Genomic DNA, 65324 nt, shown 5'->3' with positions numbered 1-65324 from the left:
GGGGGAACACTAGACTCTAACGATTTATTCCACTTTAAATCCTCTTATTTCACAAATGGATCCCTAAATCAGAAAAATATGATCATTGAACACGTAACGTAGTTTTAAAATAACCTATCCAACGACACCCCGGTGGGATGGACGCGAAAAAAAAATCACCCCCGCATTGATGTGTAGGGGAGGTACTTACGTAAAAAAAAATTTTTTCAAAGATTTTACATTTTGTCGGCATCATTAACGCTCGGTTGGTCGCGCTTTTAAAATAACGCCGTTGGTCACCTGGGGTCTTTGAAAGCCCGAAAATTTAATGACATAAAAATGGCATAAATTTATATATTTTTTTACTTTTTTCTGCAAATTATTGTTAAGTATTTATTTTAATATTAATCAGAGTAAATCAAAAAATTAATTATATTTTGAATACTTATAATCAAAACTCACAATTTAAAAATAGCTAAGTCAAAAAGTTTCAAGTGGATACCGTGAGATAGGAAAATTTAAAAAAATCAACATAGTTTTGAAATTGTGGTAAAATGTGTAGATAACTGAAATAATAGTTAAATTTCCTATAACTTAGATTGAAATTTAAAAAGCTAAGTCCAAATAACATATAAACTATTGAATGTTAAACATTGACAAATTTTCAACACCAAAACCTTGTATATTTTATACATTTTCCTGTTCTAATACATTAAACGTGTGGTAAATATACCGACAATTAGTTTCTAATCATCACCAAAAAATAATCATCATCATTTTGGTCTACATAGCAAAATATGCATTTTGGAAAAGTGCGTCTAAAACTTCTTGTAAGCGATATAAAACAATAAGAACCAACACACGAACATTTTAATTGATTTATTATTAAAATACAAGGAAAATCACAAAAGGAATCCATTTCGGTGTGAAAACTGTATGAAAATACCAAATTAAATTTAGTTACGCGGTTGGTCACCTGGGGTATTTAAGGACCCCAGCGTGAATAAACACATCTGTAACACACAATACATGCACGCGAGCTCAGATGAGTGGCAATTATATCGAAATATAATTCCTTTTAGGAAGCTACCTAAAGAGCGGAGTTGCTACTATTAATTTAAATATAGTTTTTTCTCGTTTTCGCAAACTCCGGGCTTTTAAAAACCCCACGCGACCAACCGAGGGTTAAGATGTGCATAATTTAAAACTTTCACCGAAATTCGCAAGTTATCTACTTAAATTCATAAACACCATTTTGCGTCAACACATTCCTACAGTGTAATTTATTATGACTGTATTAGAGTTTTATATTAGCACACAATAAGTGTTAAGTATTCGAAACCTCTCACCTTATTTACGTTGAAAGAAAGCATTTCGAACGCACAGAATCGATTCCACCTATTTTTATAAATTAGTAGGTACTTAATCATAAATTATTAGGTAGGTACTTGCCTATTTAGCATTTTTATATCATTTTAAGTCTCCTAAACCCTAGATACAATCTAAGCATAATACGTGGGAGAGCCATGCTTCGAATGCGCCGGCTCGACCGGAGAAATACTACGTTCTTACAGAAAACCGGCGTGAAACAGCGCTTGCGCTGTGTTTCCGCCCACGGAGCTAATACCACAGAACTAATACTAAGGTTTCGCCGAGTGATTGAGTTGTGTGAGAGTGAGTTTACCGGAGGCCCAATCCCCTACCCTATTCCTTTCCCTACCCTCCCCTATTCCCTTCCCATCCCTACCCTCCCCTATTACCCTATTCCCTCTTAAAAGGCCGGCAACGCACTTGCAGCTCTTCTGATGCTGCGAGTGTCCATGGGCGACGGAAGTTGCTTTCCATCAGGTGACCCGTTTGCTCGTATGCCCCCTTATTACATAAAAAAAAGCACCATCATGATGATATTCTACTTATTCTTTGAGTTTTTATATTATATCATTGACCAGCATCTATTAATATGATTTTGGACTTTTACATGTGCCAAAAGGATCATAATGATCGAAAATAAAAAGTGATCAAAATTATTAAGGGAGCAATAAAAAATAGTCCGAGTAATTAATCTTATTATTAAAGTATGTAAGTATTATAGAATGATTATAGATAATTTGTAGATAATATTATAAAAAAATAATCTTATATCTCTTATATACTTACTTAAGTATAAAATTCTTCTCGTGTCACAATGTTCGTTCCAGTACTCCTCCGATTCTCATGAAATTTTGTGAGCATACTGAGTAGGTCTGAGAATCGGCCAACATCTATTTTTCATACCCCTGAGTAATAAGGGTTGTTCACATTATTAAAAATTATTTATATGGCAAAACAACGTTTGCCGGGTCAACTAGTAGTTAATAATATTCAGAAAATATAGAACTTCTGTTTACAATAAGTAAGTACCAGATACGCTAGAATTTTATATTCTAAGGAACTTTGCCAAAATGCAACGTAGGTATGCCGTATGCATTTTCGCGTATTGTGCGTTATTCTTTGAATGTCGCGCGCAACCTAAAATATCACCAACCAATCACGGATTACTACAATTTAAATTCGACCAATCGCAGAAGCCGTATGTGGTGTGATCCGGTGGGCGCGCTTAGTTAGAAAATGTTGTATGTGACTGCCGGTCCAAATAAATATATTTGCCTAATTTTATGCGTAACTTAAACTCACAGTTAAAAAAGAGCACGCATGTGATCGATTATAATATACATAATCATTATTATTTGTTTTTCAACGTGATAACAAAATAAATTAAAACTTTGTTGCCCCCGCATCGTACGATCGCGTCATATAAAAAGTGAACGCTCCCCACCTCCACCAGCCAAACGTCAAACTCCAGTCTTGTGAGGCGGTCGTTCGTAACTCTGCTTTGTCAAACTAAATAGTGTTCAGTTAAATATTTCGCGAGGTTTCGTAAGCTGATATAAACCGTCAACTCAGTGAAAAATCTAGGGCGTGTGTGTTCAGTGAAAACAGAGTTTAAAATCTACGATCAAAAATGGCTTTTAACACCGATATTTCGAGCAAATTAGAAACTAGCAGGTTCGTAAATTTATGTCAGAAGGTCTTCATGGCTACTCGTTGAGTCTTTGAAATTATTAATTGATTGTCTTTCGAGTATTCTTCAAAGATTTCCAAATTTGCTAGTCATGTTTGTTTGACCAATCAATTGACAAAGTTAAAGATTCAATCGATTCCTTTCACTCTTCCAACACCATTATGGGATTACAACTTTTATTCTCTTTGCGTTATGCATATGATGCAACCGCTGTAATCACAGAGATGCTGTGATTTGTCTCGATTTTTTCTTATCGTAAAGTCGACGTGGTCATTGATTTTTAACTGACGTTACGCGTTGCAGCAATAAGATTGCTAAAACGATCGCTAACTTCCAAAAATTATATAACCGTAACTTTACGAAAATCCATGGCCACTGATGGTCACTATGCATCTGTGACTTATCAGTTATCACTTACCGGAATTTTAGGTTAGGAATTGGGCGTTGCTTGCCAGGCGTAACCCCAAAATTCCAAGCGGTATCCTTTGAAATTATCCTCGAAGTCAAATCAATTATGTACTTCGAATCTAAATATTAACGTGATGTATTAACTAGGTACCTAATAAATGTTATCATCTAACAGACAAAATGCTAAGAAAAACTGTTAATTGATATCGCAATCAATGTTATATTCAACCTTCAATAAAATAATGCATCGTGATTAAGATCCTTTAGTAGAATAAATAATATTATTCACCTTTAAATCTTTGTTAAAAAGGTTAAAATTTAAAGTTAAAACGTGTAAACAGTAATACCTTGGTTATGGAAATCGCAGACACAATAGATTTTCAATTATTATGTGACAGCCAGTACCTTGGTTATGGAAATCGCAGACACAATAGATTTTCAATTATTATGTGACAGCCGGGTGCGGCTTGGGGATTAATGAGTTAAATCAATCACCAGTGACCAAGACACAATAGAAATTTCTTTTGTGTCTCGTTTTTCCATGATCGACGGGTTAATGCCTAATGGTAATATGCTCTTCATAATATTATAAATATCTCTTATAAGCTTATAACATGAGGTACCGATAAAAAAGTTTATTTAGGTCAAAACTTTTGTCGTAGCTCTTGGCAGACGTAATATAACCAATGCAGCAGGTGCTGTAATATTTTTGTTTAGCTGAAGGGTTAAAGAAGTTCATGGCTACTTCTGGATAAAAACAAGATAATGATTTGTAGTGAGCTAAGAGTATTGTGTTCTATGCTTTTAAATCCCTTTAAAATTTTAATGCTTGTGATAAGCTATGGAAATAAAACAATGAGAACAAACTGATAGTAGTGATGATAATGTTGATTACCTTGTTGAACAGCATAATTTGCATACCTATATAAACCTTCCATTGATAAGTATGAATAAACTGTTAAATGTTAAGAATTTTGTTAATTATATTCTTGATGCATAATAAACTGAATGACTTCATGTTTTTATCCCTTACATTACTTGAATGAAGACTTAGAATATTTGGGGGCTGTGTATCCGTAAGATACTATTTGTCAATTTATTCTACTCTACTTATACTCTAATTTATGATACCCTACTGGCTACTATGCTAACAAAATAGTATTCTTTTTTGCTTTAACACTAAAATATTATGTTAATCTGACTAAAATAATAATTTTTTATTTATTTAAAAGGATAACTTTTCTTAAAAAGTAACTTCAGAATGGAACTAAACTCTAAACTTGGATTTTTTTTAACATTTAGACCCGATTCGACCAAACTGAAGTTACACGAGTATCCTGAGAATAATTTTACTTCTTCAATCTTCAATTTACTCTAGCATATCCCTGTTGTGCAACTATACTCAGTTTAATATTTACTCCATTAAAATAGTCTGTGTACCTTATTCCTGGATTCCAATCCAAGAATAAGGCAATTACACACACACACACATTTGCTAGTTTGAAAAAGCAAAACCAGCTTATTCTTAGATTAGGAAACCGTACTCGAGTAAAATTTTACTCCAGTTTGGTCGAATCCACCGTTAAACGTTTTGTAGTCATTCATAAATGTATAAATTCAAACTGCATTTTTCCAGTTTTATAATTCTTTATCTCAGTTTTTCTGATGCAACAATTGGTTTATGAAATACATTCACAGTTATCACTTATCATGTTGCATGCAAATATAATAATGAGAATAAAAATTCAAAGATAACAATAATGGAGATCATTAAAGTTGCTTATGTTTGAATAGTAACAAGAATACCTAAAGTGTAATCATACAATCTTAACATGCAATAATTTAACACCCATGCATGTTATTACTTATTTTAATAAAATTTTATTTTACATGTGATTATTTTCATAATATCTGATTAAGAAACCTAATCACCAGTATTATTATAAAACTCAACATTTTATTTCCATCAACTCCTTGAACAAAGTCTTCAACATTTTAATGTTAAATTTTATTGCTGTGTGCTTCTCCCAAATTTTTATCAAGTATGAGTAAAAAATATATTTTAAGTTTTTAGTAAAGTTTAATATTAAGTTTTTGTTAGCACTGCGTAATACTAATGTTTATTTTCTATTGTTACAGGAACACATTAAGAAAAATCGCAAGGCACGATGATACAGAATTCTCAAAACAAAGCATCTTGAATGACATGGAAAAATTTGTCAAAATGGTCAACACTATGGAGGAAACCGTACTAGTACCGAGTCGTTTGATGAATTTGCCACAAGAGGGAGATGACGATCCGTTCAGTCTATTCGCTATGCTGAACAACTTAAAGACTGAACTTCTGTGGGCGGGTGATGCTGAGGAGCAACTCGAACGTGGCAGACGTATATCTGACATGAGTGACACGGAAAGTGAGACCTCCAGTGCCGCTGGAGACTCAGGCATCGACGGTGAGGACGAGAGGGAGTCGGCTGCCCGTGCCGCTGCAGCGTGCAGACGTCACCTGAGGGGTCTCCGGCATTCTCTCAGACAGCTGACCGCTGCTGCTGCACATCTCACGAGGTCATACCAGGAAGAAGTGGGTGCTCCGGTATAAAGTGAACTGTGATCATACCCGTCCCGCACGATGTACATATAGGCTAAACGGCCCACACTGTAAATACTAGGTTATAGGGCTGGGCGTGTTTGGGACCTTCTCTAAGTTATATTATTATAATGTTATGGCTATTTAATAAATTTAATTTCTTTGATTTTCTCTTTTTATTTTGTCTTCTCCCTCATTAATGAACATAAAAGGAGGATCTCTATTCTCTCAAATACATAATAAAATTATATTAAGGCTTAACTTGCCTTTATAATATAATTATATCTGTCTTATATCATAATATGATAGTATCAAATGAATAATGACAAAATTACAATAATTACACATCTTTAATTATTATAATACAAGGTTCAATCCTATAACCTAAAGGCTAAAATTTAGAAATGGTTTAGTTTCATTTCAATGTTAACTTAAAATCATCTTAATAACTTTAATTGGAATCTGACCTTACATTATTTGAGTTAGGTACTTTTTATTCTGTCTGAGAAGTTAAGTATCTTGTGAAGTAATAACACAAGTAAAATTCTGTGTATACTGTACACTGTTAAAATTAACATAATACACCCACTATAATATAATTTCGCAATGCAATGTTACCAAAAGCTATTTAGTATAAAAATTAACAAATTCTATAGATATGCTCTGTTTCGATTCATTTGAATCTAGATCTAAGAAAGCTTCAGTATGGGTTACTATAATGTTACTAATTTAAATAACACGTACCGTTCTAGGTATTAACCCTAATACCCGTATAATAAAGAAATACCATGGCCTTTTTAAATAATTGGTGAAGTTAATATCTTTGTTTACATTTAGAGTAAAATGGATTGAAACGAAATATTTTTATATAGTAAATTATTCTGCACCAGCGACCCGCCCCGGCGTCGCACGGGTATAAAATATATAGCCACTGAAAAAATGATTAAAATCGATAGCCTACTCGTATGATCCTTCACGTGGTCTATTTATATGTGCCAAATAACATAAAAATTGCTCCAGTAGTTCGCGAGATAAGCCCTTTCAAATAATTTCCCCCGCTTTTCCACATTCTCCTATTAGTCTTAACGTGATAAAATGTAGCCTATAGCCTTCCTCAATAAATGGGCTATCTAACACTGAAAGAATTTTTCAAATCGGACCAGTAGTTCCTGAGATTGCGTTCAAGTTAGCTCTTTCAAATAATTTTCCCCGTTTTTTTCCACATTTTCCTCTATTTCTTCGCTCCTATTAGTCTTAGCGTAATAAAATATAGCCTATAGCCTTCCTCGATAAATGGGCTATCTAACACTGAAAGAATCATCAAAATCCGTTGCGTAGGTAGTTTTAAAGATTAAAGGGAACAAAGGGACATGAGGGAAAAAAAGCGACTTTGTTTTTATAATATTATGTATACTTAATGTTAGATTAGTAGATTCAGGATAGCTTGACAATCCAAGTAGCAGAGCAATCCAGAATTTGTTCTCGAAAGAGCATTCGAGAACCGATTGCACCGACAAATTGCTGGTCCTAATAGGATAACAATCTGAAATTTATATCGGGCATTGCTTTGTACTCGGTCGAACTCGAAGTCGCTAGATTTTAATGAAAGGCTCAATTTAACATGGTCTCATCTTGAATGATTTCCTTATTGCATTTTGTTTTTGTTTGTCATGGTAATTTAATGCAAAAAACGTCGTCTGTTCAGCAGCTTTGTACTTGTATTATTTATTGTCTTAAGTTTCGAGTACGAAGCTATCTGCTATGGCCTACAGTAGGAATATAAAAGACTAAATAATAAATAATTGATCGCAAAAAGTAGTAAAGATATCAGCTAAGTGCGAGCAGTTTGTTGTTTAAGTCTGGGTTTTGTATATTTTTTAAATGGTAGAAAATAGAAATTCTTGAGTTCTATTAAAAAAGTAAGAAAACAAAATTGTCGGTTTCTCCAATGCAACCAATCTTTATTGTTGGCTTGCTTCCAAGTCTCATGATGTTCGTGAGGTCAGGATGGAATAGGTGGTTTTAGAATGTTGGGGGAATCTCAATTTAAAGCTAGAATATGTACTAGGTAATTATTTAAGCTGCTAGATTCTATAAAAAAGTAACTAAATATGTATGTGACATCAACATACCATCGGGAGACCAAGTTTATGGGAAATTTGGTCTTCCGAGTAGCCTAAAGCGAAGACTACTGATAACCTACTTTTCTTGCCTAGGCACTGCAGCTATACTAGCCTAAATTGCCAAGTTGATCTATACCCATTACTTACTTTATGTTATGAGTTATGATAATATAATATGCAGGCTTATATAAAAACGAGTTTTCATATTCATAAGATTACTTAAACTTTATTGTCATTGTTTCAAAACACAAAACTCCTAGCTTTATTTTTATACAATACACAACAATTAATAAAATATGGAAATAAGTCCGGATTTCCTTATTTGAACCTAGCTCTATGGCAGGGGTCACCAATTAGTTTCGTTCGGGGTCCATTTTATGAAATGAAAGAACCTTCGCGGTTCACACATTTCATAAAAATATATATTTAATATTTATTAAAGGTAATTACAGAAATTACGAAGGTATTTATTTATGTACATATATACAAAATCCTGAAGATGTTCATCAGTAAATTGAGAACGAAATTTATTTTCAAAGAAGTTCATCTTCGAAAATGCTTGGTCCGCACACAATGGGTCGGCGGTCCGGACGCGGACCGCGGTCCGCCATTTGGTGACCCCTGCTCTATGGAATATTGTTAAAACAAAAATGTAAGTACTTAGTTTCAAAACAAAGTTAAAAAAAAAACTAGGTAACAATTTGCGCAACTCTTGGAATTTTAATTTGACTGCGGAACTCCAAGTCTTGTGATCTTTATTGAACACAAAACAAGAATGAAAAAGTTAGTATTTTGAACAAAAAATAATACTTTAAAAATAAAAATCTTATACCTAAATATATGCACACGTTAGCCTTGTACACTGTGTATGATACAGTGAAAGTTAGTTCTTCAACAGTATTTAAACTTTAATAAAGTGGTTAGTGGTGGTGTTACAATAATTAATTCCTAAAAAAACCAAGGGATTAAGTACATTAAGTAACTGGATTAACTCAGTCATGGGTTCCAGTAACACTAGAAAGTGAAACATTTGGCTACCCGCTACGGCCTCGCTGAGGTCGAAACTCGAAGCCTAAATCTTATATCTTTAAACGAGCAATTCTTGTAAATATCGGCTCCAACGATTTTCATGAAATTTAGTATAAGTACAGGGGGTTTCGGGGGCGATAAATCGATCTAGCTAGGAATCATTTTTAGAAAATGACATTTTATTCGGGTTTTATCGAATACCGAGCAAAGCTCGGTCAAATAGCTAGTATATTATAATATAACTTATAAGTCACTTGGTTAGCGTGACCAATCCTCTAGGTACCTAATGAATCCTAACATTTTTTTAAATGAAATATGGGGGCAAACCAGCAAATGCTGATGAAAAGCAACTTCCGTCGCCCATGGACACTCGCAGGCCGCAGCACCAGAAGAGCTGCAGCCTGCAGGTGCGTTGCCGGCCTTTTAAGAGGGAATAGGGTAATAGGGGAGGGTAGGGAAGGGAATAGGGTAAGGGATTGGGCCTCCAGTAAACTCACTCACTCGGCGAAACACAGCGCAAGCGCTGTTTCACGCCGGTTTTCTGTGAGAACGTGGTATTTCTCCGGTCGAGCCGGCCTATTCGTGCCAACGCATGGCTCTACCACGTAAAGTTTATTTTGGAAGTACTCGGCCGAGGGTATTGTCTCGCCAGTCTACTCGGTAGGTGTAATCAGGCTTTAAATATATGGGTATAATATAATATGGGCCATATAGGCAGTAGATTAGGATGCAGCCACGTCGCGCGTCGTAGCTATATTATCAGCGCCTCGAAACCACTTTATATTTGCGCTATCATCTTGTTAAGGCAACCTTGACACACTAAACGCTCTGCCATTTTTTAGGGTTCCGTAGCCAAATGGCAAAAAACGGAACCCTAATAGATTCGTCATGTCTGTCTGTCTGTCTGTCTGTCTGTCTGTCTGTCTGTCTGTCTGTCCGTACGTCACAGCCACTTTTCTCCGAAACTATAAGAGCTATACTATTGAAACTTGGTAAGTAGATGTAGTCTGTGAACCGCTTAAAGATTTTGATACAAAAACAGAAAAATTATTAAAAATTTTAGGGGTCCCCATAGATACAACTGAAACAAAAAAAATTTTTTTCATCTAACCTATGCGTGTGGGGTATTTATGGATAGGTCTTCATAAATCATATTGAGGTTTCTAATATCATTTTTTTCTAACCTAAATAGTTTGCGAGAGAGAATCTTCCAAAGTGGTAAAATGTGTGTCCCCCCCCTCTAACTTCTAAAGTAGGGGTATGATAAGTGTAAAAAAAATATATGATGTACATTACTACAAAAACTACCAACAAAAATTGGTTCGAGCGAGATCTAGCCAGTAGTTTTTTTTATACGTCATAAATGGTAAACCTTAATTTAACTTTCATTAAATCAACTGAAATATGAAAATAAATCAAAAACCTCTTAATTTCATAAAAATAAACCTTATTGCTGCTGCGCACTTGGCACTTGGCCGGTTTTTTTTTTTTGTACGCTGCTTTCCTCGCTTCTTTAGAATCTTTACTCTTTAGGCCTCTTTCATATTTTAATTTCTTTTTGCAACAACTTTTTCTAGCCGTCTTCACACAAAAAACCACTGATCTGATTTACCCAGTAGATGGGTATGGAGATTCTTTGAAACCCAGAAAAGGACATGGTTTTGGTTACATCAAGTCGGAGAACATCTACACTCTATACGGAAAACATAATTAATAATACTAGAGATCGCCCAATGGTCGAAATTCGACCTTAATTTCAACTGGGATTTAGCTGATCTCAGACTGGCCGTGTAAGCATTGTCTAATAGTATCTTAGATTCAATAAAAAAAACTATAATCCATTTTTAATTTGTCAATTTGTTGTCAACAGACTTCAACCATAAATAAAAGAGTATAATTCGTATGTATAGGCTTGTCACTCAAAAATCTGTCATTTCTCATGTGTGTGTGCTGTAGTGTGTGTAATGTTTTGTTTGTTAAAAAAATGTATGATAAAAGCATAATTTCAAAATAATATTAGTTCGATGCACTCCTTCCCCACATAAACTATAACTGTGCAAAATTTCATGCACCTACGTTTCCCCATTTTTCGTAAAAAGGGTTACAAAGTTTTTCGTTCGCGTATTAATATTATGATCTATAATAATCTATTCAATATTTTTCAAAGTAATGACCCCGTTTCAGAGAAAAAATGCTCTCTTCGCCTGCATGCCTGCGATAAGTTCACTAGTTTGAGCCGTGTAGTTACAGGCTTATAAAACGCGCCTCAAATAGACAGTTAATTCTTAACACCACAGCAAATACCTATCTATCTAGGTCATGTATGTGATAGCTGTATCAGCTATAAACACTTAATACTAATCATGGGATTAGCTAATTAATTTAGGTCTACATCCTATTTTAGTATTTTCTAAAATTACTTACTGGTTTTATGGTTCATCACATTTTATCACGCTACTTAAAAATAACTAGAGTAAAAAATCGTTTTTAGGCTGTAGAAAGGAGAGTGCGCGATTGAAACATAAAGTTATATACCTAGCGGAATAGAGCAACAATCTCGAGCTGTCAAACGAAACCGAAATTGGTTTCATCTGTGTGTAAAAATATGTGTACGTACTACGTATGTACACTTACACAAGCATGATTGAACATGATTTCTATGAGATTAAATTGTCAACGTGCGGCACGTGCCGACTGGGCGTCAAAAAAAGAGTGCTGCTGTCATGTATCACACGTCTCTTTTTACCACGCAGTGTTACTGGTGACATCTCTCTTGCTCAGGTCTTTGTTTCTCTATTCCGCTAGGTAATATGTATATTAACTTTATGGATTGAAAGAAGCAATAGGGGCGGGATAGGCAGATTTTTTCGTTTTTGTTTTCGGCGGGGCTAAAATGGTCGCTTTGAAGAATCATGATATGAATCATAATATGATTCATTTTTCTAAAATCGCAAAATGCAACTCTGCTTGCAATTCATTTATGTATTTTTGTATTGATTTGACATTTGTCAGTTTGACAGTTTTGACAATTCATTTGTTGAATTGGTTGAGAGGAATTGCTAAATTGCCATTTTAGCCCCGCTGATCCCACTGGGTCGCGTACGGATACTGTTACATATTATAATATAGTATGTAGTATAGTATACAGTGTATACTTGCAAGTTGCAGCTTCCTGGTCTCGCCGCTCGCGCTCACTTGGGAGTCGGGACACAATATGAAGATGTGACACATCACACAACACAGCTCCCAAGTGAGCGCGAGTCCTTATGTCGGCTGTACACTCTCGCCGAGACACAGCGAGGCGGCCCGAGTGCGAGAGTGTAAATGGGTGCGCTCGCCTCGTCTCGCCTGTCTCGGACCCTCTCGGTCCGGTGTCGGTATTTTGCGCCCGAGACAAAGGGTCTCGCGAGGAAAGCGAGCGCATTACTATACACTCGCGTTTTTCACTACTAGTCGCGCCGCTAGACAGTGCAGAACAGAAAAATAACAATAATAAACGTCATTATCAGTCATTATCTGTGAGAAATAAAATTAAATATGATTATAGATCTTTGGATTACAATGATATCTTTCGATGCATAGATTAAAATTTTGGTCCATCTTCTCTGAGTTCATAACTGCAATTGAACTAAGCGAGAATGTACATGATCGCACTCGGGCAAGGGGCTCTCGCACGAGACTCTCGCCCGAGAGCTCTCGGCGAGAGTGTACAGCCGACATTAGACAAGCTGCAAGCGCCAAGCAGTGCATCTTCATTCTTCATGCACTTACACAGCAATATTATTATAGTCTGTCTAAAGATTGTCCGTGTCTCAACTCTCAAGTGAGCGCAAATTCTGCCTGCCTAGCATACGCCAACGAGATATCTCACTCTCGAGATAATTAAAAACTACTCGTCTCATAATGTCAAAATCTAGACATTATCTCGACAAAAACTCTATAAAAATGTGTTATTTCGATGATAGATCTACGCGAGAAAAAATGTTTGTCATGCTAGGGTCAATAGAGATAAAGAGACAAACCATCAAACATCGAGAAAACATGTAGAGTGAGATATCTCGTCGGCGTATGCTAGGCAGGCAGACTGTTCAACGTGCATGCATGCGACGGCAAATTCATCACGATATTCGTTTCATTGTTACCGCGTATTGAGTGCTGTCTAATTTGATATCGAGTTTACACTGGCGTTTAACCGTTTCGCAAACGGACGGAGGTCAATGTGTCGAAATCGGCTTGTTTACGCGAATACGATTCTATCACTTGTAGTTTTTATTAGAAAACGAAGACATTTATCCGAAATGTTTCAGTTGGGCCACGTCTTCATTAGTTGCTACCAATTACCACAGCTGTGAAGCTGTATACAGTAACACAATCGTCGACGAACATAGTCAACATCAATAAATTCACCGCTTCTATAATGTATTGATTCGTCATGGGTCGACGTGGAAACACTAAAATTATCGACTTGCAATTTCTTACCTCATGATCAAACTTTTAAGGCGACGCCTTGATAATTTGGCTGTAGCGATATCGATTTTTCCCAGCAATGACTAAAGCTAAGAAATTTAAGTTCATTGTCAGTATTCTTCATGTCTTTGTTTTTGAATTACCCACAGCATAACCTTTCCATTTTCTGCTGTTCCATTGCTTGTATTCTATGAGAGGCCGGGCCGGCCTCTCATAGAATACAAGCAATCTAAAACATATCCAACACGGTTTTTTTACTTTAACGCGGCGTCACCTTAACAGCTAAATGATAATGTCGAGACCATTCTACAAGGTGTAACAAAACTATGTGACAATGCTTTAGGGTGTTTATGTATCCCTTATTCATTGTGAAAGGAGCAGCACTGTATGAGTAAACATTTTTTGTCATTTGCATAGGCAAGCCGCAAGCGCCCCAGCGTCATTAATGTTTCCATACAAAGATGAAAAAAAGTTAATCTTTCAGCGTTGCCACTTTCAAATTTTACTGCTACTTTGATACACCCACAACTACTTTATTCATGTTTTAAATCTTATCTTCATGGATGCTGCTAAAAGTCATAAGTTCACAACTAAACTATCAGTTAGTATTAACACTCCTGAGTCCTGACATCATCCTATGCTCCCTACGGTTATTATTACTCATAGGCCTGTACCACAAACCACTATGGTGAGTATGGTCATTGGTCATATCAACTATGAATCATAATTGTTTTGTTGTAGAGGAGAGGTTTAAAATTTTTTTTTTTAATTATTAAATGAGGGGGCAAACGGGTCACCTGATGGTAAACCACTACCGTCGCCCATGGACACTCGCAACATCAGAAGAGCTGCAGGTGCGTTGCCGGCCTTTTAAGAGGGAATACGCTCTTTTCTTGAAGGTTTGCAGGTCGTATAGGTCCGGAAATACTGCTGGTGACAGTTCGTTCCAGAGTTTTACAGTGCGCGGCAGAAAGTTACGCGAAAAACGCACTATGGAAGACTGCCACTCATCAAGGTGATGAGGATGGTATGTTTTTCGCGTGGGACGATAGCGAAAAGTTGCAGGTGGTATGATTCCGAACAATTCCTCAGAGCACTCCCCGTGATACAACCGATAGAGGATGCAGAGTGAAGCTACATCTCGGCGTAATTCCAAGGGGTCCAAGCTGTTTGAAACACTGCTACATGGCAGTCAACAATTCGAGCGGCCCTTCGTTGGATACGATCCAGAGGGAGCAGTTGGTATTTTGGCGCCCTGCCCAGAGATGAGAACAATATTCCATATGAGGCCGAACCTGCGCCTTGTAGAGTTGTAGGCGTTGGTCCGGACTGAAGTACTGTCTCGCTCTGTTAAGAACACCAAGCTTCTTCGAGGCTAATTTGGCCTTACCCTCGAGATGATATCGGAACTGGACTTCGCTCGATATGTTGACGCCAAGTATCTCAGTGCTAGGGGAGATGGTTAAAGATGTGCCCTCGATACGACTATTGGTGACTTTTTAGTGGTGAACGCGCAGACTTGTGTCTTGGAAGGGTTGAATTAGACCAAGTTACGTCTACCCCATTCAGAGACCTTCTCCAATGAATTCTCCACCTTAGACACAAGTTCGTTTCGACTCTCAGTGACATTTTGCCGAGAAATATTAGGGGAACCGGTATATACAGCATCACCTGTACTATCATCCGCATAGCAATGAATGCCATTGGTTTGTAACATGTCATTGATATGCAGTATGAATGGAGTAGGCGATAGCACACAGCCCTGAGGGACACCAGCATCAACAGACTGAGTTTCCGAGCATTCGCCGTCAACTACGACCTTTATGCTTCTGTCTGCTAAGAAACTAGTGACCCACTTACATAATTTCTCGGGCAGCCCTTATGATGGAAGCTTTGATAGCAGCGCTTTATGCCAAACCCGATCAAAGGCCTTCGCAATGTCCAAACTAACAGCCAATGCCTCTCCCTTTGACTCAATTGCCTGAGCCCAACGATGAGTCAGGTATGCCAAGAGATCACCAGCCGAGCGACCCTTACGGAACCCGTATTGTTTGTCGCTTAGTAATTTTAAACTGATAAAAGATAACACGATTAGCTTATCTCTTCCTATTTATTAACTCTGTCATAATATTATAGTTTGATTTAAATTGTTAAAATTTTGGTGTTTTTTGTCACCTTTAAAAATTAAAAAAAATACTAAGGTCTAATGCAGAAATTGAAGCATAAAACTTCATATTGTAATTTTTAGGTTTGAAGTTCTTGTTGTTTTGATTATATCAGGATTAGGTATGTCTCCTCTACACTGTGCTTGTGAATTTTACATTAACTTTACGTCATAACTTTTTAATTTATGAATTGACGTAAATAACAACGTACTTTGCTATTGTTTACGGTGAGTACATACAAAATGCTATCAGAGAAGTTGATTCCTAGGCAGGTGACCTAAGTAATTTGGAGACGACTAACCCGAAATTAACGATTATATAATTAATTTTTATACTTGAAAATAAGCCCTGAATTGTTTCTTTTTCAAATATTAGATACTACATTATATTTCCAAGAATTCAATCTGAGCAAAAACAACGTATCTTAAAATTTTCTCGATAGAAAAAAATCACAAAGATTCATCTAATTTTTATGAATTTTTTATTTATTTCCATAACCGTTCATTGAACTATGTTAATATTTTAACACATTGTATTAAATTCTATCATTGAGAAACCGACCTAGCGGATTTTTAAAATGTTGTATATTTATCGATTTATCGAGAAAAAACTAATTTGGTTATGAATCGGCGTCGTCCTTTTTCACCTGGCATATGAAAGAAGAGAGAAGGACAATGTTTGATTTTTTGGGTTAGTCGCCCTCTTAAGTCAAACCCATCAGAACGATCACAACTATTACATTGAATTGACATAAGCCGACCACATCCGTCATCTGCCTAGGAATCAATTTCCTTGATAGTACATTCAAAGTTTTTTTGTGTTTTGTCCGTTGCTGTGTATCTGTCCATGGCATTTAACCGGGTGGACCGATTTTGATTAGTTTTAAATTAAAGCTGACATGATCGAGATTTTTTTACCATCAGCACAGAGTACTGTCATCAGTTCATTATTATCAGTAATGACGACCTCTGTGGTTCAGTTGGTGGGCTGTATCGTGTACTTCATGAAAGGCTGTAAGCAACTTCCAGTGATTATTAATTTTACTTAACTTTAATTTCATTTGGTTATAGATGTGTTTTAATAAAATAATGTTGTGCATGTCTGTAATTGATATAAGCACTAAAATGTAGTTATTAATGTAATCAATGTATATGTGTGTTTATATTGTTGATATGCCTAAAAAATAAATAAAAAATAAATAAAAAATAAAATTAAGGTTTCATATATTGCATTCTGACTCCTGAAACTTATTATACTCATATCATTAGACTTCATATCATTTGTATAATAACTTCTTGTCATGCAAAAACCTAATGTCAAACAGTCAAGCGAAATCGTAAAGAGACCTCGGGCCTCAGAAACATTTTCTTATCATGTCACTATGAGAACTAGTGTTATCTGTGAGATAAACGGGTATCTTACGTACTATTTATAGAAATTAATTTATAGTTACTGGGCTAATAACGATCTATATTCATGCTAACTGTTTAGCTAGGGGGGGGGGGGGGATCAGGAAGGAATTGACTTCAAATGATAAGATGAGAATGATTTTGACTTTTTGGAAAATCTTAAACCACTTTTTTTTACTTAGGTTAACATCTATATTATTATTATTGAATATTGGTACTTACCATTACATTTTATTTTTATCCCCATTATGAAATGATCGATTCCGACTTTTCTTCTTATCTGTGAATCATATCAGTATACATTTAAGAAACTGTAAAGACAATAATGCAAGAAGTTTATACTTCACTTAAATGTGTAAAAATGGTGTTAATATTGTAAGAATCTCGCACAGTCTGATCATTGCAAGTTTCCTTGGGAGTAATGATGTTAATTGTGTAATCGTGTAATACTAATTACTCTCATCAAAACATTTAACTGTTTGTTCAGAACAATGCTATGAACTTTGATGACTTTGTTGTCAAGTTATTTCTCTTAAAAAAAAATTTGTAAAAATACCTATTTTCACAAATATTCGCATCTACGAAGATATAATACACTACTTGAACGTGTTTAGTGGGCATTTCAAAATATGCCCACATCTAATTCTAAGATTTTTTTCAGCTTATTGGCCAAACTACAAAAACTTTTCAGGTTATTGGCCAGAAGTTTTCTGTCGCTTCGTAGTTTGGATCATAAAATGTAATCAAATTAACCAACTCCTTTGCAGTTGAGTTGATGGTTTCATGATGGCGACACTTATATGGGCTGTAATTGATCGAAAATAAAAATTGATTTGGATTCCATTTGAGAGAAGTCAGACAAGTTAATTGTTTACGTGATACGTCATACATAAATTGAAAACCTACACACATTTTGGTAATGATTCTTGAAGAAGAATGAATCAGATGTTCTCAAGCAAAGAGCTTGTATCTTTCTGGGCCGTTGATGGGGTCGCATCGAAAAATAAAAATAATAAAATTTTGTAAACTTTCTGCCGCACTCAGAGTGGAACATTAATTACTTAAAAGTTAAATGTAATTAATTCAAATTTTTGACATAAGCCCCATACATTATCTGTCAAATTCTTCATCAAATTGAAGGTTAATCATAATTAAATGTCTCTGATCTGAGTACGGCGGTTAGAGTGAATTATTAAAGTAACAATGCTGAAAGGGCTGTTTTTAGGGTTCCGTACCCCAAAGGGTAAAAACGGGACCCTAATCCCTATTACTAAAACTTCGATGTCTGTCCGTTTGTCCGTCTGTTCGTCTGTCTGTCTCCAGGCTGTAACTCAAGAACGGTAATAGCTAGAGAGTTGAAATTTTCACAGATAATGTATTTCTGTTGCCGCTATAAGAACAAACTTAATTAAACAACTAAAAACAAAATAAATTAAATATTTCAGGGGGGCTCCCATACAACAAACGTGATTTTTTCGGTATTTTTTGCTTGTCATAAATAATGGCAACAGGTAGGCATTTGAAATTTACACAAAATCTTCAATTGTATGTGTACTTTAATAATTAATATTAAAATGAAAATAAAATAAAAATCCCATACAAAAAACACAATTTTTAGCCTCTTTTGTCTCTATAATGGTACGGAACCCTTCGTGCGCGAATTCGACTCGTACTTGGCCGTATACTTATGATTCGTACTTGATACTACCCATACGTTACAGTGTACTCATAAGTCATAAGTCATAACTCATACACAGCCTAAAGTAATGTCACTTTTCTTTGTTGCACCCCTAATACATAGTTGTATGTCGTCGACCGTCGTATGTAAAACTGAGCGCTAATCGTTATGACGTCACGTGTTGACGAAGTGCCGAGCCCCCGATGCGCGACCCCTGACCGCCTTGCGTCAGGGTGCTGCAATCATAACACCGAGTTGTGTCTGTCACTATGGCGATACAGAGGTTGACAACATTTCGCGTGATTGTATCTGTTTACTTGACGGGGGGCCTTTTCTTATGGTAGTACCGTGGTGATTATTAACATGATTGTTAAGCTGTTTATACGCGCGTTATCAATCGATCATAATAATATCATAGGAAATATTACGCAAAGGTCACAGGTAGCACATAAAGTAAATAATCCGAACAATATCCTTCTTGTTGCATATTGGCAGAATATTGACAGAAACGTTGTCGACAGAAAAATTAAAAAGTCTAATGATGCCTCTTCACAATGGCCCATGCTGGCCCACTACAAGCCATGATGGGGTAATGGCTGGTAATGGTGTATGATGGCGGACGATGGTCAGTGGATTGCCAGGTAGTAATGACTTGATGAGCCATACACCTTGTGTTTAATACCAAGTGATCGTGATCTATATCAGTTCACGATGGCCTACATAACAGTGGGCCTTAGTGTACTGGGGACTTTAGGAGATGTGTCTATTTATCTATCATGAGCTCTTAAATCCATTCACTTTACGTCCTTATACAGTAAGTATAAGGACGTAAAGTGGATGGATTTAAGAGCTCATGATAGAGGCCCTGGGGACTTTAGGAGATGTGTCTATTTATTATAACTTATGAGTTACATAGTTTTGTATCCGGATATAAAATATGTTATAATTTTGAATTTGCTTAGAATTAGATTATAGTTTTGAACTTTCTTTATGACTGATAACGACTATCTTATAATAAGTAATAACAACAACTTTTATCGTGACAATAATACTTTTAATAATAATCCCTCATTATCATTTATCACTGGCTTATAGGATTATCACGACATGGGTGGGCTCTAGGTGGGCTCTCCTGTTTTAGATATTTTTTTAACAATTTATTTGGTTTTCCATACATCGTCTATCATTTCTATAGAAAAACACAGATTGTAGAGCGAACTTAGCATAAAGGCCAAACTGTATTTTTTATTAAATTCATAATATAATATATAAAAAAAAGTCGGGTTGTCCTTCCTGACGCTATAACTTCAGAACGCACGAACCAATTTCCACGGTTTTGCATTCGTTGGAAAGGTCTCGGGCTCAGTGAGGTCTATAGAAAAAAATATCAGAAAATACTTCAAGAGAAAAGCAGGAAAACAGGGAAAATCATTTTATGGCAAAACAATGTTTGCCGGTACAGCTTGTTATTATTATTTATAAGATACCCTTTTAAAATTATATGCATATTAAAGCTATAAGCATAACAGTACGACCGCCTAAAAACTCTTGCTATTGAGGAAATTTTCTCCCTATACAAAGTATCTATTCCAAGATATTTAACCAAAATTAAGTAGATATCCTATTATAATTATATGCATAAAATAATAGTAGGCATTAACATCATACTAATTATATTTGGTGTTTCCCAGTAATTCGTTACGGAAAAGGAACAGGAAAAAATTGTAAATTGTTATTTTGTTACGTCATATTATAGTTAGAGGTTCATTTCTAACTATACCTACTAATGACGTCTCGGAAGACGAAGGATATTCCAATGTGGTTTTGTACTTAAAACAGTGATGTGTGGGTTACCCCGGCCATTGTTTTGAACCCTACACCTGCCTTGTGGATTACCACAAGGTAGATATTGAATGGATATGACATAATTTCAATGTCGACTTCATAATATCGAACGTTTATGTTAATTTCATAATTCATACATTTTTGTCATTCGTTGGAAGATACAAGCGCAAGGCCACTTTCTTATTAACTCATCCAATAATTAATGATCTTTGTTGTCACTTTTCAGACAATCAGGAGATCAGTCTTCATTGTACTAACCTTTAAAAACAACATTTGTACTAGCGCAGGAATCGAACCCACGACCTATTAATACAAGTTGAGAGCCAAGCTGCCGCTAGACCACGGCGATATCATAATATTACCTGATCTTGGCTATTTTCGTTGGGGTAGGTTATTAAAATATGCACGTTTTGATGATGTAAGCTATAATCGATTTTAATATTATGAACCCATTTACGTCACAACGCTAACAAATAAGAGATTAAACTGATATCAGATTATCAGATTATTATGTACAAAGTGCATATGTTACCGTTAATGTGCGTAAAACAGTTGGACTGCAAATTAACAAGGTATTCTGCAGATTATCTGGGTGAGTCAGTTAAAGTGCAAAAAGTTTATTATATTCTTGTAAAATTACATAAAACAGGTTCTTGTTGAATAAATCATGTTATTTAGCTGTAGAGAATTATTTAATATATTTTTTGGACATAAACAAAGAAAGTTTTTAATTTGTTTTATCTTTTAAGTAAAATGTTACTCCACTAATAAAATATGACAGATAGTATCAACTAGAAAAAAACCAATCAAAACAACAACAGTCTTAGGTTGACAAACTTTAGTCAAAGTTTTTAGAACTTTACGATGGAAGAGTGCAAACTGACTAGGTAAAGTGCGAATAATATAAGCATTTTTATTTAAAAATTTCACACTTTAATGGATGGTATCAGGGAATCTGTAGATTACCTAGGTAATGTGCACGTTAACGTATTCTGCATTCTAACGGTAACACATAATAACGGTAAGACCGGTAGACTTAGTGGTGCTATGCATAAAGATTTGGTTGCAGGTTCGAATTCACATCTAGACAAGAAGGAAATGCAAGAGAAAAACACAGTAAACTTTCTAAGAATAAGGCTGAAGTAGATAGAGTTTTAGCGTTAGCAAACTTATTTTTTTTTTATGAAAAGGGAGAAAACGAGCAAACGGGTCACCTGATGGAAAGCAACTTCCGTCGCCCATAGACACTCGCAGCATCAGAAGAGCTGCAGGTGCGTTGCCGGCCTTTTAAGAGGGAATAGTGTAATAGGGGAGGGTAGGGATGGGAAGGGAAGGGAATAGGGTAGGGGATTGGGCCTCCGGTAAACTCACTCACTCGGCGAAACACAGCGCAAGCGCTGTTTCAGGCCGGTTTTCTGTGAGAACGTGGTATTTCTCCGGTCGAGCCGGCCCATTCGTGCCGAAGCATGGCTCTCCCACGTTTAAAGTTTTTCTTCTTGAAGCACCATAGTTTCAATCACATTTCTTCGTTATTTATACAGAGTGTAACAAAAATAAGTGATAATACTTTAGGATGTGTACGTGTTCCTTGTAGAGAGTTCACTGTGAAAGTAGCAGCCCTAAACGACCAACTTTTTTTTCACTTTTGTATGGGGAAAATCGTGACGCTCGGGCCCTTGCCCATACAAAAGTGAAAAAAATTGTTCATCTTTCAGCGCTGCTACTTTCACAGTGAACTCTCTACAAGGAACACGTACACACCCTAAAGTATTATCACTTATTTTTGTTACACACTGTATATATTATAATAGTAGATAATAGTAAACATTTGGATTACATCTTTATCATTATCTTCAAAATGTAATTATAATTTTCTTAAAAAGCCATAATATAATGTGGCTTAAATTGCTAAATGTAAAATGACATGTGTCACCATCTATTTTTTGTACAATAATTATTATGTGGGTTAGGACTTAGGAGTCATTACTAGTATAGGATTTTACGCTTTATTATGTATCATGGTGAATAAAATACCCAGTTGTCTAGCAAAAACCATACAAACAATGATGCATTGGAGTTTTGCCGAGATAACGTAGAATTATTAATGTAAGTAAGATGGAGTAACTATTTTACCGTACCTATTTAAAAAATAAGGTAAGTACCACATTTTTTAGTATTTTTTTAGTAATATGGTAGTAACTAGTACGTATACAGTACGTATGTACCCTGATGTTACCTACCTTCAAGGAAACAAAAGAGATAAGTGGAAACCAAAATATTGTATTAATTGAGTATGGCTTAGTTCATTAATAAGATACTTTTTAACTAGAAATACTAACTGGTTAAATATTATTTAAAGTGATAGAAAATGTTAAGTATAATCATTAGTTAACTCCTTAATCCCCATAAGGCCCACTTGGGCCGCGCTAAATGTCAAGCGCCATTACGAAAAAATTAATGTATGTTTGCCGGAAATCATACAATATGCACGATGGCCATTATTCTTGTTAACAAAAAAAAAATGTATAAACCCGTGACTCGTAGTAATAATAATAATACTAACTAGGAATTAAGTAGAAATGTAAAAAAATATGTAAAAGACAATATTGTTGTTAAGAAATTTACTTATTCGTGGAAATTCTGAGCAATTTCCTTATCCTGATGGAAATCTGCAGGAAAACCTTGCAATAGGAAATGTCGAAGGAAGAAAACTCTACAGGATGTAACAAAACTAAGTGACAATATTTTAGGGTATGTACGTGTTCCTTGTAGAGAGTTCACTGTGAAAGTAGCAGCGCTGAAAGACCAATTTTTTTTTCACTTTTGTATGGGAAACTCGTGACGCTGGGGCGCTTGCCCATACAAAAGTTAAAAAAAATTGGTCCTTCAGCACTGCTACTTTCAGAGTTAACTCTCTATAAGGAACACACACACACCCTAAAGCAGAGGTGCCCAAACTTATTTTGTCTTCCGCCCACCTTAAGAACAAATTATATTTTATCGCCCCCATTGTTTCAATTTAAAATGAATCATCCCTCAAACCTCTACTTAATGCCCCCATTTTTTTTCTGGGTCCCACACCGCTCCCCTTCAGACCTTCAGCGCCCACAAGGGGGCGTTAAGGCCCACTTTGGGAAAGGCTGCCCCAAAGTATTATCAGTTATCACTTAGTTTTGTTACACCTTGTAGAAGTCTAGAGTTTGTAAACCACGAAAGGTTAACTCTTCATGAAGAATGAACATATAAGTAAATAGATTTTTTTATAAGTACAAAATCAGATATAGATCCGTACTAGTGTTATAAATGCGAAAGTGTGTCTGTCTGTCTGCTACCTCTTCATTCCCAAACCGCTGAACCGATTTTGCTGAAATTTGTCAAGGAGATATTTTGAGTCCCAGGAAAGGACATAAGATACTTGTGATAAACGAATTTTGGCGAAACGGAGTTGCGGGCGTCAACTTGTCATCTATACAGGGTGTAACAAAAATAAGTGATAATACTTTAGGGTGTGTACGTGTTCCTTGTAGAGAGTTCACTGTGAAAGTAGCAGCGCTGAAAGACCAAAATTTTTTTTCACTTTTGTATGGGGAAACTCGTGACGCTCGGGCCCTTGCCCATACAAGAGTGAAAAAAAATTTTCGTCATTCAGCGCTTCTACTTTCACAGTGAACTCTACAAGGAACACGTACACACCCTAAAGTATTATCACTTATTTTTGTTACACACTGTATAGACTAAATAATCTTCATTATAATATGGGCAAAAGTATTATGAAGAGCCCCCGAAATACAGTCATGTTTTCGTATATGTAGAACCCAAAGTCTGAAATAGGTACTCATTAAATATTATGTAAGACGTACTCGTATTTTATTTAGTTCTTCAATATTGAAGCATTAAAAATTTTACGGAACATGAATGAATAAGGTAAAAGGAACTCAAAAATTAAATGCGATAATATTTTATGTCTGTCTAGATTCTAGAAACCAAGTTTAGTTTTTAATATAATTACTATAAGCTAATATATATACAATTACTACATTTTAAACTATGATTAGTAATTAAAGTTGAATAAAATATGGATTTATATTGGTTTAAATTTAAATACAATATTGAATGAATGAGGGTTACAAAAGCATAATCACTTCTTTAGTTTTTTATTCAATTGTTTTAGATGTTTACGAAACAGGTGAACATACAATGTCAAGTCAATGTCAAATTAGCGACGCACTTTGACTAGCTAAGTCGACGGACATTGGATATTGTGCAATTCTTGTCAATTCCGGAGTCCGGACTATTGTGTAAGACAACTACACTGTACACAAATAAGGCAAGTACAACCATTAAATACATTTTTAGGGATGATTCAACTTCAATTTAATGAAGAATTTGACAGATGAATCCAGGTGCTTATGGCAAAATCTTCATTTAATTACAGTTAAGTAATTAATACTCGTCTCTGTGTGGCAGTTAGTAAATGAGTGAGTACACCCATAGGCATGCGTTATAACACAGCACCTCCCTCCTTTCCTATACAATTTTAGAATCCTGTACCACAGAGCAATAATAATATTACCATTACTTGTTACTAATACTAGCTGTTTGACCGAGCTTTGCTCGGTATTCGATAAAACACAAATAAAATGACATTTTCTAAAAATGATTCCTAGCTAGATCGATTAATCGCCCCCGAAACCCCCTATATACTAAATTTGATGAAAATCGTTGGAGCCGATTCCGAGATTCCAATTATAGGATAATTAGGAACATCTCTATTTTTCAAAATAAACATATTCTTATCTTATCTTTTAGAGCTTTCTGCTCGTTGGAAGGCTATACACGTCGGTACATAGGCGTCGCGCAAATATGTAGAGTTTTTGCGATATTCTTACACGTACAAAGTCGCGAGATATAAGAACCCTCGCTTGATATTTCTGTTTCTCGAACAAGGCTCTAAAGGAATATTCTCGAAAACCTGCATTCATCATACGCAAGTCGCAACCGATTTTGTAAAGCCTCAGTGTCAAGTTTATTGGCCTCTTACAACACTGTGTAAACTAATTCCACTTGCGTCAATCTGGGTCGTAGCTATAAACATCTCCATAGAGCGCATCTGTATAGCGCGAGAAGGATTAACTTTTGCTTGGTGTAAGTGAACAAATATTATCATCAGACAGGCTAGGAGAGTCTGCGAGTTTAAGATAAGTGACATGCAGCACAGTTCGTTCTTTGACCTAGAAAGAAGAATACGACCCAATCTTATACTTATGAACAACTAAATAACCCCGTGGACTTCATATCACTTGTAAACCTTCTCTGGACTTATACGAATATTTCAAGACTAAAGTTGAAACGGAACAGATTTCAAAACACCAATCAGCGTTCAGTGACGTCACACTGCTATCCCCGCGTCCCATTTAGCGTTAATTTATTTTATTTATTTTACTTTATTTAGGAAACAAACAGTTTTTTAAAATTATCTTAATATAATACAATTTTTACTTAAAAACTAATAGTTCCATAGAATTTTACTTATTTAGTTTTACAGAAAGATATGCGGCTTTTATAATTTATACACAATTACTTATTTTTTAACAGGTTTTGTAATTTTGACTTATAAATAGGCAGGCTAATATTGAATATATCAAGTTCTTTAAATTCTGCATTGTAAGTCTTAACGCTACGTTTTAGAAAACAGTTACTAGTATAAACTGATTTATTTTATTTTATTTTTATTTTTTTATTTTACTCTATTTAGGAAACAAACAGTATTTTTTTTTTAAATTAGCTTAATATAATACAATTTTTACTTAAAAACTAATAGTTCCATAAAATTTTTACTAATTTAATTTTACAGAAATATATGCTTTTATAATTTATACACAATTACTTATTTTTTAACAGGTTTTGTAATTTTGACTTATAAATAGGCAGGCTAATATTGAATATATCAAGGTCTTTAAATTCTTCATTGTAAGTCTTAACGCTACGTTTTAGAAAACAGTTACTAGTATAAACTGATTTATATAAAGGAACGGAAAATATATTTTGTGAACGAGAACCAGGTCTAGGTACTTTAAAATCGATGCATTCCAAAATGTGTGAGGCGTCAATGTGGTTATTTATTATTTTAAAAAGGTAAATTTGGTCAAACATTTTCCTGCGGTTTACGAGACTCGTTAGTGAATGTCGACTGAGTGAGGTCTCATAAGAAATATATTCATGATTTCCAACGAATTCTAAGGACTTAATAAATTTCTTCTGAACCCTCTCAATGCGGGCGATATGACAAGCGTAATACGGACTCCAAACTATGCAAGCAAAGTCTAATATCGATCGAACAAAGCTGAAGTATAAGATTTTTAACGTGTGGAGCTGTTTAAAAGGTTTCGAAATTCTTAATATAAATCCAAGTTGACGAAATGCTCTATTGACAATATGGTCGATGTGAAAATTAAATGACAATTTGGAATCCATGATTATACCAAGGTCACGAATAGTTGTGACTCTATTGAGAGGATTGCCATTAATTTGGTAATCAAACTTAAGTGGGTTATGTTTGCGCGTATATGACATCACGGAACACTTATCAAGGTTTAAGAAAAGTTGATTTACTAAGCAATATTCAAATAATTTGTTTAAATCACATTGCAGTTGCTTGAAATCCTCTAAATTAGCAATTATTTTGAAAAGTTTTGCGTCATCAGCGTATAACAATAAATTTGAAAAACGTATAACCTTGTTAATATCATTGATATACAGAATGAACAGCAAAGGACCGGCATGTGAACCTTGGGGTATTCCTGAAGGAATATCTATGAAACTGGAAACATAACCCTTTATAGATACTGCTTGGGAACGATTTTTTACATAGGAAGTTATCCATCGCAGTAGATCGCCATGTATACCGATGTTCCAAAGCTTTTCTATAAGTAGATCATGATTTATTTTATCGAAAGCCTTGGAAAAATCGGTATACACGACGTCTACTTGTAGCTTTTTATCCATGGCATTTAATAAGAAGTTTGTAAAAGTAAGCATATTTGTTTCGACTGAACGGCCCTTACAAAAACCATGTTGATTAATAGAAATGTGATTTTTTAATAACCCCATTAGCTCGCGTGTGACGATTTTTTCAAATATTTTACCTAATAAATTAGTTTTCGATATCGGCCGGTACTGAGAGACATCATTTCTATTTTCATTTTTAGGAATAGGTGTAATAAGGGCCTGTTTCCATTTCATTGGAAATGTGCCCTCCGTTAGAGATTTATTGTAAATAATAAACAAAGGCAAACTTAGTTCCTTGGCGCATTTACGTATAAATATAGGATGTAACCCGTCATATCCAGGACCTTTATGGATATCAATGTTTTTGAGTTCCTTAAGGATAACCTCTTCAGCAATGAAGATTGAGTTGACATTCACTAAGGAGTTTGATGAAACTGAATTGACATTATACGTGGGAGGTCGTAAAGCGCTTTTAACAAAAACTGAGCTGAAATATTTACTAAAGAGATTACATGTGCCTTCGCCAGTATTTGAGATATGGTTTTGAAACTTGATTGTTTGAGGTACATGATTAGACGGTAATTTTGATTTAACGAACCGCCAAAACATTTTGGGACATTTATTTATGCTATCCTCACTTATTTTAATGTACTTTTGATATTCGATTTTTTTAAGACTAGATTCCCTTTTTCTAAGCGTAGAAAAAGTTAGGTAATCTAAGGGATTACCGTACCGCTTCCAGCGTGTATGAAATTTTCGCTTCTCTTTGCCTAATTTTATTAATGGAACGCTATACCAAGGAGGATAGCGGGCTGTGTCGATAACTTTACGCCTAGGGACATATCTGTCTATAATATCATTAATGATGTTATAGAATTCCTGCACCAATGAATCCACACTTATATTATTTTTCACTAATAACTTAGATTGCCAATCAGTGGACGATAGCTCTGATCTAACAGCATCATAGTCAGCCATGTGGAATAGTTTTCTTTCTGTTAAGTTTTCATGCAACGGAAGGGACACGTCCAAAGATAATTCGATAACTAATGATTTGTGATGCTCATCCTCTGCGGTCATCGGATCATTACAACTAGTCACAGTGCAGTCCCTGTTACAGAAAATCAGGTCCAATAATCTATTACTGGTATTAAAAGATGAACTAAACTGTCTTAAGCTCGTAAAACTCATAAAGTCAGTAGTTAATTGAACTAAGTTATTTAAACTCGACTGCATCACCATAGAATTAAAATCAGTATCATAGTACCATTCACCTTGAGAAACATTAAAGTCACCTACTATGAGAAATATATCACTCGGGTTTTGTTGCATCAGATTGCTGATCGATTCAAAAATTAAGTGCAATTCTATGTTGTGGCGGTCACAATGCGGTATATACACACAGCAAATATGCAAGAAGGCGGGAGCAGGAATGCTAGGTATAAATTTAAAACAAGGAAGCGGAATACTTACCCACAGGTGATCATAGTGCATATTAGTACTCCATTCGTCACGCGGAACCGGGCTTTTATCGCTTCGCACAGCAATTATCACTCCTCCGCCCCTCTCTGCACCTACCAAAGACACATTCCTATCTCGCCGAAAAACTACGTATCTGTCATCGAAAAACTCTGAACTGTAAAAATTATCATTTAACCAAGATTCTGTCAAACAGATTATATCATAATTATTCAGAAGTACTTCTGATAAAAAGGAATGTGTTAAAAACGATCAAAGCGCTAAAATGCCTCCTATTTTATTTAATCCAAATTAGCTGCTGTTTTTCACTTCTGCCGGCACTGCCCAAGTGCGACCTCTTTTTTTTCAAGAATGTTACCAAACTATTAGCTCAATGTCAAGACCAGTAGAGCAGACTGCTAACGTGTTTTCACTGGTGCGCGAGTTTCCGTGTGTCGGCCTTCGTGGTTGCGTAATGTCCTCGACTTGTAGTATCCATACTAATATCATAAATGCGAAAGTGTGTCTGTCTGTCTGTCTGTTACCTCTTCACGCCCCAGACTGCTGAACCGATTTTGCTGAAATTTGATGAGTCTCTGAAAAGGACGTAGGATAGATACTTTTATCCTTGGAAAATGTGCGGTTCCTCCGGGAGTAACGAGTTTCGGGCGGGAACATAGTTCACAATAATTTCTTATATTAAAATGTGAACTCAAAAAACTCAAAGAACCTTTGTGATTGACCACATTTAAAAATGATAGAAAACTTAATATACATTTTGTATATTACACAGTGCCGTAAATAGGGCGGTGCCACCGGTGCCCAGGCACAGGGCGTAGACTCGTCTCTTCTCTTAGATCTTATTCTTTCGAATTGCTCCCGATAAGTATTTCCCGCTGCGCCCCAGAGATGTTTACCAATGTACTAAAAAAATCTACAGCCGAACCTTCTCCTTTTTGGAAGCCAGTTAAAAAACAAGAGTGCAGTTATAAGCTCGCACAGGGCGCAAAAAAGGCTATTTACGGCATTGTTATTACATAAGAGAATATCAGCCAAGTCTACAAATATTTTCATTGTGCCATAATCGTTTTGCGCTTCAGAACATTTTACGCACTTAATGATGAGCTGTCAATTTTCGTCTGTACTACGAGTATGTTATGTACTTACAGACTTATGTACATTTAGGATTAGTTCACACAAAATATTTGCTTCACCAACATCATTTACATTTCCCTATTTGTTATTTATATCGTCAAATTACGTACGTCTCTATATTTCAACCTTGACTTTAGCTAACAAAGAAAATGATGCTAGGCATAAAAACTACTTATAGCTCTAGTATTAAAAATATGCAGACGAACGTCTAACCTCCTCCATTTTTGAAGTCGATTAAAAAGCAGAAATCATAAGCTAGATAAGAGTATTGATAAATTTATTCGTAAGTTGAAATTTATTTTTGGAGGTTTGGCCAGTTAGAACGCGTTTGACGATTGTCTGATATTTCACGAGAATATCATTCTGTAGTTTGATAGACAACGGACTGGATCGAACAAGAAACGAGCATGCATAAAGCATTAAAGGTAGAAAAAAATATCCCATACTTATGTTGGTTTTCAAACTGTTGTTTATCTCTGAGAAAAGTTTAGGAAACCCTGCTGCGGCTTCTCGTCTGTCTAGCACGTTGTGTAATACTTCGGATATCATGTCTAGCTAAGTATTTCGTAACAGCATAAGACTATGTGGCTTGCACCGATGACGACTCACGCAATACTTATTATTTTTTCGCAGAAATGTCGCAAGGGACAGATTCTAATGCTTCGAATGTCGCTTCGATTAGAGTATCTCACTCTCACATCTCATACACTAGAGAGACAGCCAGAGAAGTGATATGACGGTAGAGCGACGCTTATAAGACGTTTTTTCAACTCGGGACCTTTAAAATGTCCAAGAATACTAGGCATTAAGTTTAATAACATCGTATTACTTAAATGACTCAAGAGTTGTATAAGTTTGGCTCAAACTAGTGATTTCCCAGCAATAAATCATTTGAAAATGGCAAGTTTACTCGTTTCTAGCGTCGCAAAACGCTTAGAGGCCGTGAGTCACTCAAGAGTCAAGACCAAATTCAAGTTGGTCATGATTGACCAATAACATGACAGAACTACTAATTAGACTATACATATAGTATCATACATTAGGTTTGGTGCGTAATTGATAAACCGTACGTTTTGCGACAAAAGTAAACAATCCAGAGGCTTCAGAGTGAACCTCTGGATTGTCTTTTCTATGTTATATTTTTTGCATTTACACACTACTCAATACTCATATACATTATACGGACTACCGTACCTTTTTGATTTCATAATTTCAGTAATAGCTCTAAACGTGCTGCACCGGTTTTTTAATATTGTACATAGCTACATCCGAAGTCTTACTATGTTTGGTTATTACACCAATGCAAAATAATACTTTTTCTATGAAGTACTAGAAGTGTCAAGATGATATTATTGTTCTTAATCTCTTTGGCTGCACCACACCTACTTGCTCAGTGTGTATGCTTTCGTTTCTGACCTCCAAAACTCACATTCACCAAATGCAACGCTGTGAAATGATTCTTACGTAAACGTTTCATATTCTGTGGTTAGCGGTGTTATTAAATTATTTCAGAGTGTTTCCTAGAACCTACGAATAATTAAAACATATAAGTAACTCAAGAATGACGCGTAAAGTCACCTTGAGACTGAATACGCAAAAAAAAAGTTTGTTTTCCAAATTCCAATAGACTATGAAACTACGAGACTGATTTGAGTGAGGTACAGATTTTGAATACTTTACGGGAAATGTGCGCTTTTATTATTCTGGGCGTCACGTTATCGTGGAAGCCGACTTCCATGATAAAACGTTGGGTACGAAAAATGCCCTTTTTGATTTTACGTACCGTGGACGTTTTGTACGGTTTAGAAGAGTGTAGACGTCGTGATGTCTTCTAACGTGCACGTTAAAAAGGGTCTGTCGCTGGTTCACACCACAGTTTTTCGAACCGTGGTTCGAAACAGCGAAGGATTGTTTTTTAATTACCCGATTCATACCGCGGTTCGAAACAGAGAAGACCTGTTTTTGAATTAATGGATTCGCAGTGTAGATAGTTCTATTATTACATATTCCTTTAAGTACAGTTAAGCTCAACATAATTAAGAAATCAAAAATATTTATTTAAGTCTTAAGACCAAACGAAAGTAAAAATATGCGAGATGGGCGCAAAAAATTCCCGACTTAAAAGAATAGGTAACATCATAAAAGAGTTATTAGCGGGTGAAATAACCATCGGTCACTGCCTGGAAAAATTAAGGGTTTAAAATTAACTTTATAATAAAAATAATTTTACTCCTTTTGATTGTTTTTATTTTTTTTATTATTTTTGATTACATATTTTAATTTTTCGACTAAGGTTTTATACAGTTATATAATTTTAATTTCTTTTGTTTACATTAAATATTATTCTTGTTGATTTGTTTAATTTTTTACTGTGATTTTATACAATTATATAGTTTTAATTATTTTTATAAAGATTATTTTCTTTTTGAATATTTAGAATTTACGACTGTGATTTTATGCAATTAAAACCTTATTATTATTAAAGTTATTTATGATTTTGAAAGAAATGTAATTTCGTTATTAAAAATGTGTTTTTATTCCTTTTTGAAACCACTTTTCTATACGTCTGTACAAATAAATAAATGAAACTAAAAAAAGTTTGTTACACTAATTGTTGGCTTAAATTCGTGGTCCGAATCCACCCATAGCAAAAAATAATTAATTAGTGGTTTCACACCACTCCAATCAACGCGGTATGAATCGGGAATACAAAATATTTCAAAAACTTCTTTTGTTCTTCGCTGTTTCGAACCGCGGTTCGAAATTCTGTGCTGCGAACCAGCGAAAAGACCCGTTAAAAGGTTCTCGTCGACTGAAATTATATTATACTAGATGTCCCGCGCGGCTTCGCCCGCGTAAATTAGAAATTTTACAGAATCCGTAGGTACATTTTCCCATAAAAAATATTTCCCCCGTTTTTCCCACATTTTCCTGAGTTTCTTCTGTCGTATTAGTCTTAGAGTAATAATATAATATAACCTTCTCGATAAATGATGAGTCTTACTCGATAAATGATCTATCTAACACTGAGATAAGTTTTTAAATCGGACCTGTAGTTTCTGAGATTGACGCGTTCAAGCAAACATACTCTTCAGGTTTATAATATTAGGTAGATATAGATTTTTTTTAATTATCGCTTGACAAACTCGAGTCTCGATATGGTAGTGATGATGATGATGATGATGATGAAGAATGTAATTTGCATAGTAGCATATGCTTTCTGTTCTTAAAACAACGCCGAAACTCCCAAACTTGTATCTATAAAGAATCAGGAATTCTCTCAGCACCTTCCGAACCACGGTATACCAGGTATATCTCGGTGCAAAATCTTACTTGTTGGTAGCATATGCTTAGAATACTTCTCACGAAACCGAAGTCACCATATGTTTCCCTATAAGTTTTGAGGAGTTCCCTCGATTACTTATGGATCCTTCATCAGATCACCACTTTTCTGAATATAATACCAAATTGGGATGATACCCTATATACCAAAAGAAAAATTTTGAAAATCGGTTAACAAACGGCGGAGTTATCGTTGAATATAAGAAAACGAACATAACACCTCCCCCATTTTGAAAGTCGGTTAAAATTGTAGCCTATGTGTTATTTATTTACTATTTTAATCAGCACATGAATTGAATAACAAAATTTTTTTCAAATTAATCGTAGCACCATCTGTCAGGACAAACTAAAATTGAAATAGAATAATATTGAATGCGATGATAGCGCCGTCCGCCGGATCTAATGTAAAACATTCCAAAATCAACAACTCCTTATAAATAAGAAATTAATTGAAAAAACATTTTCCAGTAGACCAAACTGTAAATCTAAACCATTCTCGAATCTCCACGAACACACACAAAAAATTTCATCAAAATTGGTCCAGTCGTTTAGGAGGAGTTCAGTCACATACACACGCACACAAGAAATATATATATTAAGATTTCCATACATTTTACTTCCCTATGTTATCGTTTTACCGCGGACGTCCACGATATTAGCGCCACGTCCAAAATTATAAAAGCGCACGATGACATAAGGTTATTTTTTATCGATGGAAAATGTACGGTTTCCGCAGAGTTCTCTGTAAATACGGGCGGAGGCGCTAGCAAAAACTAATACGTAAGTGACAGCACACAAGTACCTACACAATTTTTAGTAATAAACTTTACAATTATGGCTACTAGAACAAGTACAGAGACTGTGCAGAGTACGGTATCATGGAAATTAGTTTTACTCATTATTTGGTTCTACTCACGGTGAGTGATGACACAATAATTTACAATTTCAATTATTCACAACGACAATATTTATGATGATTCGTGTGTTAATCTCGTGAGTGATGATGATGATGATGACGAATCATCACAAGTCATCGGACCAAGTGTTTACAACGGAACCGGCCTCCACGTGGTGCGACTGTGACGTAACCCTTCGCGAATGTTCCACTGCGGTATCACAACGGCCATGCGCGAAGACATGCGCAACTTGGGTGGAGTGAAGCAGGGGGAAGTGGGGGAGAGCGGGAGAAGTGGGGATTGGGGAGAAGCGGGGTGAAGTGGGGAGAAGCGGGGTGATGCGGGGAAAAGTGGGGACAAAGCCAGAATAGTCGAGCTAGCTGTGTCCGGTCCCAAACATATTCCAAATTCATACACGGTCTCTATATTTTTTAGTTGTGATATTTGACGTACAAAGGTCAAAGTTGATGTCAAAAAATGTTGTGACAGAGATAAAATACTAGATTTGTAAGTGCATTAATGTTTTTAACAAAGACACTTATTGATCACTTTAATTTTATGAATAGTTTTAAGTTAATGTCAAAAGCTTCATCCTAGTTCGTTGTAAAAGTCGGATATTAATTTATATATTTTATTCCTTGTTTGGGACCGTCATTAAGATTTTAATAGAAACTAAGTATAACTATAAAATAAATATAAAATATTCAGAAGTGGTGGAGCGGTTTAGGTATAATAACTATACAGGTTGTTCGGGTGAACACCGTTATCCTTAAAACCATCAAATGAGCCCGTCAAAATGAACTACTTTTTCTATGAGAACGATGCTGGGAGCTCGAAAATCCCTCGTCATACCCATACAAATTGCCGATCCGGGCAATTTGTATGGGTATGAAGACGGACTATTTTGACGGTTTTATTAGGATAACGGTATTCACCTGAACAACCTGTATAACCACCACTAGCTATTTAACCGAGCTTTGCTCGGTATTCGATAAAACACGAATAAAATAACCTTTTCTAAAAACGATTCTTAGCTAGATCGATTTATCGTCCCCGAAACCCCCTATATACTAAATTTCATGAAAATCATTGGTGCCGATTCCGAGATTCCAATTATTGCTCGTTTAAAGATATAAGATAAGATATTTGAAGTTTCATAGATTTTAAAATAGGTAAAAAATAAAATAATCGTTAACTTTATCTTTATTGTCACGTTCGATAATATCTTTATCTACACAATTAACACTCTATCATCTACACAATCTAAAAACCTATTTTTAAAAATCTTAACTACAACTGAAGGAACCAAAAACTTATATTTTGTAGTTTGATTAGTAGTTGAGATTTAAAAATAAGGTTTTCGAATCAAAACTAAATAATGATCATACGTAACACATTATACAATCAAAGTCAATGACCAAGCTAAATAAAAACAGTAGATAGAGATAATAATATAATTAATAATATGTATCTTCAATTTTTTGAAAGATTACACAATGATTTGGAATGTATATTTAGCTTTGGATAATGTATTTAAATATATCAGATACGAAAATAAATCAAAGATAGTGCTACCAAAACTTATACTATTAGCGATAACGCCTAAACACGTAATTTTCTTCTAAGAATGCATTCAGATAAGATAGGCAACCAAATTGAATCATAGATATATAATTATATACTAAACTACCTATGATTCAATTTAGTTTGAAAGTAGACGTATATTTTCTATTCAAGTATGAAAAAGAATTACTTGCACTCAGAGAGTGCCGGTGCCCGGTAGAAGTAAGAACGAAACAGCAGCAGCCATACATTTTAGACGGTAGAAAGAGAAGAAGATATTAGTTACTACTAGGATCTTATGAATGTAAACGACATTGACATGGAGGCGTGGCATAGACTCAAGATATTTTAGACCATTGCATAAGTATGAATAGAGCTGCAACTATGTATATTTCATTGACGCAGAGACAAACAAGACGCACGTTGGATATTTTCAAACATTTCTATAAAACAACAGCTGTCCTCCAAACATTATTGTGAGCAATATTCACTTTTAGCTCTACCAGCGTAAATATAAATCACTGGAACACTTTAAGTAATTATTTTTGGTATAGAACGTGGCTGTAATTATGATCGTATAATTTAAATCTTATCGGAGTGATTCTTATTGTTTTGAATATAGAATACCGCCATCCAAAATATCACTGCGTATTAAGGCCTGCCCCCTAAGCAAACGACCTTGACCATACATTTGCCGCGTTGCCGAAATCGCACAAAAAACCTATTTTTTAGGGTTCCGTACCCAAAGGGTAAAAACGGGACCCTATTACTGAGACTTCGATGTCTGTCCGTCTGTCTGTCCGTCTGTCTGTCCGTCTCCCTGTCCGTCTCCCTGTCTGTCTCCAGGCTGTAACAGAAGAACGGTAATAGCTAGAGAGTTGAAATTTTCACAGATTATGTATATCTGTTGCCGCCGTAACAACAAATACTAAAAACAAAATAAAATTAATATTAAAGGGGCTCCCATACAACACACGTATTTTTTTTGGTTTTTCTTGCTCTATATCAATAGTAGCAACAGGTAGGCAACTTGAATTTTTCTCAAAGTCCTTAGTTATATTATGTGTACTTTAATATTTAATAATAATATTAAAATAAAATATAAAATTAAGGGGGGCTCTCATACAAAAAACACAATTTTTGGCCTAATCTTGTTCTATAATGGTACGAAAACCTTCGTGCGCGAGTCCGACTCGCGCTTCTATCCTTGTTTTTTAACATAATATCATGATATTAACGATGAGGACGATGAGGAGCTTGTACTAACTACTTTCAACGTGCGCGTGCGTCATTCAACTGGAATATCGAACAGTAAAATAATAAATTATATTGAATTCGATTTGAAAACTTTTAAACGAGTAAGTATATAACTCGATTGGAATTATTAGATTTTGAACAAAAACATAAATTATGTGTTTTAGGTTAATATTTGTTTGAGAATTATTAACTTTTACGCTTTGACCTGGATTGAGGGGAAAACACCAAGCGATTTAGAATAATTTATGCTAAAAACATACTTAATGTTGTTTTGGTTCAATATCCGCTTTGGATCTTCCAGTTTGCGAATAACAGACAAACATTTTTTGCGTTGTTAATTGTTACATTCTTATTTGTCGAAAACTATAATTTATACATTTTTTGCAATATAAGTAGTTTGTGTTGAAAAGTCTATTTATCCGCCATTCCTATTAGCTCCTCACATTTTACTTTTTACATTTTCAAAATCGTATTTCGCCATCCAAATCACTACCCCTTATTATACAGGCTAGCCTATGGGTGTGCCGTGGGTGTGCCCTATAGGGCTCCTGTCTGAAAAACCAACCTTCACCACTGCTGTCTCTCACTCAGAAAAACTTTTATAATAATGGAGATTTTGTAATAAACTTCGTACATATTCTGTCAAATTCTTAATTTAATTAAGTAAAGATAAGTTATCATTAAAAGAGTGAGTGCGACCGTAGAATTTTAGGGTGTGAACTGTGAAGTATGTCTCTATGCAACAACTTCTCAACTCTCGCGCTAAAGCTGTAAGGGCCTGTATTCACATTTATTAGTGCAAGTGATTAGTAATTAGCAGATATTAAAGGACTTGTACTAATCAGTCCCTGTCCACACGTACTTTTTCCTGATCACTAATCACTTGCACTAATCAAAGTGAATACAGGCCTTAAGGCTCGCTAGTCGCTATGCATATTAATATAAGTCTGTTTCTATTACAATAATAATTGTAGAGTATTGGGTTACTGAAATAGGCAGTTCTTCTAAAAAGAAATGCTATTTCAGTTATTACGTAGAGTTCGTATACAATTTCAGTTTCTTTCAACAAAATGAGGGCACGTATTTCTTTGTACTCGTAATAGTCGTAATTATTGTGTCGTTACTCGTGACCCACAATTTTCGGATGTGATACAAAATTGAAACGATTATTGTTTTCTAACAACTAGTTACTAGACATTGCCAAGGACGCGCGACGGGCGGGCAATACAAAATCCTACTGGAACAGTAGAACAGACACAAGTTCCTCCTTTTTGGAAGTAGGCACTCCATTACTAAGATATATTCGTCGCATCGCATTAGGATAACCACTTTCTTCTTGGAAGTCGGTTAACAAATATTTTACACCAATAATACCAATAAAATCTACACTACTGAGAGCATTCATTTACAATATTATTTAGCATATCAGTGATAGCACGACTCCGCATGTTCCGTGTTGGACTTCGAGACTTGAACCCGACGGTTTTTGGTCCAAAGGCACAGAATGGATAATAGTGCCAAAGGTGAAGTATTTTATGTATTATTCCGATGTAAAATATCCAGAATAATCTGGTTGTTTCAATCCAAAAAGCGGTTTTATACACACCGGATACAGGAAGTTGTTAATTATTGTGTATAAGTTTATCTTTCAATATATACAATATGACACAATGTTTTGGGAGCATGATTTACTGCTATAAGTGTAGATCCATACTAATATTATAAATGCGAAAGTGTGTCTGTCTGTCTGTTAAATCTACTTCCCGGGTTAGGACATAGGACACCTTTTATCCTGGAAAAATTTAGAGTTCCGCGCGATAAACGAATTTTGACGCAAAGGAGTTGTGGGCGTCACCTAAGCTGAGCTTGGATAGGGTTTAAACTTTAACAGACGCACAGACATATTTAATGATGATTGTAGTTTAGGGTTTCCACTTAACTTGACAGATGAAGTATGGAGAATCTGTCAAAAAAGTTGTGAATAGCGTAAGTATTCGAACTTTATCAGAAAGTGGTGAAACAGGCCCTTAAACCATAGAATATAATAATTATATTAGTAGTACCAACTTAAACTTCAATAATTTATTGAGGAGTTTGACCATAGATTTTAGAAGTTTAACAGATAATGAATCCAGGGGCTTTACATTAATTCGTCTCTGAGTGCGGCAGTAACTTATAATATTTTCTGCAATTTGCTGGTGGTTTCCCAGGCTAGCACGGCCACCAGTAGAAATGCCAAAGTATGGGCAAACTGTGGACATAAACTTAAGGTTCGTTCCGATCTTTACCGCCGCTAATCGCGACCGACAAAAATTCAATTAAATGCCACTTTATGACAGACTATAATATATGTCATAAAGTAGGATATTATTTGAATTTTTAGGACTATAGTCTGTCATAAAGTGGCATTTTAATTGAATTTTTCGGAACGAAAAAAGGATCGGAACTTCACCTTAAGTTTATCTCCATAGTTTGTCTATACTTTCGCATTTCTACTGGTGGCCGTGCTGGTGTTGGTCGCTATCGATGGACATATAACATTAATGTATTTGCATCAGGTGCTCTGTCTGCTTGACCTTCGGTTCGCACTCCTAGAGGGTGCAAGTTCGAACCCGGGTGGAGGCGTGTACCTATGAGACATTTTCTGATCTCAAGTACATAATGCGGATGCTCGTACGGTGAAGGAAAACATCGTGAGGAAACCCGCACATAGTACTGTTGGTCCCAGACGTATTGACTAGTTCTTTCCTCTGGACTAGGCCGACTATGATGCGAGTATGCCGTATGCGCTTGGGCAACCATACGGACATTTAAAAATCTTGTCCCAGGCACTACATTATTTGAGGAGTGGTTACTTCGCTATGAGAAATACTGTACAAATCATCCACAACAGATGTTTTATACAGCCTAGTTTTTTCTGTCTGCTTGTTTTAAACTACAATTTATAAAGCACGATGCAAGCACGTGTCTTTTGTGCTTGCAACGTGCTTTATAAATTGTATGTGTGTATTTATGCCTTATGTGTAATAAGTACAGTTTACTCTATTAATTTGAGCTTGTATGACATTTGTTAGAACTGAAGTTGCAATATGTTTGCAATCAATATTAGTCATAGCTTAACTTTCGATCAAATAAAACTAACAAACGAACAAGAGTTAAGTGATATACGACTAGAAGTTCTTACTTATACTATCTGCTTATGACCAAGTCGAAGAACTCGTAGATAGTCAACAAGAAATAACGAGATAATTTAATTTTCAAAATAATACTGATATATTATGTTGCAATTAAAGTTATTTACAAAATCAAGATTTTCAACTGAAAGTTGTAACCAAAACTGTAAAAGGTAGTTTTCTGCTACCGATATTCTGATATTTAAGGAAAATGAATATTGAATACGTAATACGTATATATTATATCTAATTTTCTAAATGACCTCATCACAATTTTATTGTGAACTAGCTTTTGCCCGCGGCTTCGCTCGCATGAAATTCGAAAATCGTGTACAATACGAATGTTCTTGCAAATCTCCTTTAGAAACATGATGTTTTTCCAAGACCAAAAGTAGCCTATGTTACTCTCTATCCTTTCAACTAAGTCGATGCCAAAAATAAAGTCAATTGGTTGCTTCGTTAGGCTGCGAAGAAAGGACAAACAAACAAATACACTTTCGCATTTATAATATTATTATGGATAGCTGTTTCCCGCGACTTCGTAGGCGTTAGCATAGTATAATAACGGAAATGGATAATTCTCTCCTTTTTATGGTCCCTTACTCAAATGGTAACAACGGAACCCGAGTACAAAGATATAATATCAGCCTGTCCGTCTGTCCATATCCAGGCAAAGCCTCCCTCATATTAATCAAATGACACTCGAAATCTGTATGTTTCACATGTTTCACTATTAATTAATAACTTAGTTTGTTCCTAAGGAATGAGAATTAAAACTAAACACTAACGACGCAACATGTTTTTGCTTGGCAACATTACCAGGCGGGGGGGGGGGCACAGCCCCGCCAAGTACCGGCCGGAGGCAAAGCCTCCCGCATGTTAATCAAACGACACGCAAAATCTGCATGTTTAGTTTTGGTTAGATTAATTTCACTTTTAATAAATAAGTTTGTTTGATCCTAAAGGAGAATTAAAACTCAACACTAACGACGCAACACGTTTTCGCTTGGCAACATTACCAGGTGGGGGGGCGCAGTCCCCCCAAGTAAGGGCAGGGGCAAAGCCTCCCGCATATTAATCAAACGACACGCAAAATCTGCATGTTTACTTTTGGTTAGTATAATTTCACTTTTATTAAATAACTTACTTTGATTCTAAAGAAGGAGTAAAACTCAACACTAACGACGCAACACCATTTTGCTTAGCAACATTACCAGGGGGGGGGGGGGGGGGGTAGTAAGTACCGTCCGGGGGCAAAGCCTCCCGTATGTTAATCAAACGACACTCAAAATCTGTATGTTTAGTTTTGGTTAGATTAATTTCACTTTTAATAAATAACTTTGTTTGATCCTAAAGGAGAATTAAAACTCAACATTTAAAAATGTTGTACACCAGATGTTAAGTTGGGAGAAGACAAATATATCTGCGAAAACCGCATTCAAATCGGATCAGTCGTGTGATGCTGGAACAAACATACAGACAGACAGACAAAAAACTAACCACAGTTTTGGCTTCTATAGCGATGTAGTAACAGCCCCCGCTTATTATTTTTTGGATATCTTTAATGTACAGAATTGTCATTTCTACAGTTTTATTATATGTATAGATAAAGACTAATGAATAATATTTAAGGATGTGTCATACCAAAATATTTACAGCTAGCTATATTTATAAGGGTAAAATCTTGCTAACTTATATTTTTAGGTTACGGAAGTAACAGTATTCGCAAACTAGTTTAGTATATGCGTATAATGTGTTGGAAAACTACTAATAAAGCGTGTTTGATACAATGTGGTATCAGGCATGCCGCATGCGACATGCGCGTGCCTCGTGCTGGCTCTTAAGCGCCACTGGCCACTGTATTTCGTCATCTCGTGCTGGCATTCATGTACCATTGTCTAGACGTCGCATGTTAGCGCGTGTTCAGACCAAACTGACTATACGCCGCCGAATGTGAGCAGGCTCACTGTGAGCCCCAGTGTGAACGTGAGTGAGCGAGAAAATATACGGTATCGAATGTCCGCGCCCATGCCTATTGTAATGGCGTATTGTCGGTTAGGTGTGAACGAAAAAGTGAATTGGTATGGAAATACAATAAACTGAGTAACGTTGGCTCACATTCGGCGGCTCACAGTCGGTTTGGTGTGAACACGGCTTTCTACGCAGATTATTGAGACCTAAACAATTTTATTAATTCAAACATTGTTATAATGGCAAATGGGAATATACAGTGTGTAACAAAAATAAGTGATAATACTTTAGGGTGTGTACGTGTTCCTTGTAGAGAGTTCACTGTGAAAGTAGCAGCGCTGAAAGACGAATTTTTTTTTTCACTTTTTATGGGCAAGGACCCGAGCGTCACGAGTTTCCCCATACAAAAGTAAAAAAAAATTTTGGTCAAACACGTACACACCCTAAAGTATTATCACTTATTTTTGTTACACACTGTATAATTTAACTGTCCAAAACATTAGTCACACGTACTATGAGGTAGTCATGGTGGCAGTTGGTGCTGTGGTATGAATTTTCACTTTTAATCTATTTAATAAAGGTATAAAAGAGGTTAAATACCAATTTTAAAATTTTATAGACATGGAAATTCATGTACAAGCCAACTGTAAGAAAAGCTGTCAATGTAAATTGTAATGCGTCTTATTAAAGAGAGATGAAAATTCCAGAGGAAGGGGAAAAATTGCGGAGGCTTTACGGACAATCACACATGACACATCACACAGCCCTGTGCTTGTATAAGAAAAAAATTATTTGTTGAAAAGATGCCAAGCAAGCCGAGGCTTGCTGAGCCGCTCACAAGTCCCAACCGATGTTTAGATCTGTACGTCTGGGTATGTATGATACATCCATGTCGTAAGAAGATAGCGACTAATATCTATAAATAAACCCACAATAATAGATTATATTGGTTATTTATATTAAGGGCTTGGTAACCGGTATTTTTGCGTGGTTAATAATGGTATCACTCGGTATTTTCGCAACCGGATACGCTTCCGAAATTCCGGAAAATAAATGATTATGTCATTAGATTCGCTGACTGCCATTTAGGCTGGATTTATATTATTATGTGGCGACGCAAATGCGTTGTTTGGCCGTTACACCGCCAGATCAAAAGCTAATATTATATGTAACTACATATTTATTTAAATACCTAGCGGCGCGGCGCGGTCGTGCATCATGTCCATGTCATTTACATATATTTGCTTGTAATCTCGCGGTAGAGCGGAGAGCCGCAAATCTGCGCGTTCTGGCGGACGTTATACAGTGTGTAACAAAACTAAGTGATAATACTTCAGGTGTGTACATGTTCCTTGTAGTGAGTTCACTGTGAAAGTAGCAGCGCTGAAAGACGATGATTTTTTTTCACTTTTGTATGGGAAAGTGCCGAGCGCCACGAGTTTCCCCATACAAAAGTGAAAAAATTGGTCTTTCAGCGCTGCCACTTTCACAGTGAACTCTCTACGAGGAACACGTACACGTGCACATCCTAAAGTATTATCAGTTATAAGTACTTAGTTTTGTTACACCTGTATAAATTCAACTTAGACTGACTGATATAATTCTCAAATCGTGGAATTCTGTCTGTAGCAGTCAATGCCTCAATGCAGCAATGGTCATTGACTCCCTAGTCCCTGTAAAAAACTTGTCATTTTCTATACAAACCGCGATTGACAATGAAGTGACAGATGTTTCTAGTCTAAGGGCCTGTTTCACTACTTCCTGTTAAAGTCCCGGAAAGGATATCCACAACTTATTTGACAGATTCACCATACTCTTTCTGTCAAGTTAAGAGTTGGATATAGATTATAGACGATAGCCTATCCGGCACTTATCAGGAAGTGGTGAAGCAGGCCCTTAGGGTGATATCGTATTTTGCATACACGATGTAAACACAGTATGAATTATATCACTTAAAACTCATAAATAATAAATATGTAGTTGGAGATTATCATACGACGAGGTAACCAAGACGTTTTCCGATGAAACTATAATAGTCTGTTTCTTTACAAGAATTCAATGATTTTACTCTTGAGTTAACAGAATGCAGTGTGAGTATTTTTCACATAGCTTAGAAGCTATGACAGGTTAAAAATACTCACACGACTAGAAAGGTCAATGACCGCTGGTGCCACCATAAAAGGTCCTGTGGCGGTACCCACAATTCGCCTAACATTCCTGCATCGCGCTATCGAAGTTCTATCTATCGAAGTTCACTATAGTTATTTATACTAAGTTAGGTACTAAATACTGCTAAATATTCTTATCAACACTATTCTATTTACCACAAGCTTTTGTAATGCTAAAAGTTTTATCAAAATCCGTTGAGCAGTTTTTGTTTATTTTTCCCGTGAAAAGGTTTTCTTTTCAATTACCTACGTTATTGTACACGTAACAGCAACAAATAAACAACGTTCACGTGAATCTACGTTGGTACGTGAACTACTTTTACTATTCAACGTAACATTTGGCAGAGTTCCATCAAATCGTAATCAGCACAGACAAACATCTATTAACTCTTTGTTAGAAAAAGACAAAAGACAATTTTTCATTCATCTGCATGATTAAAAGTCGAAGCCTAATTTATATATTTAGGTATTGATGTCTTCATCTCTTCTAGGGCTTGGCTAAAGTATATGGAGGGCATGCAAGTTGAATGATTGTTATTTTAGAAATACATAGTTTGAACGCGATCGATAGTCTATAAAAGGATGACTGACGATCACTCTGTGTTGGAGATCGTTACAATCCGTCACAAATGAATTACATACTTAGTATGTTTAGGATTCTGATGGAGTATAATGGGGGATTATTGATTAACTGTTATTTTATTGCTTTATATATTCCTTTATTATCTATGAAATGAGATAAGTGATAACTAAACAGTTAGTTCATGTATCGAAACAATCCATGAGAAATAAAAAGCCTGGCCGCCCACTTGCTAGTCCGTCATCTGTATCATGTATTCGTAAAGGATGTCTCAGCGCCGATTTTCAACTTTAAAATTTGTATTTAAAAAAAACAAATTGTGTTTATAATATTTTTATTGTAGTAAATTAAAGTGTATTAGTGCGGATTTTATGTACAGAATATTACACCGTCAAGGTGTCTTCCATCACGGCGAATGCACTCTTCAAATCGGACACGTGAATTTGCCGAGACGCGGCGAAGGATGTCCGCTGGTATGGCTCTCACTTCTGTCGTTATTTTTCGCTTGTTGTAGTCGTGACAAGAAATTAAAGTTCATTGTCAGTATTCATCATGTCTTTGTCTTTGAATTACCCATAGCATAACACGATTGGTCAACTTTTATAACACAGATTAATCAATCAAAAAGACCTCTGTAAAAAAGGGATTCTAATTTTGCCAACAGAGGAGAGTGATTTAAGCTTCCAAAATTTGTACCTAGATTGGTTCAAGCATACACTTTAATTTGCCCATAGCTTATTTGAAATATATTCATGGTTTTGAAATTACGTGACAAAAACCATTTTGTCGCTTACGCCCTTTCCATTTCTTGTTTTTCAACACGGTTTTTTACTTTAACGCGGCGTCACCTTAAGTTGCCTTGATTAAAACGAATTAGAAAAGCTTTGAATATTACTAGAACTGGTCAGCTGAGAATTATTTTAACTAAATTTACCTGATACTAGCTGTTGCCCGCGACTTCGTCCGCGTTAGCATAGTAGATCACATCCCAAGTATTATTATTTTACTGTACAAAAATATTCAATGTAAGTACAGAATTGACTCTCCTACGATTTTATTGTATAAATTAATATAATATAAATTGTTCCGCGCGGCTTCGCTTGCGTAATTTAGGAATTTCACGCAACCGTACATTTTTCCACCAAAAATAGCCTATGTCCCTTCACGTGATCTATTCTTCATGTTTGCCAATTATGATAATAATTGCTCCAGTAGTTCTAAAGATAATAAGCAATTTCATATAATTTCCCCCGTTTTTTCCACATTTTCCTCTATTTCTAAGCTCCTTTTAGTCTTAGCGTGATAAAATATAGCATATAGCCTTTCTCGATAAATGGGCTATCTAATACTGAAAGAATTTTTTAAATCGGATCAGTAGTTCCTGAGATTAGCGCGTTCAAATAAGCCCTTTCATATAATATCCCCCGTTTTTTCCACATTTTCCTCTATTTCTTCGCTCTTATTAGTCTTAGCGTGATAAAATATAGCCTATAGCCTTTCTCTATCAATGGGATATCTAACGCTGAATGAATTTTTCAAATCGGACCGGTAGTTTCTGAGATTAGCGCGTTCAAAGAAGCCCTTTCATATAATTTCCCCCGTTTTTTCCACATTTTACTCTATTTATTAGCTCAGTCTCAGCGTGATAAAATATAGCCTATAGCCTTCCTCGATAAATGGGCTATCTAACACTGAAAGAATTTTTTAAATCGGATCAGTAGTTCCTGAGATTAGCGCGTTCAAATAAGCAATTTCATATAATTACCCCCGTTTTTTCCACATTTTCCTCTATTTCTTAGCTCCTCTTAGTCTTAGCGTGATAAAATATAGCCTTCCTCGATAAATGGGCTATCCAACAGTAAAATAATTTTTCAAATCGGAACAGTACTTTCTGAGATTAGCGCGTTCAAACAAACAAACAAACAAACTCTGCGGAATTATAATATTAGTATAGATTAATTGCTGTCAACGCCATCTGTATTTTTAATACCATTCGGCAATCTTTGCACACGGCAGTTACTCATACATTTTATATTATCATCTAAAACAGACGATTACGAGAATAGGTATTTTTATAAAGTGACATTAGAAATTACTGAAAACTGTTACTCATTTATATTCTGCTGAAATAAATGTGGCAAACTATAAAAAAACAATAAAGTTTGGCACTAAGGGTAACAGAAAAAGTTACCATGTGCATTCTCCTTAATCTCACAATATTTTTCTAGCTAGGGTTCTCCTCAACCAGGGCTTGAAAGTTGAAACGTTTACGTTCCTTGTAACGGAAATTACCTGAGGGCCTAGACAAGTGGCAAGCGATTATCATAAACGCCAACGCCAACGCCACAAAATGTATGGGATTTGACATTAGTATTCGCTAACGAAGCGATGACTTATGTCAAATTTACATACATTTTGTTAGCGTTTACGATAATCGCTTGCCACTTGTCTACTAGGGCTGGAATTAGTAAATAATAAATAGCATAGGGTTGCTCTCACCTTTAACATAAAGTGCGGTCGATTAGGGAAAACCAGAACCTGCAAAATTTTCTAGACTAAGTTTAGCAGGCTAGTTTAATGTTAAAGTAAAAAAATATGTTTAGTTGTATTTTGGAAGTATTACACAAAAAAAACAAAGGCTTATATTTTATATGCATGTAAAATCATTTTTGGATGTCATATAGCGCGATTGAGTATTTTGATACTTGACCTTAAAAATGTTATCTGTATCTACCTGAGTAATCATTATTATTTTAATATACTTCCTCGCAATTTTAATCGCTATGTAAAATAATAAAAACAATCATAAAAGTACGAACTAAAGTGCAACATTACGTAATAATAACACAGTGATGTAAAATGCAACTTAGGTATGAAACAAATATTATCCTGTAAAGATCTAGACTTATGTAATCTGAATATTTCTGAACAAAGCTAGGCATACACGTTGGAAATACTTTGTTGCGTTAAATATCTGTTCATCTTCAGAAAATGTCCGACTGCACCGAGCACATAGAAATCATTTCACTATAGAAGGGACGTATGTTTTTTTTAATCCTTGAAAGAAATATTTTATTGCATTTTAAATCTTTTGCCGCGCGTCCTTCAAACGTATGAATTAAAACGACATTAAGAGGAGTCCACATCGCCGTTTTTCCATACAAACGCTGTCACCTATTTCCTCCCTGGATAATGCCGGTAGAGTTATAATTTTTTTTCTGAATATCTATGGCCACTATTAGCATGTCCCAATGTTTTCTTTTTTTTCGTAATTTTATTATTAAAAAAGATAAGAACGTCCAAAAACCTAAAAAAATGGCAAAATTTTCCTCTGTGTTCAAACACCCAGAAAACAAAGCTGGCTAAAATATACAAAAAAAATATAACATAGGAACACAGCTCAAGCCTCGCTTTAATTGTTAATGAAAAAAGTACTTAAATCGGTTTAGTTTTGGAGAAGGAATCAGCGGACAACGAATCGAAGATTTTATGTTCTTTTATTAGAACTTTTGTCGTGTTGCCTCTATCGCGCTCTGCGGTGGGAAACTTGTGATTGGTGAGACAGCAATACATTTTCAAATACCTATTTTCAATTTCTCTCGCCCCTGGTGTATCCTCTTAAAACTGTCTTCATTGAAGTGGAAAATAATGATATAGGTAACTGACGGAATGTAACCAAATATAGATAACCATTATACGAAAGCACGATAACCTATTAATGATTGGAAAAATACGATTCACTCGTATACATTCAGCTTTGAACTTTAACCTCTTTTTAAAGCACAGCCGACACAAAAGATCGATTGATTAGGGATTCCCCATGTTTATGTAGTTTTATTTTTCAATTTTTTGTCTATTGTCGTAAGCATTTTTGATGATGTAATTGATGTAATAATATGTTTTGTATTATAATATATCTACAACATGTCACTGACAGGAGTAACAATTTTGGTAATAACTCCCCACTTTTGGCCCATTTTTTTTTTATTTCGTAGATTAAGTCTTTTTTTACATTGAAGTAGCGCCAACATTTAGGTTGGCTAACGTCAATATAATTTATGGAAAAGTAAATCTTTTATCAAAAAAAAAAAATACAAACCAGGATTGAACTTAAGGGCTAAGGTGCATGCACATAATTGAAGTTTATTCCGAGGTCAATGACATTCACACACGCCTAACAAAAACTTTTTGTGGAAACAGTTTAAAAATCGAACATCGAAAATAATTTTTATGAATATCTAAAGAATTATTAGGTAATTTGCTAAACTGAAGAGTGTCTATGTTTAACAGAAAAAGGGATGAAAGGATGAAATAACTTACTTATATATATTTTATCTATCTATTTCCTTTCATTCTTACCGTGAAGCAGTAATGAATTCATGGAATGTTTAAAGTAAATAAAAATATATAGTGTGTAACAAAAATAAGTGATAATACTTTAGGGTGTGTACGTGTTCCTTGTAGAGAGTTCACTGTGAAAGTAGCAGCGCTGAAAGACGAAAAATTTTTTTTCACTTTTGTATGGACAAGGGCCCTAGCGTCACGAGTTTCCCTATACAAAAGTGAAAAAAAATTTGGTCTTTCAGCGCTGCTACTTTCACAGTGAACTCTCTACAAGGAACACGTACACACCCTAAAGTATTATCATTTATTTTTGTTACAACTTGTATAACAAATCAGCTGTTATAAAAATCTGTCAGTGTCTAGTATTTTTAATATTATGACCTGACGCAGCCTTCATAAGAACGCGACGCTTTAACTCGATCAATCAGCAAGCCGTCTACTACTGCAGATATCTCATATAAATTTTATCATTACTTACGTAGTTATTTTATGAACTATTATAATTTTCAAATTTTAACAAGACACTTAGCAGTAAAATAACAATCCATTAAAAATAAATAAGACATGACGTGATAATGTTTATAATAAATTATTATTTTTGTCTTAATTCTTAGCCCATGAACATAACAGGGTGTATGTAACCGGTATAATTTCGCACAGGTAAAAACCCGGTAATTTCGAAAACCGGTACAATGTCGTTGCTTCTGCTCCTTAATAGCGACCGGTAGAACATGAGCATCATGAGCTACTTAATAGTTAATTTTATTATAATAAGATAAGTAAAATAATATTATGATTATTATTTTATTTTTTTTATGAAATAAGGGGGCAAACGAGCAAACGGGTCACCTGATGGAAAGCAACTTCCGTCGCCCATGGACACTCGCAGCATCAGAAGAGCTGCAGGTGCGTTGCCGGCCTTTTAAGAGGGAATAGGGTAATAGGGGAGGATAAGGATGGGAAGGGAAGGGAAGGGAATAGGGGAGTGTAGGGAAGGGAATAGTGTAGGGGATTGGGCCTCCGGTAAACTCACTCACTCGGCGAAACACAGCGCAAGCGCTGTTTCACGCCGGTTTTCTGTGAGAACGTGGTATTTCTCCGGTCGAGCCGACCCATTCGTACCGAAGCATGGCTCTCCCACGTATAATGATTATACAAATAAAATATGCTCATCACCGCCAAAATATAATTTTGCTTAAAATTTATGACTAATATTTGTTGTTGTTGTAAAAAAAAAGTAGTTGCCTAAAATCTAATGACGATGCATTTGTAGCTCTGTATAATAGATTTCACATCAATAATAAAAAAATACTGACGTAATAAAATAATTAATTCAACGCCATTGTTATCTCTGAATATTATTTTCTCTACTTCAAATTTTTTGCTGGGATTTCCCAAGATATTTGACCGCTATCAAAAAATACAACCATTAACAACCAGTTATTTTGATTCATCTAAACAAGTCTTTATAATGGCTTCTTAATATTTAAATGAGTAAAGTATTAAAGACTATGATTGATTCTAGATACAGGTAACAGGGCTAATAAAATTTTTTGCAAGACATCCTTTATAGATCAATAGATCCTCTGGAAAATTATTTTTTACACGTGACTCGCTCGTTCGGTCATATTTCTTGGTAACTGTTAAATAAAATAATTATTTTAAAAAGGTAAAACCGACTTCAAAATTGTACGTTATTTAGAATTGAGATTCCGTATCTCAAAAACTACTGAACCGATTTTATTTTAAAAAGGTAAAACCGACTTCAAAATTGTACGTAATTTAGAATTGAAATTCCGTATCTCAAAAACTACTGAACCCATTTTAATAAAACTTACAGTGTTCCCTAAGTTGAACAATACCTAGTTCAACAAAAAAAGTATTACTTAAATCGGACTTGTAGCTCCAGAGATATGCGAACACAAACATAAAAACATACAAACATACATATTATACTTTTAAAATTTGGCACATTTGTTCAGACGCTGATATAGACCAACATATTATGCGAAAACTGGACATTTCTGGTAATATTGCATACTGTACACGGGTTGAATTGATAACCTCTTTTTTTAAGTCGGTTGAAAAGAACATTGTATTTGGGATACAGTATGTTAACTCTACAATGCCCTACATACATCTTTTTAATCGATTCCGGATTTTTGATCCATACATTTACATTTTACGGGCTTTATTCTTTACGCATCGCCATAATAATGTACTATCAGCTCTTAAGAGTAAACAGGCTAGATGTATTTTTCTGAATGTCCAGCGTATCAAATGTACATCTAGCGTAAAATATCATGCAATAAGTTGATTTTATTTCTGTACAAGAAGCCAATCGTACTAGTGTTACACTTGCGGCTATATCGCACCATCATGAATATTTCACATCACATTATTATTCTCAACAACCACGTGTAGAACATATTGTTATTCACATTCATGTTATTGTCTTTTGTTTCAAAATTAAAATAAGTGCAGCGATTGAGGAATAGTTCAAGTATCAAGGTTTTTTTTTTGAACTTTGATTCACTATTCTTATTTACAAATTACAATTTTTTTTATTTATATTATTATGTTTTGAATTTATTTTTGTAAGCCTGCTCAATTTATTTATACTTGATTTACAACAAGTTGTTTTCCTAACTTATTTGTTGAAGTTTGTTGTGGAAAAATCCTTTCAATCTATTTAATTTTACAAACATAGTTGAGTTTTTTTTTCTAACTCGAGTACTTTTTTTAACTACTCGTTATTATATTTATTCTAATAATATTCAATTTTGTGGTGTTATATAAAATTGTAGCACCGCTGTATTTTTTTTAAACACATCCTTAATGTCATGCATATTTATTACAATATGCATGACATTAAGGTTGTGCTTAAAACGTAGGTTTTGTATGCATATAAATAATATTTTTATTTAATTATTACGCCAGTTCAACCACAATTCTTTTAGGAACAGCCTACGGAACAGCACTTGTAACTCTACAGGGTGTAACAAAACTAAGTGATAATACTTTAGGGTGTGTATGAGTCACCTATGAGGAGTTCGCTGTGAAAGTAGCAGCGCTGAAAGAGCAAATTTTTTTTTGTTATTTAATGGGCAAGCGCCCTAGCTTCAAGAAATTGCCTATATAAATGAATAATCCCAAAAAATTGTTCTTTCAGAGCTCTTTCACAGTAAACTCTAATATAAGGAACACATTACACAATATACACACAGCAGGGGTCACCAATTAGTTTCGCTCGGGGTCCATTTTAAGAAATGAAAATATGACTTTCGCGGTCCGCACATTTTATGAAAAAAAATATTAAGCAAAGGTAAGTACGGAAATTACAAAGGTTTTTTTTTCATTTACATATCAATGAGAAAAGTGAAATTTTTTGTAGCTCATTGTTATCTCTCTGATGTTTGGAGTGAAATTGGTGCAAGCTATTGATATGAAATCCTGGAGATGTTCGTCGAGACCGAAATTTATTTCAACGAAGTTCATCTTCGAAAATGCTCGGTCCGCACACCATGGGTCGGCGGTCCGGATGCGGACCGCGGTCCGCCAGTTGGTGACCCCTGCCCTAAAGCAGCGGTCCGCAATCCTGGGGTCCCATATGGGGTCGCGAAAGATATTTATATGGGGTCGCCACAAAAGTCAACAAGGTCCTGTACTGATCGAATTTTATTAAGGTTCTTTATGCATAAAATATAACCTCTCTTTACATACACAATTACACAATGTGCTTAAGGGCGGTAAGACCCTTCGAGAGAAAAGTATTTGTAGCGATCGAGCTCTGTTTGAAAAATATGTTGTGAACTTAGTGTTTTTTTTTCTGGGGTCGCTGATAACTCTTTTTTTTAATTTTGGGGTCGCAATATAAAAAAGGTTGCGGACCGCTGCCTTAAAGTATTATTATTTAGTTTTGTTACAGCCTGTATATTGTATTACTAAGCTTATTTTTTTAGAGTTGAAATATTCTATATTACCCCAGATAGTACAGGCTCGGAGCCTGGCGGTTCAATAATCATCAGTCATCTACGACCATAAAGTGTCTTCAGATCCCAGTATACAATATATTGTGTACTGTGAGTTGTGGGCTGCACAATAATACGTATGATGATGATGATACACATGGCAATTCAAAAATGTCGTTCAACCGATCCGTCATGCCGTCACTCGGATAATGATCTCGATACCGTAACATCGTACGATACAAAACCTGACCTAGATATCCGCCGGCTGCGGGGAAGGTGGGGAGGCAATACTGCGGGGGGATTGATTACGTTATATCACCGGTTGACGGTTTCGCCAATCTGGTGGACGGTTATACCATAGCGTAAACGACGGTTAAATTAGCGATTAAATTGAGATTACTGTTGAAAAACTTCTGACTGGGACCGTATTCTCATTTGAATCCACTGTAAGGCTCCGTTTCCACCAGAGATGTGTTGCGTGGAATGTGTTTTTGAAACCCAATAGAATCACTTCGTTGACGTAACCTCGCTCAGCGCAACGATTCTATTGGATCTTAAAAAGTAAAAACACAATCCTCGCAACACATCTCTGGTGAAAACGGAGTCTAAGACACTAAGTGTGCGCGCAAGAGAGATATCCTGCGATCGAACATCAAAGTAATATATTCAACGTAACTACATAAATGAATTGGGCCTCTAGTCAATGTGAGATGATTCTGACGCATCTTCAACGGAGGTCTTGCAAAAACCCATGACCAAATATTGATTCTTTGATTGAGGAGGTCACATAATGAAGGCCACATAATATACAGTATCCAATGATAGTTAATCGTTGAAATTGTTTGTTAACAGCTGGCTTGTTTATTGCTTAGGTAACTTGCTCAATTTACCTTTCTCCTTTTATCAAGATATTTCCTGTTAATCGACATTTAACTGCTAGTTAATTTTATGATAACACTGGCTCTAATGAATACCGTAATAAGTGATGACTGATGATGGATGAAACCATTTGCAGGTATATCCGGTTTGATCTAGAACCTAGATTACAATTTACATGTCAACTTCCGATTAAGTAGTTTTTTATTTTATTTGACTATGACGCTTTTCCTGTTCTATTATTTTTGTGTGTCAGCTAATATTGATCAATGAGGTTATTCGGAATACAGTACATACTATTTATATAAAAATTTATAAAAATATTTTTTTGTCTCGCTGAAACTCGAGAACATCTAAACCGATTTAAACAATTCTGAAAGTACAGGGAAGGTTTATATTAGGAGGTAAGTGATACGAAGTTCATCGGGACATCTAGTAAAGTTATAATATAAAGTTAAAAGTTCGTCAATGTTGTTTAACCTTTTTTACCTGAAATTCCATAGACCTCTTGTAGTCAGGAAGCCCTAGAATTTTTTTTCAAGCTAGTTTCTTGTGAGTAGCTTTATTTTAATAAGACAAACAACATTTTTATCTGCGAAAAATCTGGAAAGTGGTAGCTAACACAGATAGAAAGGATTTCATACTTTGATTATTTCGATTTGATGGTCCTTAAATAAGGATTGTTCTATTTGTAGGACAAAGTTAGGTACCCTTAAATTGTAGGTTACGTATTACTGGTTAGGGTTCCGTTTTAGGGTAGTCAACCAAGTTTTGTTGATTACAGAACCCTAAAACGGAACCGTAACCATCTGATTTTTTGTATATTGGTAGGTTGATAGTTATATAATTTGAGAGTAACATTGTCCTACAAATAGAACAATCCATATTTTAGGACCATCAAATCAAAGTATGAAATCCTTTCTATCTCTGTTAGCCACCACTTTCAAGATTTTTCGCAGATACAAAATGTTGTTCGTCTTATCAAAATGAAGCTACTCACAAAAAAATTGCTTGATAGTAATAAAAAAAAATGTTCTAGGGCTCCCTGACTATTACTATGAAGTTTGCTTTAACAATATAACCGGTTATCTATATGTGGGTTAGCAGATATCGTAATCAGTACCCTGCACGATGTTTCCCCTGGTGACTGGTCCACTGACCAGAGGTAATGCACACTTTTCCGCTACATTTTTTATGAGGAAAACTGTGACACTATCCTGTATTGGTTAAGAATTTAGTACCTGGATCGTAGAGACTTTTAATAAATACTCAAATGCTTTTAATCATGAAGCACTTGTCTTATGTACGTATACTCTAGCAGGAGTATTTTTGTTGCAAAACATTTTCCTGGTTTAGCTTCGTTCACTTATGTGTTTACTTATGTATCGTTTTTCCTAGGATTAATGAAAGAGTTGATGTTATTGTTATATTTACAAAAGGTTTACTTTGTCTTTAGTGAACTTTAGCAAAATCTTAGCAAAATTAGTGTTGACGAAACAAATTGTTTTTGCAAAAACCAAAGTCCAAAGTCCATAGCTCGTTATTTTTGCAAGGACGAGCATTTTTTCGCGAAAAACAAAAATATGTTGGTTAATCAGGTTGTTTTATGGGTTTATCAGTTTATCTATAAATAGATATTACTAACATGTAGATCCTATCTACGCTGCAAAAGTAAAATACAGAATAAACAATATATGATTTTAAAAAAAAGTTTCGTAAGGAACAGAAAAGGTATTTCTAAATAGGGAATAGCCCGGTTTAAAACCTGTAATTTCTATTAAATATTTTATATTCTTCTACAATTTTAAGCATACAAGATACGATACTAATTTTGAATAAAAATATTTTGATTTTGGATTTGAACAGAGATCGGTTTTTAATTTGTCACATTAAGGTGCTCTCACCGGTTCATCATTCGCAATTCGCAATGTAAATTGTAATGTAACGTTACAGGTCGAGCGTTACATCAGTGAGGCCGAGCATTACAAAGCGCATATTGCAATGATACAATACGTGATACAACTTGTAACATCAATGCTACGTGTGACAGTCAAGTAAACTTGCTATGTTATGCTCAAAGTCGAATCTGTAATGTTACATGAACGTGAATGCTCGTCGGTGTTGTAATGTAATGATTAAAGTCGAATCTAAAAAATATGTTACATTACACGTGAATGCTCGTGGTAAGGGACCACCATTAGGCAGCGCAATTTTAGGTAAAACTTAATCCTAGGTTATTTATAATAATTAATCTCCATCGTTCTTGGTATTTGTGAAAGAGATAACGTGATTAACTTTAACCCAGATCAGTGCAAGTGGACCTAATGAGGTTAAATATCATAATTAACGGCTGATTGACTATTGCAGATACGAGGCACGAGGCAAGGTCAATTAGCTCAGATAAATCAGGATTACGTATAGTTTAATGATAAGCTATTACAGTGTTATACTGACATTATCTATCCTACCTGTCCATACTAATATCATTAGCATCCCAGTGTATTTCTGATATATTTTATGTTTAAATCACTAAACCGATTTTATTGAAACTTATGTCACGGATACTTTTAGTTCCGGAAAACTTCTTAGGTCTAGCTAGGGTATGTTAAACCTACGGTTCTCGCGCAATAAAGAAAACTAGAGATCGCCCATCGGTCGAAATTCGACCTTAGTTTCAACGACATTAGGACTACTATTTCGTAAAAAATATTGACTTTATATTTTTTTTCAACTCTTGTCTCTGGGACTTAGCTGATCTCAGACTGGCCGTGTAAGCATTATCTAATAGTATCTTAGATTCAATAAAAAAAAACTATACTTAATCCATTTTCAATTTGTCAAGTTGTTGTCAACAGACTTCAACCATAAATAAAAAGAGTATAATTCGTATGTATTGTCACTCAAAAATCTGTCATTTCTCATGTGGGTGTGTTGTAGAGTGTGTAATGTTTTATTCGTTAAAAAAATGTATGATAAAAGCATAATTTCAAAATAATATTAGTTCGATGCACTCCTTCACCATATAAACTATAACTGTGCAAAATTTCATGCACCTACGTTTTCCCATTTTTAGTAAAAAGGATTACAAAGTTTTTCGTTATTATGATTTCGTCGCAACGAACGCGCACGAGCTCTAAGAAAATCCACCAAAAATGTTGCGAAGAGTATTTTGACTAGCAAGCATGCCCCATGTTCTGATTCCTCTTAACCAGCCCCGGATTTATAAATAGGCCGTTATAGGCAGCGTCTATAGAGGCCCAACAGATTTTGTACATGGCGGAAATAAAGTGGCCTACTTTACTCTCCTCTTTAATCTCTACGAAAGACCTCGTTTCGTATGCCTAACCTTATTAAAGTTAAAAATCTCAAATGTGTCATCATGGGTCGCATGACGCATCCGATAGCCTTTATCAGTAATAAAAAATGTTACAACGGAAAAAAAGCACATGCCGATCAGGCGATCACGCTCTTGGAAAAAAAGTAACGAAGTAGATCATTCACCCAAGCACGCATCTACCACGATACTGAAAATTATTCCGCAATAATTAATCTACCTACTAATATTATAACATTATAAAATCGGAAGAGTTTCTGTCTGTCTGTTTACCTCTTATCGCCTACGCTGAAACATTGATGAAATTTAGGTATGGAGATATATCTCCATACCTAAATTTCATCTTTCAGAGAAATTGGAGGTTGGTAATCGGCTCATGCATATTAGGTACCTACCTCTAGAAGTCTACAACACATCTTCCAATACCAGAATTTTCACCTGTCTGCGAGAGCCGAGCCGAGCCGAGCGATCTTTATATTTTGCGCGGTCTATTGTTTAGTTTTAATTCAATACGATAATTTTTATATTTTACGGTTGTCACATTTTTGGTTGCGGAAAAAGTCGCAGGCAAAGCCTGCTTTAATAGGTAATTTATGACAAGTAATTATAATAATGTCAAAAGTTATCGATATAATGAATGTAATATAAGTACTTCGATAATATACAAACAATGTGTAGGAAATTAATTAAATATTTCCATCTCATGAGTTCCAATTAAATACGATAGCTTATAATAGACATTTATTAATTTGACCTTTAGCTTTCTTCTATACATATTATAAAACAAGGTCGCTTTTTTCCCTCATGTCCCTTTGTTCCCTTTAATCTGGTTTTCTGTCATAGAGAGTGATTCAAGAGGAAGGTTATAGGTATAATAACATTCATTAAATAGTGGAGAAATACTGTTATTGTTGGGGTTTCTAATGTGATGTCGTAAATAATTACATTTTTTTCCGCTTACATTGCAAACGCAGGCTGAACCCTACGAGATTTATCAAAATAATGTACCAAGTATTGTACCTACACGTTGAAAAGGTCTACAGAAAACTCCGCGATGGCATATGTCTCTTATGCATTTCTCTTATATATTTTATACCCGATGCGAAGCCGGGGCAAGTCGCTAGTTTTCTATATAATTTATAAAAATTCTTGCGCCCGAAATTAGTTTATCACCAAGCAACCGTACATTTTTCCGGGTTGTAAACTATAGTTTCTTGAGACTCAAAGCAATCTCCATCGGCCCAAATATGGTTCAGCGATTAGAAATGTAGAGGTTTTATGAAGGAGTCAAAATCGGTTTAACCTATCAACCTCCAAGCTGTCGAATTCGACCGCCATAATTACAATAGATTTCGAAGAATCCGCGATCGAGGGATCGTGAAAGGGTAACAGACAGTCAGAGTCATCAGACACACTTACATTATTATGTGGACACTAGTTTCTGCCCACACGGTCATCTATATTCTATAATACAACAAAGAGCCATACCAACAAACAATGAAAGTTCCAAGTAAATCGATATCCAACGACTGTTGATTTTCCCAGAGTATACGTAATAAACTATTTACAAGAAAGCCGATCAGATGATACACGATTGTAAACTCTATTTCCAGCTGGTAAAATCCATTTTCCAAATTTCCACTAGTCTAGTTAAGCCTACTGTATCAACTACAGACCAATTTTCAATTTCGAACGAAAGCTGCAATGAAGTGATTACATACTTCGCAAAAGTATAATATGAAGATTGAACATTTTGTAATGATTGATGAACATAATGAGTGAACTTTCGTCTAAGCAGAATGTTTTTCAATTGAGGGGCTCATAATTATTTTGCTGTGGAGAAACAGTGATAGCTATGTGGGCTATGGGGTTAGCCCGACATGTAGTAAAACTAGCTATTTGACCGAGCTTCACCAAGGGACAATTTGTCGATAAAATATGCCATAGATCACGACATTAAAGGATCGGACACCGGTGTCGGGACACATTGTATATATATATACAAGAATTGCTCGTTTAAAGATATAAGATAAGATATAATAATATACTACCGAAAATCGTGTTCCTTTAAGCAGTCACTTTGACAGCATCCTGGATACATTTGACAGCTACCATTTACACTTGGTATTTGTCTACGTAGCTAATTGCTGGAACGGCTTGAACTCATTGGAAATATCTAAACGGCTACGTAAAAGGTCTAAAGGTGCTCTCTCACCGGGAGCATTCGCTTGTAATGTAACGTTAGAGAGTCGAGCATTACAATGCGCACCCTGTAATGATACAATGTGTAATATCTTGATACAACTTGTAACATCAATGCTACGTGACAGTGAAGTCAACTTGCTATGGAATGCTCAAAGTCAAAATTATAAAATATATTGCATTACACGAGAATGCTCGTCAGTCAGGGAGTATTATTGTAATGTAATGTTCAAAGACGAATCTATAATGTTACATTACACGTGAATGCTCCCGGTGAGGGAACACCACAAAGCTATCAAAAGAGATGTGTATGAAAGTTTTTTTTTATTATTTGGTAAAATATCAAGCATTTGACAATCAATATAGTTAAGGTCAATTCAGACCGCAACGCGACGAGGCGAGGCGAGGCGCGGCGCGGCATAAATTTGTACTGAACTGACAGATTTCAATGGGCACTGTCCCAAAAAAATCACATGTACTTTTTATTTATTTTTTTCATTAAAATAGGGTATTTTAAGAATATAAATTAAATAATTTTTAAATTTATTGGCTAGTTTTTCTCAATAAATTTTTAAAGTTTCGCTCTGACATTATCATCGGCGGCCAATTGACCTCTGCAGTATGTTTTAAATTTCCTTAAAACCTTATTTATAATGGCTGGTTCGTCAAATGCAAGTTCTCATTATGTGAAAGCTGATACGAGAAGCTTACCAAAAGTTCTAAACGTAATGTTGGTCGAATTTATTGCTAATTTAACGCCATTGAAGGTCAAACAAAGGTTAAACATATTTGTTCAAAAATATAAGTAACTAATGGGTATTTTTTCGTTTATATACAGAAAAACGATCACTGACCTTATTCCTCTAAATGTTTTTGTAATGAGCAAAATTTAAAAAATGGACAATCCCCATTGCGTAAGATATCTTGCGAATCTGTCAAATCCATATAAATTTAGAAATAGAAATGCGCGTCGCGTCGCGTCGCGTTGCAGTCTGAATCAACCTTCTAATCATTCTATAACGATGTACGGTTGTAAACAGCCTTTGATCCTTTTGTATAACAGTAATTTACTTATGTTCTAATGTGGTACTCTTCATTATTCCTACACCAGTAGAACTACATAATCTGTTTAATTATATTAATATGGAATGCACAATAATTTTAATTATCTAATATTAATAGTAAATAGTTATTATGATAATATTTTCGGTAAAACTCATTCCGGATTCCGATAATCAAGGCGAATATTCTAAGTGACCGAATAAGGAAAATGAGTTTTAGGGACATTCCAAAACTAAATTATGTATTAACTATTAATTACCTAATTACATAAAAGGCAGGTGATTGACTTATAGATCAATGCGAAGGACAAACTCTTAGGGCCTTGTTAATAATTAGTGTTGAATGTGGCTTAATGCCCAGCTTTTAAGTTTGCCTTATTCGAAATCTATACTAATATTATAAAGCGAAAGAGTTTGTTAGTTTGTTTGTTTGATTGTTTGTTTGAACGCGCTAATCTCAGGAACTACTGGTCCGATTTGAAAAATTATTTCAATGTTAGATAGCCCACTTATCGAGGAAGGCTATAGGCTACATTTTATAACGCTAAGACTAATAGGAGAGAAGAAATAGAGGAAAGTGTAGAAAAAACGGGAGAAATTATTAAAAATGGCTTATTTGAACGCGCTAATCTCAGGAACTACTGGTCCGATTTGAAAAATTATTTCAGTGTTAGATAGCCCATTTACCAAGAAAGGCTATAAGCTACATTTTTTCATGCTAAGACTAATGAGAGGGAAGAAATAGAGAAAAATGTTGAAAAAATTGGGGAAAGTATTTGAAAGGACTTATTTGAACGCGCTAATCTCAGGAACTACTGGTCCGATTAAAAAAATTCTTTCAGTGTTAGATAGCCCATTTATCAAGAAAGGCTAAAGGCTATATTTTATCACTAAGACTAATAGGAGCGAAGAAATAAAGGAAAATGTAAATGTAAAAAACGGGCCAAATTATTTGAAAGGGCTTATCTCACGAACTACTGGAGCAATTTTTCTGTTATTTGGCACAGGTAAGAAGTAGACCACGTGAAGGATCATAGGCTATTTTTTGTGGACTAATTTGTCTGTGAAATATCTAATTTACGCGGGCGAAGCTGCGCGGAACGTTATATTATTAAGCGTGGTCACGACATCATCACATCACGCGTAAAGTGTAAACGGCTGGACCCATTTTGCTGAAATTTGGTATAAAGATACTTTGAGTCCCGAAAAAGAACATTATGATACATTTTGTCCCGGAAAAAATACTTTTTACTGCACAATATACTTTTATGATTTGCGCGTAAGCTATTCAATCTATTTTGATGGAATTTGGTATGGAGATACTTTGAGTCTCGAGAAAGGACAAGGAATACTAATTTTGTCCCGGAAAATGTACAGTTAAAGCACAATAAACTTTTATGATTATCGCCTAAATTCTAAACTATTCAATCTATTTTGATAAAATTTGGTATGGCAATACTAAATTTCAGTCGCGGGAAAGGACAAGGGATACTTTTTATCCCAGAAAATATACAGTTCCCGCACAATAAAATTTTATGATTCTCGCCTAAACTATTTAATCTATTTTGATTTATATATATATATATATATAAATTTGGCATGAAGATTGGAGATACTAATTTGAATCTGTGACAAGGAATGTTTTTTGTCCAGGAAAAATGTGCGGTTCCCACACAATACACTTTTCTGATTTGCGCGTAAACGACACAATCGATGTACGGGAACAACTATAAAGTCCACGCGGACGAAGTCGCGGGCAACAGCTAGTGCCTAATAAAAATTAAAATTAAAAATATAAGGATTTTTTAATGTTCAAAGTATGAAATCAAATACTGCCTTTTTCACGCAGCCGAAGCCGCATTATAGAGCTATAAAGTATAATACTTATAGTAAATCCCTTATTTAATGATATTACATTTACAAGCGGATTTGGAGTTTTGGAATTACAATAGTTTTTTCTGGTTTTACCTTATGGTCAAGGTAAAATGTTTAATATCAAAAATCACGTGAAAGTAAAACCTGTTATTTCGATCCTTCTCGTTAGACTACTTTAGAATTCTATGAATTATGGTGTCCTTTCTCAGGTATCATAAACCAATAATCATTACTCATTAGTCATTAGTCATTAGTATCTCCTAGGTCCATCGATCAAATATATACCCTAGGTCTCTAATCTCTAGATCAAGCGAGAAAAACAAACATCCTTCCTACTAGTCCTACTAATATTATAAAGGCGAAAGTTTGTTTGGATGTATAGATACAGTATGGATGTGTGGATGTATGGATGTTTGTTACCTTTCACGCAAAAACTACTGAACGGATTTTAATGAAACTTTACAATAATATAGCTTATAAGTACATCAGAATAAAACATAGGCTACAATTTTAACCGACTTTAAAAATGGAGGAGGTGTTATGTTCGTTTTTTTATGTTCAACGATTACTCCGCCGTTTGTAAACCGATTTTCAAAATTTTTTTTTTGGTATATAGAGTATCATCTCAATTTGGTATTATATTCACAAAAGTGGTGATCTGATGAAGGATCCATAAGTAATCGATGGAACTCCTCAGAATTTATAGGGAAACATGTGGTGACTTCGGTTTCGTGAGAAGTATTCTTAGCATATGCTACCAACAAGTAAGATTTTGCACCGAGGTATGCCTGGTATACCGTGGTTTGGAAGGTGCTGAGAGAACTCCTAATTCTTTATAAATACAAGTTTGGGAGTTTCGACGACGACGACGTTTTAAGAACGGAAAGCATATGCTACTATGCAAATTACATTCATCATCATCATCATCACTACCATATTATACCATGCATCGTCCCATGATTATGAGCCCAGGAAAGGACATGGGATACGTTTATAATACCGGAAAAATGAACGGCTCCCGCGCGATAGACGAATGTTGACGCAACGGAGTTGCGGACGTTATCTTTTTTTATTAACACCTCCATCGTGGGTATCGCAGACACAATAGATTTTTAATTGTTTATACTCGTATTAGCATTTTAACACATAATATATATATATATTTTTTAATGAAATAAGGGGGCAAACGATCAGAAGAGCTGCAGGTGCGTTGCCGGCCTTTTAAGAGGGAATAGGGTAATAGGGGAGGGAAGGGAAGGGAATAGGGGAGGGTAGGAAGGGAATAGGGTAGGGGATTGGGCCTCCGGTAAACTCACTCACTCGGCGAAACACAGCGCAAGCGCTGTTTCACGCCGGTTTTCTGTGAGAACGTGGTATTTCTCCGGTCGAGCCGGCCCATTCGTGCCGAAGCATGGCTCTCCCACGTATAAATATTATGCTACGACGCACATTTTATATAATTTAAAGAGTTTTTCGTCCTATCCTACAATCCCATTTTGGTGTGCAGGTAGTCAAAATCAAAACTAACGCCGTCATTTGATAAACAATCCTAAAGGATAATATACAGTATAGAATAATTTTTATCGCGGAAAAATTTACGATTCTAACGCGGGCGGAGCTGCCCTGTATGGCGTCATTCTGTCTGTATATATCTAGACGTGCCATTGCCCATTAATATAGTGCCATAATTTAGTGAAAAACCGGTCCGTCTTGGCAACTGACTGTCATGTTTTTTGCACATGACCGTGGCACTACACAAGTGACCTCAAAATCAAAGGCCTTATATCTAACGGTATTAGTCATTAATTGTATTTGGTTCATCTTTTTATATTTGGTAAAGTAGCGAGAGTCATACATTTTGCCGCTACAAAGAGTAGCATACAGTAATTGCCATTCGTTATGTCCCATACATTTTTGACATCTTACTTTGCTATCGAATAGGGGTAGAGATGTGATAGTTATAATGTGAGAGGTTTAATGTACCATCGAGAAAGTTGATTCCATAGACATAATATATACCTAAAGACCAACAAAGAGTGCGAGAGAGAAGAAAATCCTTTATGGAATTATAACATGATGAAAAGAGAGAGGCAGTCTAATGAAAATTGTAACAACTTTTATTTGACAGGTCGTCAAAAGTCGTCAATCGTTTTTATGCCCTTTCGGTATTTGCAATTTATTATTTAAATCGTATGTTATTTTCAACAAATACTATTATATATAACAATAATAACTTGTGCTGTGAGTGATTGCAGTGTAAATCATAGGAATAATCCTGAAAAATATACATTTCACCCGTAATTAATCTTCATGTCCTAATTGCTACGATGTGTTTATTT

The 65324-nt window shown here is 35.3% G+C and overlaps 1 protein-coding gene and 1 long non-coding RNA gene across 4 annotated transcripts; both read left to right on the top strand.

Annotated features, from left to right (window-relative positions):
* The first annotated feature begins 2789 nt into the window (after positions 1-2789).
* On the top strand, positions 2790-6201 carry LOC121730405 (mid1-interacting protein 1A). The gene is made up of 2 exons (XM_042119431.1): positions 2790-3024; positions 5588-6201. Exons 1-2 carry the CDS (start codon positions 2981-2983, stop codon positions 6045-6047), a joined length of 504 nt encoding a protein of 167 aa, XP_041975365.1. The 5' UTR covers positions 2790-2980; the 3' UTR covers positions 6048-6201.
* Positions 6202-33467: 27266 nt separating this feature from the next.
* Positions 33468-48398, top strand: LOC121730406. 3 transcript variants are annotated; one of them, XR_006036110.1, is made up of 4 exons: positions 36948-36959; positions 38260-38264; positions 42520-42593; positions 48388-48398. It is a non-coding gene; the product is annotated as an uncharacterized LOC121730406 (long non-coding RNA). The 3 variants fall into 3 exon arrangements; XR_006036108.1 differs by lacking the exon at positions 48388-48398 and having other exon boundaries at positions 42520-42761; XR_006036109.1 differs by lacking the exons at positions 36948-36959; positions 38260-38264; positions 48388-48398 and adding an exon at positions 33468-33481 and having other exon boundaries at positions 42520-42761.
* Positions 48399-65324: the final 16926 nt, after the last annotated feature.

The sequence above is a fragment of the Aricia agestis genome, chromosome 9 (genome assembly GCF_905147365.1).
Source record: "Aricia agestis chromosome 9, ilAriAges1.1, whole genome shotgun sequence".
NCBI classification, from domain to species: Eukaryota; Metazoa; Arthropoda; class Insecta; order Lepidoptera; family Lycaenidae; genus Aricia; species Aricia agestis.
Note: the sequence above shows the minus strand (reverse complement) of the source record. Positions and strands in the feature narration are given on the sequence as shown.

Coding starts and splice junctions, on each gene's coding strand:
- LOC121730405 (XM_042119431.1), top strand. CDS start 2,981: ATGGCTTTTAACACCGATATTTCGAGCAAATTAGAAACTAGCAG. Junction 3,025..5,587: donor AGCAAATTAGAAACTAGCAG/GTTCGTAAATTT, acceptor CTATTGTTACAG/GAACACATTAAGAAAAATCG.